General features: G+C 61.1%; 3 protein-coding genes across 41 annotated transcripts in view; 1 reads left to right on the top strand and 2 right to left on the bottom strand.

Moving 5' to 3' along the window:
- Positions 1-9,501: 9,501 nt before the first annotated feature.
- Positions 9,502-40,990, top strand: SLC67A1 (solute carrier family 67 member 1). Of its 34 annotated transcripts, none has more exons than XM_027090175.1 (13): positions 9,757-10,264; positions 10,515-10,931; positions 11,809-11,999; positions 13,977-14,074; positions 14,990-15,150; positions 15,645-15,777; positions 23,810-23,928; positions 25,337-25,444; positions 26,225-26,502; positions 29,044-29,196; positions 30,432-30,533; positions 30,760-30,880; positions 32,746-32,981. In XM_027090175.1, the coding sequence occupies exons 2-13, from the start codon at positions 10,862-10,864 to the stop codon at positions 32,931-32,933; spliced, it is 1,722 nt and encodes a 573-aa protein (XP_026945976.1). In that variant the 5' UTR covers positions 9,757-10,264; positions 10,515-10,861; the 3' UTR covers positions 32,934-32,981. The 34 variants fall into 34 exon arrangements, 30 of the variants coding, with proteins under 30 accessions (XP_026946000.1, XP_026945976.1, XP_026945978.1 ...); XM_027090177.1 differs by having other exon boundaries at positions 10,515-10,935; positions 15,049-15,160; XM_027090184.1 differs by lacking the exon at positions 10,515-10,931 and having other exon boundaries at positions 9,757-9,983.
- On the bottom strand, positions 34,936-36,078 carry PHLDA2 (pleckstrin homology like domain family A member 2). Its single transcript, XM_027090208.1, has 2 exons — positions 35,577-36,078; positions 34,936-35,310 (listed from the first exon to the last, which is right to left on the bottom strand). Exon 1 carries the CDS (start codon positions 35,981-35,983, stop codon positions 35,588-35,590), a length of 396 nt encoding a protein of 131 aa, XP_026946009.1. The 5' UTR covers positions 35,984-36,078; the 3' UTR covers positions 34,936-35,310; positions 35,577-35,587.
- A 9,610-nt stretch (positions 40,991-50,600) lies between the features above and the next one.
- NAP1L4 (nucleosome assembly protein 1 like 4) overlaps positions 50,601-67,383 on the bottom strand; it is a 63,631-nt gene continuing 46,848 nt past the window's right edge. For 4 of the 6 annotated variants that reach the window (XM_027090356.1, XM_027090357.1, XM_027090353.1 and 1 more), the window contains 7 exons: positions 64,532-64,671; positions 63,178-63,323; positions 60,854-60,876; positions 60,320-60,439; positions 57,443-57,472; positions 56,942-56,998; positions 50,601-51,680 (listed from right to left, as the gene is read on the bottom strand). In XM_027090356.1, coding sequence (XP_026946157.1) covers positions 51,642-51,680; positions 56,942-56,998; positions 57,443-57,472; positions 60,320-60,439; positions 60,854-60,876; positions 63,178-63,323; positions 64,532-64,671 — 555 coding nt within the window. In that variant the 3' untranslated portion in view covers positions 50,601-51,641. Of the gene's footprint in view, positions 51,681-55,108; positions 55,147-56,941; positions 56,999-57,442; positions 57,473-60,319; positions 60,440-60,853; positions 60,877-63,177; positions 63,324-64,531; positions 64,672-67,383 lie in introns of all 6 variants that reach the window. The other 2 variants (XM_027090358.1, XM_027090354.1) reach the window with 2 other exon arrangements.

The following is a 67,383-nucleotide window of genomic DNA, read 5'->3' as shown; positions in this document are numbered from 1 at the left end:
CTCTCATCCCTGGCAAGGACTGCCCCATGGTATGAACACCTGTGTGCCCTGGCCCCCCCAAGGGCAGGGGACCTAGTGCACGCTTCATAACTTACGGGAGCTGACCCTGCACCAGGCCTCTTGCGACCCTGCCCTGTGCGTGCACGGTCTGGCCCGAGGACAGGCCTGGGAGGGCCATCCCGACTGCCTTCGGTGCACACGAGACACCCCCATGGGTGCCAGCTGAGTTCAGGCAGATGGGTCCCGGGGCCCCCCCAGCGACAAGCCCAACAGCATGTGACTTGGAGTCCCGTCGCCAAGGACTGGAAGTGGGCGTCCCATACATGTTGGGTCACATAGCGTGGCAGCTGTGGGGCCCTCAGCCAGCCGAGCCCTGCACAGGATGGTTTCCGCAGATCCCTTGCTGGGCCTCACCTGTTTTACGGGGGAGGGAACGGAGAGCTGGAGGCTTGGAGGCACAGAGGCTGGGTCAGCTGCCAGGGCCACCCCCAGCTGCCTGGTGTCCTAGTTATATTTCTCCAGGGGCCATGGGGACACCTCCTCGCTCAGTCACCTCATTAGGGCAGGGAGGTGACCTTCTGAGTCTGTGACCTTGAATTCGATCCAGGATGGTACCCACTGGCTTACTGAACCTGCTGTTCCCAGTAGTAGGCTGGGTCCCTCCCTGCGCCAGGGACGGATGGTGGGGAGGGCTGGGAGCCGCCAGCACTGAGAGGAGGCCCAGCCCTCCGCCCCAAGGGGCTCTGGACAAGCAAATATGTGTCTAGGTACGACAGCCAGGATCTGCTTTTGTAACTTAAAATGTATCCAAAGGAAAGAAGCATTTAAAAGGAACAATGTTTGTGCAGACAGCAGAACCAGGGAGGGGCGGGGATACCCTACCCCCCAAATCCTGCATGTGCAGCAACGGGGAGCCTATTTGCAGCGGGGGGTGGGGGGTGGGAGTCCTAAGCGCCAGGCCCCCTGCTGGTATCCTGCAGGTGCATCTCTGTAGCTCTCACCTCATCCAGCCTAGGAGCAGCAGAGTAAAAGCTACGAGCTCACCAAACCTTTGCCTTTTCCTGTAAGCACACAGAAAGCCCACGTGCCCAACCCCCTTGCGACGGGGGCCACAGACGTGAGCAGGGGTGCTCTGCACCACTTCCAGGCAGCGCCCATCAAAACCAGCCAAGCGGTCCTCCTCCCCTCCCCACTGGCGGGGGTGTGGGCGGGGGGGGCGGGGAGAGGGGCCCCTGGGGACAGCAGAGCCTGCAGCGCCAGGAGCCCTGAAAGCCCACGTGGAGCCGAACCACCAGACCCACGGCGCCTTCTGCACACCCACCTGACCAGGACGGGAGTGAGAAACTTTCATCGCATCTTCAGTCACTAAACAGTGAGAGTCATCCGGTACAGACACTACTTCCCCTGACTCACATATATGGCACGGGTATATCCCGGTGAGGAAAGGAAGGTTCAGGAAGATTCAAGGACTTGCTCCAGCTTTTACAGTGGTTAAGGCCCGATGCGGGGGGCGTTTAGTCCTCACAACACCCCACAGTCGGTGGATACTGTGGGCTTTTTTTCCAGGGAGGAGAAACATGCTTGCCGGAATGAGTGGCCGAACCTGGTCTCTGGTGGCAGGGAAACGCCATCCTCAGCCGCGTGCTTCCCCCTGGTGGCTGACTTCGGCACCACCGGCCTCTCTGGCTGCCCCAAACCTCCCTTCTCCTGGGGACCCACTGGGGCAGTGGGTGTGCCAGGACCCACCCCCAGCAGTGCTTCTGGGGACCCTGCAGGGGCCTCTGTGTCTGTGCCCTTCCCTTCCCACAGCTCTCCGATTGCTATCCAGGGTACTGCCCTGTCTGAGGAGTCTGGAAGGACATGACAACTGGTGACCACAGTAGCTACCTCGAGCCTGCCCTGCACTGAGGCTGGCCTCCTTGCCTCTAATCATTCCAAGAACCTGAAGACGGAGGCGTTTTGATGCCCATTTGCCAAGGGAGGAGCCTGAGGCTCAGAGAGGTTAAGCAACCTGCCTGCGATCACCCAGCGCTCAACGGCAGCTGATCTGTGCCTCTGGCCCAGCCCTGAGCCCCTCCACCTGACTGCTATGAGGGGCCGGTAGGCACAAAAGCGGGAGAGGAAACAAGTCAAGGGTCCCGAAGTTAACGTCCCCTGACACCCCCGCGAGCCCTGGAGCCAGGGGCGGGCACATGTGGGTGTATGGCCCTCCCCCGGGATGGCTGACCCCTGGGGTTCATCCTACCAGGGAGGTGACCGAGCTCCTGCCCAGCCAAGTCGGCCTTTCCACGTGCAGATCTCAGCTTGTCCACCTCCCGCCCACCAGGGTAAGGCCCTCACCGCCCCACCAGCTCACCCAGTGTGCCCGGGGAGTCAAAGCACGTCACCCAGCGGCGCACTTCACCAAGGCCCTGGGCCGGCCTGGCAGGTCCCCTGGGGAGGCCGCTGCCCCTCTGAGCCTCACCTTCTCCTCCGTAAGATGGGGCCTGGAGGCCCCGAGGGGTAGGGAGAGTTAAAGATTAACCAGCCAGCCCCCAGCGACAGGCGGATCGGCCCAGCTCTGTGCTTGCGCGCCCGCACGCACAGGGGGAGGTTTCCTGGCGCCCTTGGCAGGGGCCCAGCACCCCGCGCGCAGCGAGAATGTTCCTCCCGCACCGAGTTCCCGCCGCTTGGCTCGCCCCGCCCCCGGCCCCCCAGGAGGGGCTGTTCTCGGGGCGGCTGCCAGGCACGTCCTCCGCAGGTGCCGGCCTCCCTCCGGTGACTGTCCGCAAGCCACACAACGTGAATCCAAAGCTCCGATTGCAGGGACTGCCTTGTACTCAGGGTCGGGGCCGGGGTCCTCACTCCCCCCCACCCTGAATCGGTGGGAGGGGCTGGGCAGCCCCGGGGGAGGAGCGGGGAAACAGGAACAGCCCTGGACGTGAGAGTTCCTCCGCCCCATCTCCAACATAGAGCGGGGCTGCTTCCCCCGACCCCGGGGGTCTCAAGCAGGGGGAACCCCTCTTCCCGCCTTAATTGGGACTTTGCTGGTTTCAGTCCTCAAAGTCCCAGGAGCCCTGGACCACTGGTCATCCGAGGCTCCAGACAGACCCTCCCAGGGCTGAGGAGGTGTCCTGGGGGGGGGGCAGGCACCGAGGAAGATCTCAGGGCCTGGCTCAGACACCCTCTGTGGCCACAGCTCTGAGTCCCACCGGCTCCCCACCCGCAGGACACAGACTGGACGGTCCCCTGGGCCAGAGGCTCACCTTGCCAGGGAAACAGCAAGAAAAGCACATCGGGGATGAGCAGATGACCCCCCCTTCCCAGACCTCATGCCCACCATGCCCCCTAACTTCCTGTCTAGTCTTCTTGAGCTAGTGGGGTCCCCTGTGAGTCAGCATCTTCTACCCACAGGGTACACCAGGGACCCCCTCTCCCACCCTGCTTCCAACACCTCCGCGTGGCGTTCAGAGCAGCTGAAATGCCAGGGAGGAGATGTGATGGTCCCCAGCCCTCCCACAGCAGGACCTGGACCCCCGCAGCCATGGAGGAACAAGAGGCAGGGCCTTCCTAGGCTTCAGGAGAGACTTCATGCGAGACATTAATTGAGCACCTAGTACTGGCAGGCACTGGGACACCCCCAGCAGGCTCCCACCGCAAGTCAGGGCAGGATGAGGGAGCAGCCGCCTGCCTGCTGCCCGCCCACGGTCAGGCGAGGAGGACAGCCCTCACCACTCTGTCCGCTCCCCTATCCACTCACTCCCCACGTTTGCCCAGCGTTCCCAAGGTGAGCAGCAGCTGATCAGGACAGAGGCCAGGAGGTGAAAGTAAGACAACCCGGCCAAGCCAGGGCTGCAAAGAGTAGGGGCTCAGCAGAAGCGGTGCCTGTCCCCTCCCTCCCCCAATGGCCCGGGCAGGGGGACCACAACCGTCCTCAATGTGAGCGGCAGCCCCTGGGCCCCCGGCCAGACCAGCCCAGGCCGCCTCCCCACCCGCCGGCAGCAGCCTTGAGGCCCCAAACTGGGGGCCTGCTGCCCCCTGGTGTCCACAAAGGGCACCACCTCCAGCAGCCCGCCCACGCAGCCCACTGGGGCCGGAAAGTGGAGGGCGGACCCTGCGCAGCCTCCAGCCACCCCTCCCCCCACTGCCGCCTGCCTGCCCACCTCACTCTTCCTCCCCCCGTGGGTGCCTTGGCCAAGGGCCTCACTCTCTGTGACCCTGAGTCTCCTCGAGTCTAAGATTGGGGTGAGGTCTGCCCACTGTGGCCAGTCAAGGCTGTGGAGGTGGGAAGCCTCAGTTTCAAAAAATTCCCAGCACCCCAAGGTGCTTGGGGTGAGGGGTGTCCCTCACACCTTAGCGGTAAAGAGCGTGCGGCCTCTGCTGTGGGCAGGGGGTGGGCAGGGGGCCAGGGAGCCAAGGAGGGGAGAGACAAAGAGGCCACAGAACCCAGGTGAGGGCCTCAGCCGCCCCCCCCCCCCCCCGTCCGCGTCCCTTTTCCTCGCCTTCCCCCCTCCCCTTCGCCCCTTCTCTTCCCCTCCCCCCTCCCCCTCCCCTCGGCTGCCCTTCAGCCCCTCCTCTTCCTTTTCCTGCCAGGTCCTGCAGGGGCCCGGCCTCACCCCAGCGCCCTCTGCCTTGTTCGCGCCATCGGTGCCGCCGGTCGGTCACTGGATCTCTCTGTAAGGCCTGCACCTGGCCGCCCCTGCCCGCCCCCGCTGCTGGGCCTGGGGGGCCGCACGCGGACCTTCCCTTGCGGGGCACACCTGGGGAATTCCCTGGTGGCCCAGTGGTTAGGATGGGGCACTTTCACTGGGGGGGGGGGGGGCCCGGGTTTCAGGCCTGATCGGGGAACTGGACTCTGGCCCACCTGACAACATCAACGACCAAACCAGTAACTATAACTCCCATTTCTGGGCTGGGGGCTAAGGCCCAGCGGGCATCTGGGCAGAAGTGCCTGGCTGGGGGGACAGCAGATGAGACAGCAGGCTTGAAGGGACGCGTGTGCCCCACAATCTCCATCAGCTGTCCACACCCCCAAAAATAAGCCCACACCCTAAGGGAACCCTGTGGGCCGCCAGGGGAGGCCTGGGGTCCGCCTCCAAGCTGCCCACGGTCAGGCACAAACCCTGAACCTCCACAGCTACCGGGACAGCTGTGCTATGATGGTGGGAAGTGGGATAGAGCAGGAGCCCCCAGCAGGGGCCACCCCAGCTTTGGGGTGAGGATGATGAGTCTGGGAACAGAGGGGGGCCCAGGCAGGGAGGTGGCCATGCCCAGGCCTTGCAGGCCTCCACAGCCCGTCGCAGCTGGTGCCTGGAGAGGGAGCAGGGAATGGGCTGGGTGGGGGCTGGATGGAGGCTGGAGACGGTCGCAGGTTTGCAGGGCCTGGGGATCCATCTGGCCCAGGAGCTGGCTACATCCCGAAGGCACCAGGGAGCCCCGGAGGGTTCTAGCTGGGGGTCCAGGGTCCTGTGGTTGAGTGGTGGCTGCAGGTGCCAGGACCAGCAGTTGGGAGCGAGGTGAGGAAGAGTCAGGGAAGCGGCAATGACGGGGCGCCAGCAGAGGCTGCGAGCCTGGGAGAGGCCAGTCCTGAGGGCTCAGGGAGCCTGGGATGGGGGGTAAGAGGAAGGAGAGGGAGGGGAGTTCGGAGGATGGTGCCAGGAGGTGCCTCATGGCCTGGAGTGCAGGTGGGGGGTGAGAGGCAGCAGGTCCTTGCTGGGGGGACAGGAGGGTATGGCCACAGCCCACGGCTGCCCCCAGGGTGCCAGCGGGCCCAGATTCCTGCCGGTGGCATCTTCGCACAGCAAGAGGAATGGGGCAGGGGGCAAGGTAGTGGGCGCTGCCTGGTCGATGGGAAAATCTGTGGGCTTTGGAGTTGAGCAGAGTGACTGCCTCTTCCTGGCTGTGTGACCTTGGGCAAATCACTTAACCTCTCTGTGCCTCTGCTTTCTCATCTGTAAGCTCCTGAAGAGGCTCGGAGGCCATGTCCTATGTGCCTGGCACAGGGGCCCCCTCCTTGAGAAGAGGCATCACCCTCTGCATCATCGGTCTCTCCCTCCAGACCTAGAGGGGTGGGCAGGGCACAGCCGAGCACTGAGGACCCCACCAGCTGCCTCTGTAATGAAAAGTGGACATTTGCTCTGAGCCCAGGGGTGTGGGCTGGCAGGGAGACTCCAACCCCAACAAAGGCATTTGTACCCCCAGATCATGTGCAGTTCCCTAATAAATTGTCAGACAGGATGAAGCAGTATTTACATAACACGCAGCTTGGACAGTGCTACCACCCGACCCAGGGGGTCTGTGGGACACACATCACAGCGACTGGTGGGTCTGTCTTCATGGAACACAGGCTGTTTCGCCTGGCTGCACACATGCCCGGTGCTCAGCGGCATCCCTGGTCGGTACCCTGCTGTTGCTGGCAACACACCCTCTCTGTGCCAGGCAGCCGCCCCGGCCACGCGATTTACGTGCAGGTTGCCTCATTTAATCCTCACAGGTATCCTACGAGGGAGGAATTAGCATTGTCCCATTTTGCAGATGGGGAAACTGAGGCTTGAGAGGATGAGACGCTTGTCAAAGCCGGGTAAGCTGTGGAGATGCTGGCCCAGCAGGGCTGCCTGCAGAGCCAGTCTGGTCCCGGCTCGGTCACTGTTGGCGGTGTGACCTTGGGCAGCCCCTCCTCCTCGACTGTCAAATCAGGGCCTGGGCCAGGGGTGTCTGACTTGTGCCCTCGTCTGTGTTCACCTGTCCATCCAGCAGGGCTGAGTCCCAGTGGAAGGGATAGGGCGAGAGGCCGTGGCTATCCCTCATGCTTCTCCGGTTTGCAAAATGCGTGTGAGACCCGGCCGCCCCCCGAGCTGGGCATCGGACCAGAGGGCCAGGGGTGGGAGGCAGCAGGGGCCCCAGAAACTCCCCCACCAGGTCCCAGGGTGCCCAGAAGGGAAGCTGCTGCTTGTCACCTCTTGAGGTGTCAGCGTGGCTGGTCCCAACAGAGACCAAAGAGCCAGGCTCTCTGAAAGTGTCCTCCGGCAGGGGGAGGCACTGGTGCCGGCCAGGGGGGTTCTCCGGGGTAAGAACGGGTGCCTGGGTTTGTGACTTCTCTTCTGGGGTCCTGGAAGTCCTTCCTGCTTCTTCCTGATGGGTAGAGGTTCCAGAAGGCGCCGTGTGTGGGATGGATGGTCAGAACATGGGGCGGTCCCTTCTAGTGGGGGATGAGGGACCAGGACCGGAGGAGGTGGTGATCGGGGAAATGTGGGGCCCCTCCGGGTCCCTCGGGCATGTGCCTGTTTCGGGGACTGAGGCACCAGGAGCACACGGAGAGGAGTGCATCCATGCCACGTGTCCTGCCTCGGTTTCCGCCCTCCCAGCCTGGTGAACAGGTGTATGGCTACTGTCTCTGAGCCCTGCTTTCCCATGAAGTTGGAAGGCTCGTCTTTTCCTGATTCCAGGCTGCCCTCCTGCCCTCTCACCACCCCCCACCCAGGCCCTAGCCAGGCCAGACCACCAGCTGCTAGGCACTTCCCCCCTCCACGCTTTCCTGGATGGACACCTCTCCGTTGAAGCTGTAGTTCTTGCCCAAGTACGGAACTTGGGGTAAGGTGTTCCTCCAGGGCCCTGGAGACGGGGCCTGCGACCTTGCAGTGCCCACCCCTGCTCTGCTGCCCGGGCTGTCGCCCACCCCAGCGTCTTTCCTTCCTTCCTGTAGGTCAAGGCCCAGCGTGAGTCTGTCTGGCCTCCAGGGACCCGAGAGGGAGGGTGACCAGCTGGCCGGGCTTCTCCAGGACAGTTCCTGTTTTCACATGGAAAGCCCCACGTCCCAGGCAAGCCGGGGCCTTTGGCACCTCCTTGAGGGTCCCAAGAGCAAGGTCCCCTGGTCCTCCTCTCCTCTGGTCCTGCTAGAAGGGGGACACGCCATCCCACAGTGTACCCCAGCCATCACCTGAGGGCCCTGGAGTCTCCGGTCCACAGGCCTCTCTCCCTGAGGCCACCTCCAGCAACCTTCTCGGCCCTGCTTCCCCGTCAAGACTCTTTCTCTCTCAGCTGTGGCCATCGGCTGGCATGAGCCCCTGGACTGAGTGACCCACACCTCACCACGTGGGACCCTGCATCCCAGCACTGGGCCAGGTGCGGGGCGGAGCTACTGGGTGAGAGGTGGGACCCCAGGCCTGTGCAGCCTGCTGCCCTCCCTCTGCCTGGACGCTGGGGCCAGGGGTCCCTGCATCACTAGAGGCCAGCAGAGAAGCCCCCTTTGGCTGGCAGAGCCTCCTCTGGGGATGTGGCCAGGCCATGTCCTGAAGGCCTCAATCCCACGAACCCACCCACGGGCTGAGTCGGAACCAACACAAGGCCCAGCCCCTGCCCCCTCCTCCGAGAAGCCCCTGCCCAGACTCCAACCCCAGGAGCCTCGTCACAGACTCCAGTTCTGGAAGGTTTCTCGGCACCTGCCAGCCCAGCCCCTCCTGTGGCATCTGCAGAGGGACTTTGCACCCGCCCTCCCAGACCCTTAACCCAACTACCTCCAAGGTGGTGCTCACAGACTGAGGCCAGGCCCCTGGTGCCTGCGGTGGGCTGGGGTGCCCCTCGTAAGGATGCGACTTCAGGGACAGCTACCAAGCTGAGTCTGAGCTCCTGGGGATGCTGTGAGGGGCACAGGTGCTGCTGTGGGGTCTGGACACCCTCCTGCTGGCCAAGGCCCGAAACTGTGCCTCACCTGGGCTGGGAAGGTAAGCTCTGGCGGAGACCTGCCCCCAGCCCTGGTCCTGCCCCAGCCAAAACCTCCTTGGCGTCCCTGAAGAGGTGACGTTGAGGTGGGCCCCTTGGGGAATAGTAAGGGTAACAGGCACTGTTCCCTGGACCCGCATCAACCCCTCCTGCGTTCATCTCGTCCTGAGTCAGGGCCCTAAATACTACCTCGATGCAGAAGACGCCCTGTGGTACCCCCAGCTCAGACCCCACGCTCCTGCACCTGTGTGTGACCCACGTCTCCACCCCCTCGAGCACTGAGCCCCAGCAGGTTCTCCCCTCAAGATCCCACACTCACACCCTGGTTCCTTCCCGGCTGATGGACACCACCCAGACCCTCCGTCAGCTGCTCCTTTCCCGGCTTTGCAGACTCTCCCGCTCCACTGCCACCTCCTACCCAAGTCCACGTCCCCCCTCTCAGGACTGCAGAAGTGTCTCTACACTGGCCAACCCCCTTTGGTCCCTGATCAGCTAGAGGTTCCTTCTAGAACAAAAGAGCTTAGGACCCTGCCACGGCTCCGCGGCACGCAGAGCCAGCCTACGTGCTTGCAATCCGTGTATCATTTCCTTATGCGTCCCACGTATTGGGTTCTGTCTGCCCTCTCCCACACACGCAGACCCACGTGCACACACACACGCCTGTACACGCCCGTGTTGCAGCCCATCACCAGGCAGTGGGTGTGTGGTGGTGGTAAGGGGGACTCCAGCCCCCTGGATCCTGCCAGCTCATCCTTAGGACTCTGCAGAGGTGTCACCTCCTCTGAGACGCCCTCCTCCCCAGCCCTGCTCAGATAAGCCTCACCCAGAAGAACTTCAGCAAGTTTCTCTGAGAGGCTGTGAGTGCCCCGGGGCTGGGAGTGGGTCCAGGGGGAGTGCAGTTGCAGGGCTAGGAGAGCACTTTTCCCACACTCCCTGGGACCAGGAAGCTCCCTGCCCACAGAGCCTGTCCTGACAGATACTTAGGCTGGATCCCATCGCTTCTGCTCCAACCAGTTCCACGCCACCCGTAGGCCCTGCGTGACGCAGGGAGAGGTGAGTAACCAGCCCCTTCCTGCCCACCCCGCGCATCTGGACTGAAGTCTTCCTCCACCTCAGGCCCACTCCCCCTGCAGACTTAGGACCCCCTAGCCCCTCCCTGAAAGGCCCCACAGCAGGCCTGGGGCTTCAGCTGGACTTTGGCCTGCCCTCCCGGGCCCTGCAGGGGCGGCTCCGAGGCTGCCTGGCCCTCCTGTCTCAGGCTTCTCGACCCTGAAGTTAGAAAACTGGTGAGCTGTGGTTAGCACACGGCAGAGGGGATGTTGGTTTTGACGCTTGGCCTGGCTCTGGGCTGCAGGGCAGGTGGTGGAGTAGCAGAGTCCTGCACGGGCATCTGGTTACTCATCTGCGAAATCGTGCCTGGACCCAAGGGGGAGTCTGTGTGCCCCCCGGGGGGCTCCGGCAGGGGTTCTGGGTGGCTGCAAGGGGGCCACGCCCGGTCCCGCGGAGGGACAGCGTGAAGCCATGTGAACCTGCATATCGTGGGGCTCTGATGGCCTTGAGCAAGCCGGTGAGGTCGCCGCAGAGTGAAATGAGGAAAACCGGCGTCTCAGGAACTCCCAGCAGCCTCCCGCTCTGGGGGGGAGGGGGGGAGGGGCCCAGGAGCGGTTCCCAGAAACGCTCTTCTCTCCCTGCCCCTCCTCTGAGTCTCTTTGCAGACCCTAGGCTGGGGGCAAGCCGGGGTGGGGGGGGGGCAAGCCAAGCACTGCCCCCACCCCTCCCCTTACCTCCACCCCTCCCCCTCCCATCCTTCTTCCCAGCCTGTCTCGAGTCCCTCCGTCCCTCCCCCTCCCCACCCTGCCCACCCCAAGCCCGGACCGGACACCAGTACTGCTCGAGAGATCTGAGTTCCCGCCTCCCCCGAGGACCTGGGAGAAAAGCTGGAGGGAGCCGGTCCCGGCAAAGCCGGGCCGGGGAGGGAGCAGGCGGCGTAGGGTCCGGGGCCGCGGAGTGGGGCGGGGCCCTCGGGGGGCGTGTCAGGTTTGCCCAATGAGAGTGCGGAGGCCGGGAGGGGCGGGGGTCAGCCTCCGGGACGGGGGGGAGTTCACCCCTGGAGGGTGGGTGTCCCAGGTCCCCCGGAGAGGGTGGGTGCCCGAGCCCTGCCCCGATGGGCCAGGCCGGAGCTCACCAGGAGGGCTCGCCTCACCAGGACGGTGCCCAAGCTGACCCCTACGAAGGCAGGTACCCGAGCTCGCTCCCGCAGGGCGGCCCCTGACCCACACCCCGCGCGGTGTCGAGCCCCCGCCAGCCGGGTGCCCCTGACCCGCTGCTCTCAGCCTCTGGCCCGCTCCCCGCCAAGCTCCCCGCACCCCGGGTCCCCTCTTGGTGTCACCGCATCCCCACCCCTGGCCTAGGCTCTGAAGGCCGCCCTTTGGCCCAACCGTACAGCCGGGTGTCCATCTGGCAAAACTGGAGGCCTCCGTGGAACCGCGGAATCTGGCGCCAGCCGATGGGGGTGGGGGGAGCAGACAGGGCCCTGCTGCCGGAGGTGAGGCGGAGCTGCCCTGCCTGGGGGCCTGCGAGGCTGAGCCGTCGCCCACCCCCACCCCCAGGCCACTCCAGAAGCCCCTGTGGTTGTGGCTGGAGGAGCTGGGCAAAGTAGGCCGCACTCTGACGGCCGCTGCGCACTGGCGGCGGGAGGGTGCACCGTGGGCCTGAAGATCCCCCAGACCCCCAGCGCAGAGACCCAGCCAGCCCCGTAACCACAGGAGCCACCTACCTGAGCCGCAGTCGGCAACCACTCTGGGCCTCTGTTTCCCTCTAAAAATGGGGCACTGAGACCAGCCCATGCTGGAGGGGAGGGTCCCTGTCTCCGGTTCCGTGGTGGCTGTGTGCCCAGAGACCCAGAGTTGTCTGTCGTGGAGGGGGAGAGCCACTTGTGGTCTTCTCCAAGAGCCAGATGGGCCCTAGGTCGCACGGCGAGGGGCTGGAGATGCCCCGTCCGGCATCCCCGTCCTCTCCCACGGGCCCTCTCAGGGCCGCCTGCCTCCTGCCCCATGACTCAGCACCTTTGCCCAGCTCAGCAGGACTTTTGCCCCCTGCCCTCTCCTCCAGCCTCCTGTTCGGATCCCTACGGGGTCTCCCAGCAACGCCTGCCCAGGATGCGGGAAGTCAGGGCCTCCAGGGGCCAGGGCCGGTCCCCCAGCAGGACTGGCACTCTGGACCTGTCCCGGGTCATGCTGCTCGTGTACGTGCTGGCAGCCCTGGAGCTCGCCTGCCTCTTCATGCAGTTCTCAGTCATGCCAGTGAGTACCCCTCCACAGGCAGCCTGGTCACCGGCGTGCCCTCGCCGCCCCTCTCACCTTCCATCTCTGCCCTGGTGACGGCCGGGGGTCGGGCCTCATGCTGCCCAGGCTCCTCGCGCTGGGGACCCCTTGCCATGCTGGAGCTAAGTTAAGGCACCCGGGAACTACGCCTCTGGATGCCCCCCTTCAGCACGTCCTGCGCTCCGGCTGCACCACCAGCTGTCCCCATGACAGCCCCCCTCCCCACGGCTGCCCTAGCACATACCTCCCGCCCCGCCTGGGGGCATTTGCCCTACGGATCCGCCACCCCGACACCTGCTCAGCTCACTTTCTAGTCCCACTCAGGCCTCTGCTCAGGTCTCCTCCGGGGCGGGGCCCTCCCTCCAACACCTGCCAGGTACCCGGGGTCACTTGCCCTCCCGTCCTGGCTGGTCCGTCCGCATGCAGCTTGCCCACACCCCACATTGTACTTCATGGCATTAGATTATTTCTGTCTCTCCAACCAGGATGTGAGGGCAGGACTGCTCCAGCTCATTCTGTGCCGCCTCCCTGGGTCTGGAATTCTGCCCGGCCATAGCTGCCCCTTGGTTTAAGTGGCCATTGTGGCTGCTGGGCCCGGACACCCACCCTCCTCCTCCGTGCACTCTTGTTTACTCATTCAACACCGCCCTGTGGGGTCTCACCCTCCTGGGGGCAAGAGCACCCAGGGGACTTTGGAAGACCCAGAGCCCCAGAGATCCTTATCTGTCTGCTCCGGGTGGGACCATGGCACTAGCCGCTGGCCACTCACCAGGAGATTCTGATGAGCAGCCTGGGCCCGGGGATCTGGGTGGGAGGGGGTATTGCCTTTGTCACAATTCCGGCCTTGGCAGGGCTCCCTGGCCAGACAGTGAGCCCAACACCCCCACTTCCCAAGCCCAGCTCACTTCCACCGAATGGCTTGGTCTGAGCCCTTTCTCCTCTCCTTGGTAGCCAGGTACCTTGCTGTCCTCATCACAACATGGGTGACAACCATCCCTCCCTTGGAGAGTTGGTGCTGGGGCAATGAGAGAACAGTTGAAATCCTTAGCACGCGGGGCACAGAGCAGCTGCTGGTGCCACCTCTCCTCCCACTGGCTCTCCCAAGAGAGGCACGTGTTTGTTCAACCAATGCTCGCAGGTACTCTGAGCACCTGGTCTCAGAACTCTGAATACCGCAAAGTGCACCCCTGCCGCTGGTGGTCCTGGGCGTTGGTGACACCCACCGGCAGTAAACAGTGCATAGTTAGACTGTGCTGCAGGAAGGGCGCTGGGGGTGCCGAGGAATGTGGCAGGTTCGGGGTCAGCAGGGCCTCCCTGAGAAGGCGACCCCGAGCAAAGCCTTAAAAGAGACACGGGAGTGACCTAGCCAGTGCAAAGGCCGTGGGGCAGTAGTGAGACAAGTGCTGGAGAGGGGAGAAGGAGCTGAGCCCAGGAGTTGCTGATGGATGGGATACAGGCGTGCGAGAAACGGAGGGCTCAGGGATGACACTGCGGATTTGGACCTGAGCCCTTGGAAGGGTGGAAGCATCAACGGTGGAGCAGAGGAGCTGGTCTTGGAGGGAGACCGGGAGTCAGTTCTGGACGTGCTGAGCTCCAGGTGCTTTTAGACACCACGTGCAGAGCCAGAGTAGAATGGGATTTGCCCTCGCCCATCTGAGGTGAACCCCAAAGAGGGGAAGGAGGGGCCCGCAACTGCCTGCACTGAGTACCGAGCCCCTGGAGCCTGGACCCAAAGCCCCTGTCGGGCTCCCCGCTACAAGATAAGCAGCCGGTTACCCCAGGGCCGCTGAGTGCCAGGGCCACGGGTCCCCCCATGTGCACTGCGGAGTGCCAGACCCTCAACCCCCTCCCACCCTGCTCAGGGCTACCCCTCCTACGCCCTGCCCATGGAGGACCCCAGATTGCAGATGCTGGGGTCCTTCCAGGCCCTTCCCATGGACCCCGCCTATGTTTCAGTACCTGTCCCGGAGGCTGGGCCTGGACTCTGTTGCCTTCGGCTACCAGCAGACCATCTTTGGCGTGCTTCAGCTGTTGGGCGGGCCCGTGTTTGGCAGGTAACATGGGGCAGGGAAGTTTGGGGGCCCTCACCCCATGATGATCCAGGCCCGCCATTTGGAGGTCATGGCCTGGGTTATGCCAGGTTCCCAAACCTCACACTGGGCCCCACTAGAGAGATGGCAGCCGCTGCTTCATGGACGGCCAGCCCGCAGCACAGAGCGGCTTTAGTCCCTTTAAGACTGGGTTAAGCCCCTGCTCCCAGGGTATCTCCACCCCTAACTTCCACGAATTCTGGTTTGTGGCCAGACCCAGAGAGAGGATTTAATTGGTGAGACCCTCATGGCTATAAATGCCCCGCCCCACTGAGCCGGGGGGTCCCACCAGCAACTTTTCTGGAAAAGAATATTCTGGGGACTGGAACCCCCCAGACTCCCGCTAGCCTCAGCGGGGGCGCTGGGCTCAGGGACGTGACAGCAGACATCCTCTTGCAAAGCCTGCCATGGACAGATCAACGTGGCAGGAGTCAGATTTCTAGAGTTACTCCACAGAAAAGAAGGGTCTCCAGACCCGGTAGCATCGGACAGAGCAGAGCCCCGGGGTGGGGGGAGGGGCGGTTGCCCAGGCTTCAGCCTGGGAAGCGCTTTCTGTAAAATAAGGACATCCCCTTGGTACATTTGCATCCCACGAGTTATTCACACAGGCGTGGGAATGACCGTGTGGGTCACAGCCCCCCGAGGTCACTGAAAACTGTCCCACTGGAAGGATGGAGAAACAGGCCCTGAGACGAGGCAGCCCAGCAGCCCAGCAGGGCCCTGGGCGCCCCCGCCCACCCTTGCAGCACCGGGCCTCCCTGATCAGCCCCGTGGGGGCACTGCGGCCCGGTTCCCCGGCCGTCCCAAGGGGTTGTTGTGGGGCCGAGGAGCGGGAAGCCTGCCTCACACCTGTGAGGGTCACAGGTGTGGGGCCCCCAGGTTCGCAGACCAGCGCGGGGCGCGGGCAGCGTTCACACTCTCCTTCCTGGCGTCCTCAGCGCTCTACCTGCTCCTGGCTGTCGCCTGCAGCCCGGCCCTGCCCGGCGTGCCCTTACTCTTTGCCTCGCGCCTGCCCGGCGCCCTCATGCACACGCTGCCAGGTAGGGCCAGGTAGGGCGCCTTCCGGCCTGCTGGAGGACTATGGGTGGGGGGCGGGAACGGGTCGGAATAGCCAGGGCCAAGGGTGGGACCGGAGGGAGGCGGGGGAGCTTGGTGTGGGCGTGGCCTGAGCCAGGGGTTGGGGCGGAGACCACTCCCAGGGTGGCGGTCTAGCCTGGAGAACAGGACCGAGATGGAGGGGTGATGCGGGGGCGTAGCCCGCGGAAGGGGTCAGGTCCGAGGTGAGGAATAATGGGGTGTGGCCTGTGCCGCGACCAGGGTGGGGAGCACGCGGCCTGGGGGCACGTCGGGGTCCCGCGGGTGATGTGGGGGGTGGCTGGGGGTGGGGGCAGGTCAGAGGAGTGGAGTGGTGTGAGGGCGTGGCCTGTGGCTCGGGTCTGGGGTGCGGGGATGGCGAGGTGTGGCCTGGGTCCGTAGGCCACAAGACGGTCGGCGAGGGGGCCGCGCTTGTCAGCACCCCCGTCCCACCCCGTAGCCGCCCAGATGGCCATCACGGACCTGTCTGCGCCTGAGGAGCGGCCCGCGGCCCTGGGCCGGTTGGGTCTGTGCTTCGGCGTTGGCGTCATCTTCGGCTCCCTGCTCGGCGGGACCCTGAGCAGCACGTGCGGGTGAGTGTCCGGGGCGGGGACCCGGTCGTGGGGGGGGGGGGGGGGGGGCCGACGAGGCGGGGTGTGGGTACGGGTCAGGACGGCCAAGGCTGGGTCGGTTCTGCGCCGCGCTCCGGCCCTCAGCCCAGCCCCGCCACTTCTCCGGGCCTTGGTTTCCCCATGTGCACGCTGAGCGGGTGGGGTCCATGGGAGGGTGACCTGCAGGAACCTACAGCTGGGGGTGGCCATCCGGGGCGTGGCCTTGCTAGGAGTGGTGGGCAGGGCCCGCGGGGACGCGGCCCTCAGGGGGCAGTGCAGCCAGCAAATGAGGGAGTGGCCAGCAGGGGGCAGTGCGGTCGGCAGACGTGAGCGTGGCCAGCAGGCGGCAGCGCGGCCGGCAGACGGGCGTGGCCAGCAGTGGCGTTACGGCCGGAAGACGTGGGCGGGGCAGGAAGACGTGGGCGGGGCGGCCGGTTGGGGGCGCCATCGCCGCATGCTGCATCCGCACCAGGTCCGTGCGCTCGGGCTGCTCCTTCCTGGGAGGTCCCACCCTGAACCTAAAGGAACCAGACGGCAGGCCTTGGGGGCGGGGTGATGGTGCCATCACCTCCCTGCGATGGGGTTGCTGTGGGCAGCCAGACCCCTTGCCTCCAGAAGGAGCGAGGGTGGCTTGCGGGGATAAAAAGCTAGCGTGTGTGAACTAAAGGTCTCTATTGCCCTCACCACCACCCCCCGAGTTTTGCGCACACAGGGGTCCGGGGGCTAAACTCAACTCCTGCCCAGCGTCCTGAGAGCCTGTGGGCGGCAGCTCTCACATGTGGTCTGCAGAGTGGACCCCATTCCAGGGACAGACCCTGCAGTGGGGTTGCACAGAGCCGTCTGTTCCAGTGGCCCTAGGCGTGCATACCCTTGGACTTAGGACACCTGGCCCTGGAGAGGCCTTGCCTGGCCAGGGAGGAAGCTTCTGCTGCTTCCCCCTATGCTGCCCCACCCCCGTTCCTCCCCCAGGTGCTCCGACACCCACTCAAAACCAGCTTCCTACATAGGAATGGACTTTGCACCTTACCTTCATTCAGGCCCAAGACCTTGGTTTTGCTCTGGGGAGGCAGGTGCCCGGCCCAGCTGTGGGTGGAGGCCCTGTGCCAGCTGGTGCCCCGCCCACCCTGCCTGGGCCTGGATGAGCTGCCCTGGGCCTCCATTCAGGCGAGGGGCCTTCCTGCTGTCTGAACCACACGTGCATGCACTCAGCATGAGGCCAGCACCTGGCCCTGCATCTTGGATGACCCTATGCCGGGGCCCCTGGGGGCCTTAGTTTCCCCAGGTTCCCTGAGTGCCCCCAGACCAGCCCCAGACTTGAGAGCCGATGATGGCTGAGCCCCAGGGATTGGGGGACAGGAGGGCACAGTGGCCTTGTCAAGGCAGCTCCCTCTCTCGAGGGAGGTCTGTTCAAGGCCTCCGCCCCCACCCCCTCCCCATCATTTCCTCAGAGCTGGGTTGGGGATGGCCGGCTCTGCTAAGTGCTGTGAGCAGGAGGGTGGGGTGCAGAGGGCAGGACTGCTTCATTCATTTCCCCCTCGATGTTTATTGAACACCTATTAAGTGCCCCTGGGATTCCAGGTTCTGGGATACAGTGGTGAACAGGACAGGCGAGTCCTCAGATGAAATGAACGTGATGTGTATTCCTATAACGTCAGGCTGGAGGACATCTGGGGAGGCAAGAGATAGCAAGTGCAAAGGCCCTGAGGTTGGGGAAGCGAGAAGACCCGTGTGGCTGGAGTGGAGGAGAAGGGGTGCGCAGTGGGTCAGGCCATGGAGCCCTGGGAGGCATGAGCAGGGGCAGGGGATGAGCTGGCTGCTGTGTCGAGAATGTGGAGGCTAGGGCCACCTCAGGGAGACCAGAGAGGTGGCTACTGAATCAGTCCAGGTGGGAGAGGACGGCAGGGGGACAAGGGATGGGGTGGGGAGAGGGCAGGGGCAGGTTCTGGCTTGGTTTTGCTGATGGCTGGGGTGTAAGTGTAAACTCAAGGCCGTGCCCAGACTCCGGGGCTGGCCCTGGGGGAGTCGAGGGCCTCGCTGAGATCTGAGCTGCCAGGGTGCCGGCAGGAGTTGGGTCTCCGTCAGGATGAGTGTGTGCTCAGCACACACTTGAAGGAACCCCAGAGTGGGTGGCTGGGCGGGGGAGTCTGAGCTGGAGGACAGTGGGGCTGTGTCCTCGAGTGGGTGGCTTCTTAGCCCTGGGAACTGCTTAAGATGGAGGCTGGTGCCCAGCACTTCATGTTAGAAGCCGGGGATCGGGAAAAGGTACCAGGAGGACCAGAAGGGAGGGCGATCCAGGGAGATATCCAGGCGTGTGGGTCAAGGATGGGACCCTGCGCCCGTGACGGATTCCGCCTGAACCAGGGCTGTCTCTCTCCATGTGCGATGAGGGCGGAGCCTGCTTTGGTAGATGGACCAGGGTCAGGAGAAAGAGGACCTCTGTCCTCAGGGAGGAAAGAAAGAGGGTCAGCGGCTGCAGAGTAAGGAGGGGCACCAGGGGCGTGAGGAGGGTGCTGGGAAGGGAGCGACGACGCAGAGAGGAGCCCCGCTAGCTGCCCCGCACAACAGGGCTTTCAGCGCCCAGACTCGGAGTTCACCTCCCAGCCCAGCCACCTGCTACTGTGGGCCATGGGCAACCTTCCTCACCTTGCCAGCGCCCCTCCCGCCCCCCCCCCCACCACACACAGAGGCCTCCTCTGGCCAGCCCCACCGCACGTTCCCTCCTGCCCTCTGCTCCAGCCCAGCTGCTGACCCAGAAGGCACTCTCACTTCCCTCTCCCTCCCAGTAGCCTCCAGATTCACCCCCACCCCTGCCCTCACCTTCCTGAGCATCCCACTAGCTTCCCTTCTTTCATCCCAAGATCTAAGGCGCTGTGTACACTTCCTTAGACAGGTGGGGAGACCGAGGCCCCGGAGAGGGTAAGACTCCCCCATGGAGCTCCCAGTCTCCATCCGAGGCCCGGGGAAGGGGGGCTCCGGGACCCCGATGCCCCATCTCCCTTGTCCAGCCTCTCTGCTGGCCCACGGCCTGCTCTACCTCTTGGCAAGGCCCAGGCAAGATGTAAAGGCCACACTCCCGCCCCCCCGTTCTTCAATCAAAACTGAGGCACGGTGTGAGGTCTCCCTGCCCACCTCCACCCCGGCCCCCTAAAGGCCCCTGAAGTCCCCAGCCGTGCCCCACCCCCTGCTGGGAAGCAGGTGGAAGGAGGAAGCGGCCTCGGCTGCCGTGGGCTGGGTAGTGGTATAACTGGTTTGGGCCCAGTCTGGAGCTCAGGGCTGGGAGGCCTAGCTCCCATGGAGGACCCAGACCTGGGTCCTGAGTCATTTAGCAGGTGAGGGGGCAGCTCTGTGACTCATGTCCCCCAGCCTGGCGCCTCACAGCCTGGGGAGGCCTCTATCATCCCCTCCCCCAAGTGGGCCGTTTGCCTCTGGGGTGGGCGGCACCAACCTGCTAAGCCCACCAGAGTTGGGTCCCGGGTCGAGGGTGCTCAGGGATTTGAGAAGTGGGGGCCACCTGTCAGACACCGCTGATGGTGAAGGCAGGCAGAGCCCAGGCCTGATGGCTGGACTTAGTGTGTGTGTGGGGGGTCTTTGCAGGACCTCCTGCTCCTCTGAGCGCTGAGGTGCCGCACACAGGCCACAGGTACAGCTGGGCCCGCAGTCCAGCCCCCAAAGGCTGTGTGCCCCGGAGGTGGCCCACCAGGGTAGCCGCTCCTTTAGGTCCAGCCACAGACCCTTGAGGTCAGGCAAACCGGGGCCTCAGTGTCACCGGCTGGCCCTCCTGGGCACTAACTGGCCGGCGTGTGGCCCCGCTCTGACTGCAGCCGTGCGCCGCACCCAGCAGGCCCTGGTGACTCGGCTGGTGTGACCCCGCTGCTTGTCTGGAGGCCTGGGGGGAGCCAGTCGACCCGAGAACCGTATCTCGGCCCTTGGTCCGGGCGAGGGAATGGGAAACCCTTATCCTGCTGACGGAAGGTTTCCGCCTCAGTGACACGGCAGTGTCCCTGGAGTTAATGAGTAGACATCTAGGGCTGCCCTAGCGGCTCTGGGACGGGGTGACTCACGGGTCACCCAGGCGGCCTACCCCACTTGGTGCTGGAGGTGGCTCACCGAGGGTGCGCGGGGCCTCCTGGGTGACCCTCCACCCGAGGGTGTGGAGGTGTCCCCCCATCCCGGGGCTCGTGCCGCCCCTGCAGACAGAACCCGGGTGTTTCAGGCACTAGGAGGTCCATGGACAGGGCACAAATGGCTGAGAGCAGTGGGGCTGGGAACCTCAGCCTAGACCTGTCAGCTGGACAGTGTTCCGGGCAGAGGGGAAGCCCGTGCAAAGGCCCCGGGGCAGGAAGGAGATTGGGGCTTGCCTGGAGGCCTGTGTGGGCAGATGCTCAGGGGACACAGAGGGCTGCAGAGGGTTAGGCCGGACACAGCGTTAGGGGCTTTCTCTGGGACTCGGAAACCAGAGGGGGGCTGACGTCCCACAAGATGGGGTGGACCCACAAGACGTCCATTTTCAGACACCGTTCTAGCCACAGGGCCAGGGACTGTGGATCAGGGGAGGCAGGGGGACTTCTCCCCCGCAAGCTCAGGCTGGATGCCCGGTGCCTCTCAGGATCCCCGCACGGCCAGGCTTCCCATGAAGCCAGCTGACCCCAGCCTGCCCTTCAGTTTGGACAGGACAGGGGTACGCAGCCCGGGAGGCCCTGAGCCCCACGTGCGGCCAGGCCTGGGGACCTTGGCCGAGTGCCATCCCCTCTGGGAGCCCCAGAGCACGCGGGGAGGGAGGGCAGCTCCAGCTGCAGGAGGAGTTGTCCCCTCCAAGCCGGGCAGGAGAGGGACAGCGTCAGGCTCAGAGTCCGCACCGGGTGGGCAGATGGCCAGGCCCGCCACCCTCCTGATAACGTCACGTCGGCAACTTCCGGGCCCTCGAGATAAGGATGAAAGTGGCGTCTGTGTCCGCTGCCATTTGACCAGCACCGGTGGCAGCCGTGGTCAGTTCCAGAGGCCTCCCATCGGCGGGACTCGGGGTGGGCTGCCTCCAGGCTGTCCCAGCCTTGGCATGGGACAGGGGGTCCCGGGAGGGTGACCCCTGTGAGTCTAGCCCTCATTTGCATCTGAGGAAAGGAGGTCACCCAGCAGGGTAGCTACAGAGAAGGGACAGAGAATTCGGGTGCCCTGAGTCTGGCCCGGGGCCCTTTCAGGGTGTCCATGGGTCCATCCGTCCAGTCTCCCATCCACACATTCAACCAAAAATAAAAGGGGGTGGGTAGACAAAGACACGCTAACAGTGCCTGCCTCATGGTCAGTGCCCAGTTTGTAAAAACAGTCCAGTGAGCCAGTGGACAGGTGGCCCAGAGCCCCATCCTGCGCGATTGGCGTCCCAGAGGTCCCCAGGGCCAGAGGCAGACTCTGGGGGTGGGCTGACTGGAGGCCCCCGGGGAGGGGCTCCCGAGCTGTGTCTCGGACGACAGAGCAGCAGTGGGTAGGGGCACGAGGCTGGAGGGCGTCCCCACCGAGAAGGCCCCCGTGTGGGACCCGGGGCTGCCACGCTTTCCTGCCGTCTGTCCACTTTCCTTTCTGCCATTTTGTCTGGGGGAGTCGGAGAGCACTGTGGGTGGGGAAGGACACCCAAGCCTCCCCTGGGGCAGCTGTGGGCCCCGACGCCCTCCCGGGGCCCCCGAGGGCCCCCGTGTCCCCTTCGGTTCACTGACCGCCACACAGGGACAGGAGAGATCTCTGGAGAAGGGGCCTGGCTCCCTGCCACCGCCCCTCACTTGTCACCAGCCTCCCAAAATAGCCATCTAAGCGGCCGCCTCTGCTCTCACGCACTTCCGGGGCATCTGGCAAAGAAAGCTGGTTTTGTCCCTGCCCAGGCCGGCCCGGAGCAGTGACGTGCGGGCCTGTGAGGCCACAGTCCTGAAGAAAGGGCCCCTCTCTCTGACGGTGGCCTGTGGGGCCCGTGCCCGGCCTCATGCCTCCCCCGGGTCCGAGCAGAGGCTTCACTCTGGGGTCCAGTGCCCTCTGACCCTTCCCACCTGGCAGCCAATGGACGCGCCCACTTGTCCGGAACCCCTGCCGCCAGAAAGCCCAAATGTCCAGCATCCTGGGCAGTGGGTATCGGCTTGGGGGCCAGAGATGGGCCCGTCTGGGAGGGGAGAGATCTGTGGCACGTGCAGACTGGACAGTGCCGGCTGCAGCACTGACCAGCTGTGTGAGCCCGGAAACAAGGGGCTGCCGAGGCCCATTCTCTGGTGCTGGAGTCCCCACTGGCTTCCCTGCCTGGGGTTCCCGCAGGAGCCATGCACGTGTATGTGTGCAGGTGCGTGCGCGTGTGTGCACCTGTGGTGGAGTGGGGGCGGGGGAGTCCTCTCTTTGAACTTGGAGGAAGGTCACAGGCAGCTTGTGGCTGCCTCACGTGAAAGTGCGGAGGGAGTCTCCCACGACACTGACAAGGTCTGGGGCAGGACTTTTTTCGTCCATTTAGTCCACGCTCTGATGCCCACTGGGGTCTCGGCACAGGGTCCCACCCAGGCTCACCTGCCCTCGGGGGCGGATACTAGCCCTGGAGCAGAGCAAGCCCTTCTCAGAGGACAGGGCGCCCACTGGGGAAGAGGGGCAGGGCCTCACAGAGAGGGCCTTTGCAGGATGTATAGGAGTTTTCCGTGCTTCAGAGGGGCAGGGCGTTCGGCTGTGCACAGGTCCGGCAGTCGAAGCAGCCCGGCTCAGTATGAATCTTCTGTTTCACTCTTTGTCTTCCTCCAGCCCTCAGGGGGAAACGGTGACAATCAGAGGGGCCGGGCCCCAGTGCCTTTGTCCCCAGGTGACACGGGCTGCCTGGAGCTGGAGGCCGAGGTCTGCCTGTGCAGTCCAGAGAGGTCGAGGGCTGAGTTTCCATGTAGTGACTCATGGAGGGGAAATGCTCCCTCAGAAGTGACAGCTGAGTGCCTGAGTCACGACCCTTGGTGCCGCTGTGGGCAGGCGGGAAGGCACCCTGAGGGCTGTGTCCTAGGTTTATCGGGGGGCCAAACGCCCCCTACCCCATGGGCCCAGCCTGCCCCGCCCCCTCCAGGAAGTGGTGGTGGGGTGCTCCTGAGGCCCCCTAAGTGCAGGCCTGTCCTCCCCCAGGAGGGGAAAGAGGCGTGACAATCCTCAGGACGCAGATGGGGCTGCAGGGGTTCCCACAGTCTTCCACGTGGGTGCGTGGAGCTGAGATTCTAACCCAAGCCCCTGCCCACCAGGCACGTCAGCCCCCGTCTCTCCGGCCCCTCTTGGCGCCCTGGCCCCAGTGCCACCTGGCATTTTGCTCACCGTGGGCCAGCACCCTACCTCACCTGAGTCACTGAGGGCAATGGTCACTTTCTCAGCTGCCCTCCTCCACCCCAGGCAGCCCCTCCAGTCCCACCAGAGGCCAGAGGACTGAGGGTTCTGGGGACGGGGCCCTTTCCCCTGGGAGCCTCAGTCTCCTGCTCCACAGGGTGGGGAGGACCCTTGGCGCTGCCAGGGTTGTCTGGGGAGCATCCTCCCTGCTGGTTCCAATTCCGCGGAACACAGCCCCCAGGCCTCTAACACCCCATCCAAGCCGGGAGCAGTGGGTGCACACCGCACAGCAGCCCGGTCCTTCGGGGGCCTTTCTCACCCCTCAGCAGCCTGGGAGCCAGACGTCCCCTGGAGAATCGCCACCCACCCCAGGCCCCTGCCCAGCCCTTCTGGGGCTCGTGTTCTGGCTCCCACTGCCACCCATGCTCAGAGGCCGCCAGGACGCATATGCTGTGTCCACAGCCCGAGGGTCGGGAAGGCAAGAGCTTCCTCTGTTTCTTCATCCATCACCTCATTGATGTGCCCTGAGGGTCCCGTGGCCTGGCCTCCAGTTCGAAGCCTGCGAGGACATGAGTGGGGGGGTTTGAGCTGTTCTCAGCTGTCAGAGCCTGAGTGTGACTGAAGGGGCAGGTGGGGGAGATGCCGCAGGTGACACCTGTGCCCTGGGGCCTGAGCCCTGTGTGACCACAACTGTCGCTCACAGGATTCAGTGTCCGGTCATCGTGGCTCTTGTGGTCAGCCTCCTGGGAGCCGTCCTCAGCTTCACCTGCATCCCCACCAGCACCAAAGGGGCCAGCGCCCGTGCCCAGGCTGCCCTGCCAGGTAAGCTGCAGCAGACACACCCCACAGATGCACACAAGCAGGCCCACCAGGTACATCCCGCTGGGTCTGCCCTACCGGACACACCTCACCGCTTACACCCCACCAGGTATGCCGCTTCCGGATGCTTGGCCAGTGTGAAGTGTGAGCCCTCCCCTGCCACCAGCCGGCACCCTGGACCTCAGGCTAGGCCTCCCCCAGCCCAGCCCACCCTTCAGGGAGGCTTTGCCGAGACCATGATGTGCCAAAGCATCCCCGGTGGCTTCTCACCTGCGGGGGCAGAGGGCTGAGCTCCAGGCAATGCGCCTGGGGCACTCGGGGCCACTCAAGCCCTCTTTTCTTCTCACCTGCGGGGACAGAGGGCTGAGCTCCAGGCAATGGGCCTGGGGCACTCGGGGCCACTCAAGCCCTCGTTTCTTCCTTGGGCCCCTCCAGGACGCTGGGCATCTCCCAGCTTCGGACACCGCTGGAGCTGAGCCTGGAAAGGACCAGGAGGGGCCTGGGATGGGGCGGGCATGGCGAACCAGGACCCTGAGGCCCAGAGCAGTCGGTCACTGTGCTGTATGGGGGGACGTGAGGGTGCCGGCTTCAGGAGCTCGGCTCCCGGGGCGGGGTGCCGAGGCGGGGGGCAGAGCACAGTCAGGTTAGAGCTTGTGGGCTCAACGCGCCTCCCAGGCCCCACGAGGAGAGGTCAGGGCTCGAGAGGGGGGACCCCTCCAGGGCGTCCCAGCCCAGCCACCTTGGCCTGGCACAGAGTGGGACCCCATGCCTCCTGGCCAGGTGACCGAGAGCTCTGGAGAGACCCACCTGGGACAGGAGGCCCCTGAGCCCTGGCTGTGATGGGACAGCCCAGAAAGAGTCAAGAGGGAGGGCCTGGGCGGGGGCCTGGCCTGCAAAGAGACAGAGGAAAAGGGCCGAGGCGTAGGAGCACCTGGGAGAGGCAAGCAGGGGGGCACCGCCGCACCCAGCTGGGAGGCTATGACGAGGCACCCAAGTGTCCTCCGGATCAGGGTAAGGTGGCCGCTCGCAGCCACCACGAGTGGCCGCTCCTGGCCGACGGCTGCCTCACCAGCCTTGCCATGCCGTCGCCCAGAGCCAGGGCCAGGCAGGCAGCAGCTGCCCCGGTCACGCGGGTTTGGGGAGTGAGAGCCTCCGTCACTTGGAGCCCGGGTCCAGGCCAGGCTGCCCCCTGAATTCAGAGGTCCCCAGGGCCAGCAGGGCCCAAGGCCCACTCCTGAGTGTGATGAGCTGCCCGGGGCTCACCGGGGGAGGCTGGTGGGAGGCACGCTGAGCACGAGCTCACATCCCCGGTGGGTGTGGGGCGCCGGGCAGCCGGAGTGCTTCCTCCGCACCCAGTGGGCCCTGGGGCGCGGGCTGTCCGGTGCTACCGTGGCCTCTCCGGGTGCCTCAGGGAAACCCAAGGCCAGCGTGTTTGACCTGAAGGCCATCACCTGCCTGCTGCTGCAGCCCGGCGTCCTGCCGGTGTTTCTGGTCAAGGTCATCTGCGGCTTCCCCTCAGGTGAGTCCCGGCCGCCCGGCCAGCGTCCAGAGCCCGGTGCGGCTGAGAATTCGGGGCCGCGGAGACGGAGGTCTGCAGCCCGCGCGTCACCCCTTCGCTCTGCCCTGTGTCCCACGCTCCGAGACTCCACTGGGCCCTGTCCAGTCACATCTGTCCCAGAGAGGGTGGCAGCCCGCTGGCTCACGCAGATGTGGCTGCACAGACCAGGAGGAGGAAGAAGTGAGGGTCTCCGTCCTGCCCCCCAGGGCCCTGCTCGGGCCCCAGTTGCCCCTGCTCTACAGAAGGTCTCACTGCCCCGGCCTGTGGCTTCCAGGGCCTCTCAGGACAGTCCGGGAGGTGGGAAAGACGGTACGTCTGCAGGTGGACGTGCACATTCTCGGTGGAACTGAGGGCATCCCTGACCACAGTCGTGCCCAGTAGCGACCGCTCTGAGCCCCCATCTGGGGTCCTCCAACCAGGGGAGCAGTGCAGAGGACAAGTCAGCGAGGCAGGGTTGACAGGCGCTCAGGTGCCCCCACACTGGCGCTAAAGGGTTAGTCCCTCAGCCCAGGAAGCTCTCTGTCCAGGCAAACTGGGCAACCCCCCGCCCAGCTCCATCTGTGACTCAGGATGGCCCAGTGGGGCACAGTGACGGGAACCCAGGTCACCGACGTCAGTTCTGGGGCCAAATCCTCCTACATTATCAGCCCAGGGTCCCCCATCTCCCAGCCTCCGCCCCCAGACGGCCTTGGGCCCTGTGCATGGGGCAGCTTCCGGCACCTTCCTGTTCACGGTCCACAGCAGTCGCGTGGGGTGGACCTGCCAGGGACAACCTCGGAGAAGGTTCACGTTGGTCTTCCCTGAGCCGGTCACCGCGGCCAAGCCCCTGGCACCGTGATGGTCACCTGACGGGGGGAGCAGGTGTGGGCACAACTGCGCAGCCCCGACCCCTCACCCCTGACCCCCCACCTCGCCCAGGGCTCTTCATGGTCATGTTCTCCCTCATCTCCATGGACTTCTTTCAGCTGGAGGCCGCCCAGGCCGGCTACCTCATGTCCTTCTTCGGGGTCCTCCAGATGGTGAGTGGATGCTGGGCGCACAGGGTGGGCGGGGGTTCGGCACTCCACGCTCTGTGGGCTCCCTGCCCTCCCAGGGTCCTCTGGGCAGTCGGTCTGTGTTGGGGTCCCAGGACCTCACAGACCACCGGCACCCGGTTTCTCCGCAGCGCAGGTGCCGTCCTGCATGCCCGCCTTTCGGGTGTTGCATCCACACCTTAGCTTCTGGCTTGTTCTCCTCTCCCTGCTCGCGGCTCCCACGCCTGGCTCTGTCTGCCCGCCCATCTGCCCGGAGGTCCCGTCTGAGAGGGGAGAGGGGAGACTCATCCGCAGTGGAGGCTGACGAGCCCTTGGCCTCCCATTGGGAAACACAGCGGAGGCCCATGGTCCGCCGCGTGTCCATCTGGGCGCCGGCGGTGGACAGGTCGGGAAGGGGGCAGACCCCAGTGGTGGGGCGCGTTACAAGGAGAATGGCTGGGCTCTGCGTCCCGCCCGCCTGCCCGCCGGTCGCGTGAGCATGGCGGGGACAGGTGGCGACATGCAGCCGCCACCCGGGACATCTGCCTGACAGCCGGAGCGCAGGAGGGGCTATTCCGGGACCTGCCTGGGCGGGGGAGAGAGCTCATGCTCTCCGGAAGCGAGTGGCATTCCCAGCACCTCCAGGCCATCTGCTGCCCGTGCCTCTGGGCCCAGGACTGGTCTAGACTCTGGTTCTAAAATAGCCACTCCTGGGAGGGGCTGGCCCCCCACCCCACCGTGGGCCAAGAGGGCCTAGCTGGGTAGGCTGGGAAGTGGCAGCCTGGTGGAGGAAAAGAGAGAAACAGAAAGCAACGGCAACGATAACAGTGCTCTAAATCGGGGGCCACTGGCGCTTCCTTCTAAACGGCTGCTCCTGCCTGCCTGGGACCAGAGCACCAGCCTGAGCTTGTCCTGGGCTCCCCGGGACCAGGAGGCCAAGCCTATACCCTGGCTGAAGCCGGCAGACCCCTCGAGGCCCTCAGGGACAGACCCTGGTAGCCTCTGGCCTGGTCAGGCATGAGGGTGGGCCTGCCCGAGACGGACCTGGGCTCCAGCACCTGTGAGGATGCTGGTGGACGGGGTTGGAGAGCAGCGGTGGGATTCGGGAAAGTGCCTGGGGGTGGGGGGCTGGGGACCCCAACACAGGCCGACCGGGTAGAGGAGCCTGGGGAGGGCAGGGAGCCCACGGAGCGGTGTGGGGTGCCAGGCCCCAGGCCCTAAGTCCAGCGGAGGGAAGGTGGAGGCGGCTGAGGGCCTGAGATGCGTCCGCAGGGGAGGCCCAAGCCGCCTTCGTCGGGTGCCTCCCTCCCCGCCCCGCCAGGGTAGAGCTGGGCACCGAGGGTCCGGGGAGGCAGCCCCGCCGCGGGGTGAACCATGCCTCCCACCTGGTCCCCCACAGCTGCTCTTGCACCTGCTGCTTCCGTTGCAGACCATTTCCCGCCCCACCTGAGGTGTGGTTGCCGCCGGATCCCAAGGGCGATCTCCCCCACCAGCACCCCCTTCCAGACCCCTGGGTACAGGGATCGTTGGGGTTGGGGTCTCAGGGGGTGGCAGCCCGGATGGTCCTACACGAGGGGATGGTGGTCACCCTTCGCCCGGGGGGCTGGCAGCCCTCTGTCCCTCTAGGAGCCTCCTGCGAGGGCCCCCCCTCGGCCTTCATCTGGGCCCCAGGCACAGCGCCGCTGCAGTGATAGGGAGCTTCCGTCGTATGGGGTGGGGGAGACGGAGGCAAGCCCCCAACCACTGGCGCATCTGGTGTGTCAGGGGCGACAAAACCTCAAAGGAGAATCAGGGCCCTTGGAGGGGCAGACATGCTGCTTCAGATGGGGTAAGGGTTGGGGTTAGGGTTAGGGCTGGTAGGCTCTCCACTGGCCCACGGAGAGGCTTGGAGGGAGAGAACTTCAGACGGGGAGGGGCTGCAGGTGCAAAGGCCCTGGGGTGGCTGGGCCGGCCTGAGGGGAGAGGACTGCCCTCTGAAGACGTGTGGGGCATGGTCTGCAAGGCCAAGAAGGACCCAGATTTACTCAGATTTACTCGGAGTGGGTGGGACCATTTGGAGGCTGGATGTGGTCTTACTAGCCCCCTGCTGGGGAACTGGGTGCTTGTGGCCGACGTGACCTCCGGGGAGGTGGAGGTGGCTCGGGCCAGGGCAGCGGGCAGCAGGACAGGTGAGCAGACAGGGTCTCCAGATGGGAGGGTTGGGAGAAAGTGAAATTTCTGGTGTGCTTGGTAGCTCTAGTTTCATGTAATAACCCGTAAGGCACGAAAGTTTCGGCTTTGTTTAAGTTAATGGGAAAATGGAAAGACGACCCCAGTCCATTAGGGTCCTGGTCTCTGGCTCTGTATGAAAAGCTGAGGCAGATTGAAATCTCCCTCCTGGTTTGGTGGTTTCCTCTCAGGGTGTAGGGCACTACAAGACACTTGCCAAGTAGATCTTCCCTTTAAACAAACGAAAACGAAGATAAGCAAGTGTGAGAGTAGGATTTTTTTTTTTTAAAGAAGGACATCTTTGGTGCTCCTTTGAGACAGTTTCGTTTTGCCAGACAGGCAGCTCGGAGTGGCCCGTCCTGTTCCGCAGGGGTGGGCCCGCCCCGTCACAGGGCGCAGCCCCGGCCTGACCCCAGCCCCAGGGGGTGTTGCTCCAAACCCACTGCGCCCCGGGCACTTCCTGTCTGCCTGGTGGAGGTGGCAGGGGACCAGGTAGGGAGCCTCCCCCTGGCCTGGGGATGGCCGAGGGCTGGGTTTGCCCTCTGAGTCACATCCGCAGCGTCAAGGGTGTCCCTGCTCTGGGTGGTTCCTCCCACCCCCACGAGGGCAGGAAGGGGAGCCTTAACCTTAACCTGGCTCCTGGCTGGCTGACCCTGGGGCCGGGGGAGGGGGCTGCGGCCAGGAGGACGGAGCTGGGAGTGGAGGGCGGAGCAACAGTGGGGGTTATCTGGGGAGACTGGTTGCCCCCTGCTTACCTGCCCAGGCTCAGGACAGGTCCACCGCCCTGGGCTCCAGCCCAGCCCCACTCCTGGCCAGCTCTGGGACCTCAGGCAAGTGACATCCACCCTCTGGGCCTCAGTTTACCCAGTTGTAACTGGAGCTGTGGCCTCTGGAGATGTGGAGGACACAGGGCTCCTGGCCCAGTCCCTGGCCCCAGTTGACAGTAGCTGGTGTGCCCGCCTGCTGGGGCCAGGCCTCCATAGGGCCAGCTGGGAGGGCGACCCCACATGGGCACCAGGGCTCTGAGCTCGGGTCCCAATCCAGCCCCCCTCTCCTCTGTGCCCTGGTCTCCCCATCTGTGAATGGGGCAGGTCCCACCTCCCAGAGGAGACAGACAAAGAGGGGGCTGAGGACGAGTGATTGGCCAGGATGGGGCACATGGGGGCCAGGTGACACGGTAGGGGGCTTCCCAGGGCCCCAAGGGTCCCCAGGGTTGGAGTCGGGGCCACACTGGGAGCATTTTTCTATCAAAGAAGCTTTTTGCACCGTAAGCCATGGCCTCCCCCACCCCCATCAGGAGTTAACCGGTCCTTTGATTAAAATATGTTTATCACGCCTGAAACTGCAGAGATTAGTTTTGAATGTGGAACTCGGACTTCTGAGTGGCTGGCTATGCACGTGTGTGTGCGCGCAGGTGCATGTACGTGTGCGTGTGCGTGCGTGTATGTGCGTGCACGTGCGTGGGTGTGTGCGTGCATGCAGGTGCACGCGTGTGCGCGCGCGCGTGTGTGAGAGGTGCCCAGGCTGCTGGCCCCGTCTCCCCTGGGACTTTGAGGCCGTCGTGGGTACCACAGGCTCACCCCTGTGCCCTGCGCCTGGCGCCTGCTGTGGCTGGTGGCAGCGGCCCCAGGGGCTGCAGGTGGTGGGGGAGGTCCCGCGGCTGGCCGCAGCCCAGCCCCCTCCGCAGGCCCGGCTGCGCCCACCTCCACCCTCTCGCCCTCATCTAGGTCTTCCAGGGCCTGGTCATCGGGTGGCTGAGTAGCCGCTTCTCCGAGGGAGCCCTGCTCCGGGCCAGCGTGCTGGCGTTCAGCGTGGTGGGACTGGCCATGGTGAGAGCTCCCGCCTCTGGCTGCCCCACAAAGAGCAGGGTCCCAGGCCTGCTCCCCTGACCCTCTGCCGGTGCCCAGTTTGCACTTGAGCCCCTGGGCCCCCTGGCCCCCTCTACCCCAACCCAGGGCCACCTCAGTGGGACCTCAGGGATGGGCAGTTCCACCCTGGTCCCACGAGGCCCTGCAAGGCCCCCGTGACCGTGACCCCTGCTCTGCCCCTCGGCAGGCGCTGATGGCCAATGTCTTCCACTTGTGCCTGCTCATGCCCGGCCTGGTCTTCAGCCTGTGTGCCCTCAATGTGGTCACCGACAGCATGCTGACCAATGCCGTCTCGGCCTCAGACACGGGTGAGGGCAGCATCCCGGGCCCGGTGACGGGCAGGCCCTGGGGAGACCCCGGCCCTCCTCTCTGGGAAGCTTGCTGAGCAGTTTCGGGCAAAGCAGCCGCCCTAATGTGGGACCTGCCTGGACTCAGTGGGCATTGAGTAGGGTGGGCGGCTGGGGGTCTGAGTGGGCAGAATGGGGATGGTGGGCTGCAAGAGGGCTCAGGAGAGAATCCTGCCCACCACCCAGTCCAGCCAGACCCAGCCAACCCTGCACCAGGCCCTGCTGATCAGCCCAGGGCCAGGCCTGGGGGAGGGGAGGAGGGCTTCCTGGAGGTGGCGTCTGGCTTGGCTCTGAAGCATGGGCAGAGAATGGCTAGAAGCCAGAGGGGGTGGCTAGCATGGGGAGCACCTCCTGTTCCCTCCCTGCGCACGGGATGTGCAGGTGCCTCCTGAGTGAACGAGTGAGGGAGTGAGTGCTGCCCCCGGGCCACCCAGTGGGACTCAGGCGCCCCCAGAGGTGGACCTGCAGTCCCCCAACTCTGCACCTGGCCTTCTTTCTTGAGGCCAAGGAGTCTCCCATCCAGACTGGGGGTCCCTGGGCCCGATGCTGCCCAGGCTTCTGCCCCCGTGCTGCCCCGGGCATGGTGCAGGTCAAGGTCAAGGTCAAGGGCTCCTGTGGGCCGGTTGAGGTCAAAGACCTCCCTCCCTGGCAGCAGGGCCAGAAAGTTCAGGGCCCTGGCTGACCCTCCGTCCATCTACCTGCCTGTCTGGGAAGGTCAGACTGAGGTCTAGAGGCCCTGATGAAAATGGGGAGGCTGCTGGGCAAGGCCTCTTCTCAGGACTGCCTTGGGGACCCCAAGGCCGGCCAGACCTGCGGCTCTGTGGTCCTGGGAGGCTAGACTGGTCCTGGAGGGTCCCGGAGGCTGTGGGCTGGCAGGTGTGAGAGGCCAGGAGGAGAGAGGAGGGGAGCAAGGCCTGGAGAGATGAGGGCAGGGCCTGAGCGGGAGGAGGGCGGAGCCTGAGAGGGAGGAAGGCGGGGCAGATCCAGTCCACCAGGGCCCCATGTGCCGGAGGCACCATCCCTCAGCTTGGAAGGAGCCAGGAGCCGGTTCCCAGCACCAGCCTGGGAACCGGAAACCACAGAGGGGGCGGTAATTGCTCCCTGGTGTCTGCAGGGCATGTGGGCGTCGGGAGAGGCTGCTCTGAAGGAGAGAGGGCATGTGGGCGCCGGGAGAGGCTGGCCACGCCCAGCTGACCCAAGGGCAGGGCTTTCCAGCTCCCAGAGCGAGGGCTGTGAAGCCCCTGGAGCCTGGGGCCCTCGGGGCAGACGGCAGTGTTGACAGGAGCCACACGCTTGGTGGCCTTCATAGGGCACAGCTGACAAGAGGGGTGTGGAGGTAGGGGTGTCAGGTAAGAGGGGTGCAGGCAGCCAGGCGAGCCCGGGAAGTGGGTGCAGAGAAGCAGGTGCGGGCCCTTCGAGCGCCCCGAAGCCCCTCCCCCACCCTGGGGGGAGTTCCCTGCAGTCCACGTGAGGGCGGGAGCCAGGTGACAGGGGTGTGTGGTGGCCCAGCCCCCACCGCGGTGCTTCGGGAGGCCCCTGGCTGGGATGCCACCTCTCAGGCAGGCCTGGTGCGGGGGGGCCTGGCCCACAACCTGGGGCCCTGTTCCCAGGCTCCTCCTGTGCTTGGGAACTTTCTGGAGCAGGGCAGAGGCTCAGATCCCCATCCGAGAGGGCCCCGTGCTCCCCCTGCGTGGCTGGGGGGTCTGCAGGGAGGAAGTGGGGGGGGGTGTGGAGGGCGGCGGGGGAGACAGGGAGGCTGTAGCTGTGTCAAGGCCATGGGCGGCTGGGGCAGTGATGCTGAGAGACCCTCCCCTCCCCCGCCGTAGGAACCATGCTGGGCCTCTGCGCCTCTGTGCAGCCACTGACCAGAACCCTGGGGCCCACCCTGGGAGGCCTCCTGTACCACCGCTTCGGAGTCCCCGTTTTCGGCCACGTGCAGCTCGCCGTCAACTTCCTCGTCCTGCTGGTCCTCTGGAGGCAGCCTGTGCCCCCAAAGATGGACAAAGCCTGGTGACCGTGGCCCCCAGGCACAGACTGGCAATAAACTCCCTTAGGACCTCTTCCAGCCTGATTTCTATCAGTTGGGCAGGGGGCCTGGGGACGAGGGCAGGATGGAGCCTTGGATGCTGGAGGGCTTCCTGGAGGAGAGGGCCTGCAGCTGTGCCCCAGGGCTCCAGGGAGAGCAGAATCACCCAAGTTCATCCCAGTGGGAGGTGGGTCCTGCCCCCGGAGTCCGCCACCAAGGCCAGTGAGGAGTAGCCCCTGCTGCCACCCAGACAGCTCTGCCCACGACGTCCCCAGAGACAGGGAGCTCCGTGCTCACCCCTTCACACCCCCCACCCCACACCAACCCCCGGCCTGGGGCCGAGCATGCGCTGCCCGCACACCCTCCTCAGCCCTTGAAATTGCTTCCACTCATGAACAGAAAGACACGGTTGTTTGAAAAGATCAGGACTTTTGAGGCTTGGGAAGAGATCTAGGAAAAGAACCCTCACTTCACTGTTGGGGAGCCCCGTGGGGAGGACCAGGCATCCAGGCTTGAGAACTGGAGAGCTGTGCCTCCCCCTCCCCCCACCTCCCAGCTCAGGTGCTACAGAGAAGGGGTACCAGACACAGGGAGGCCAGCAGGCTGCCGTGCCCCATGACCAGTATGGAAAGGACAACCTTGTCAGGTGTCTACAGACGCCCTTGAGACCAGGAAGGCTACCCCTCCCCCACAGGCTGCCTGTAAAAGAAGCTGTTCAACTCAGAAACCCCAACCTCAGAACTTCACGCCCCAACTGGAGGGGCCGCAGAGAGCCAGGGTCCGCCCACCCTCCCGGCCCGAGGGCTCAGGCCGGACCCTGCCTCCACTTGAGCCCCGCCAGGAACCGGGGTCCCACCCGCTGACTTTGGTCATTCACCCAGAGGGTCTGGTGGGAGGGGTCTCCAGGGTAGGGCAGCATGGGGGCGCACCCTGGGGTTGGTCTTTTCTACTCTCTGAAGGAGCCCCCTCCCCATTTGCACAGGGGCTTCACAGTGCTGTTCAGGAGAAAATTCATGGCAGGAATGGTTTCTTCTCTGGACCCAGCACCCAGGCTCCTGCAGGCCTCCCAGCAGAGGGACAGCCCCTCCCCAGTCTGACCCCTGCCACCCGGTTAGGAGGCCTGTGATGGTGCCCCCCCCCATCAAGGGTAAGTGACTGACATTAGGGCCCAATTTTGGTCCTTCACTCCCCTTACCTCTGCCCCCCACACCTGGCTCCCTCCAGCCACAAAGGTGAAATGAAGGTCCCCTGGCTAGGCCAGGATCAGCGTCCTGTCCCTTTCTTCCATCCTAGGCTGCTTCATCACCCACAGCCCTTCCAGGTGGAGGGGCACACCTCCCCTCCGGAGCCTGGGGGTCTGGGGGCAACCCTGGATGCACAGGGTCCCAGCGGGCAGGAAGGGCAGAAGCTGCCCGCTTGTCAGGACCTCAGGCCTCCCCATCCTGATGTCACATCCTGGGCCACTCGGAGGCCTCAGCCTCCTGCCACGCCGGCAGAAATGGTGCAGGCCTGTCTCCCGTTGGCCCAGAAGCACTGCCCACCTTGCTGGCCCCGCACGTCAGGCACTGGCTGGCAGCATGTTAAGAGGAGTGCGGCCGGTGGGCAGCCAGAGGCCTGAAGGTTTCCTTTCAGGGGGCTGGGCAGGGGCGGGAGGGGGCAGTTAGGGTCCGGTACCCCACCGAGGGCCGGAGCAGCTCAGATGGGGGAGGCGTGATGACCTCACAGGGGCATTTTGTGAGTGGCTTCCGGGAGCAAGCCGGGGCCCTGTCCTCCCCATTCCACACCCGGGAGCGGAAGTCAGGGCCACTCCCAGGGCACTTCCCCGCCTCCAGCGATGGTGCGGCCAGGGTCCGGCGGATAACGGTGTTCATTCAAAGAGCATTTCCTTGCCCTTCGGACACCTGGGGTGGCCGCTCCCCCCAACTAACACACACTGAATGAAGGGGCCACCCACTCGCCTCCCGCAGGAAGCTCACTGCACCACACCGGCTGGTAGAAAAGAGAACAAGTCAGGTACTTTATTTGGAATGGACACATTGATTACACACATATATATATATATATATATACACACATATATATACACATATATATATGTATATATATTAAGACAGATGGTTTTAACACAAATACCATCAAAATAAATACATAGATAGTCCAATAATTTAATGCACCCGCACAGCGGGGGCGAGGCTCTGCGGCTCCGCACGGGAGGGTCCTTCTCTGCCGGGCAGGACGCAGCCCCGGCCTTTGTCCTCGCCGTGGTCAGTGGCTGGGCGCCGCCGGGGCTTCTGCCGCTCCGGACATTCCCTGAGCTCCTGCCGGCGCGGCCCGCGTCCGGCCCGACTCGTCCAGTGTGTGGTTCCTGTGGGGAGAGCGGGGAGGTTCAGGGAGCTGTGCCGAGCCCGGTGGCTGAGCGAGCCGGAGTCCAGCCAGTGGGTCTCCCGAGGCCCGGACACGGAAGGCGCAAGCGACGGCTCCTGCCGCGCGCCCCAGCCGCGCCGCGTTGGCGAGGCCCCCAGTCCCCTCTCGACAGCGTTCCCTAGACGGGGCAGGACCTCCCCCCAACGTCCGAGGTCGACATCATCCTCCCCGAGGACCGCGTCCAGCGGGCGGGCGGGCGGCACTCACCGCGGCGGCGCTCAGGGCGCGCGGGCCGTCCCGGCCTCGGGCTGCCCGACGGGCGCGGCGCGCTCCTGGCGGCTGCGGAAGTCCTCCAGGGCGCGGCGGTTCTGGAAGTCGATGAGCGCCAGTGTGATGGCCGCGTTCCAGCAGCTCTCGCCCGCGCAGCGGAAGTCGATCTCCTTGCGGTCGGTGGTGACGATGGTGAAATAGACGTACTTGCCCGTACGCTCCACGCAGTCCACCTTGAGGATGGAGTGGAAGCGCAGCTCCTTGGGGCGCGCGCCGGGACCGGTGGGGAACAGGCTCAGGCAGTCAGGGGTGAGCACGCCGCGCTTCTTCTTCCATAGCTGGAACAAGCTGTCGCTGCGCTTCTCCAGCTCGCCCTCGCGCAACACCTCCCCGGGGGTCTTCATGTCGGCCGGGTGCAGCTCGCAGAAGCGAAGGCGCTCCGGTGGTGGCGGCCTCTGCAATGCGCCCGGGTGCCCGGGCGCCGTCTATATAGCGGCCCCGCCCCACGCGCTCCGTCCGGCCCGCCCCGGGCACGCCCCCTCTCGGCCACGCCCCGCGCCCCCTTCCTGGGCCCAGCCCGCCCCGGTCCCCCCAGCCTGGCCACCCCGGGGCTGCGCGCCGCACCCTCACCCCGGGTCGCCGTGGTCGCCCCCCCTTCTCCTTGTCTGCAGCCCGTTCCCCCGGCGCCCCAGATCCGTGGCCCCGTGGGGCGACTCAATGTCCCCCACCCCGCCCCGGACGCCGGCCCCACGGAGGAATGCGCTGCGGCTCGCCCTGCCCGCGGTGACTCACTGGCGGGGAGCCGCGGGAAGCGCCCGAGGCCGGGGACAGCCCGGGGCGCGGTGACGGCGGGACTCAGACCTCCACCCTCCAGGCGCCCCGACACCCAGCCCTGCCGCTCGTGGGCCAGATGCAGTCGCGGCCCCAGTTCCTCCCAGGCCCCCGGGGAGACCCTTCGGTGGCCCTGCCCCAGCCGGCCTTATCTCCCATCTTGCCACCCGCCGGCCGGCGCGCCTGGGACGACCTGCCCTCTTCCCCCTGGGTCGTCGGGCCGACCGGGAGAGCAGGTGTTCTGAACTTCAGTTTTCTCTTCTGTAAAATGGGGGACGATGACACTTGTTGGATTAGGCAACGCACGGAAAATGCTAGAACAGCTCCCCTTAGTGTTCAGTAAGTGTGAGGGCCGCTCCCAGCTCCCTTCCCGGGGGCCTGTCCCGCTCCCTGGGCCCTCCTGGCGGCTGTACGTGGGGGGAGGGAGGACGCACCGGCGGACCCGCCAGAGGTGCTGGGAGCCGAGGGGGCGCGGAACGCGCTGGTGCGTGGGGGGCAGAGGGGCCTTCGGCCTGGGCCGGGCCGGGGGCGGCTGAGTCATGCCCTGCCAGCAGGACAAGTCTTTTTATTTACCCTCTTCCTTTTTTTTTTTTTTTTTTTTTTTACCCTCTTCCTTTAAAGGGTTTAACAGGAAGTGATCGCTGGCTCCTCCAGGGTTCCCGGGGGGGCGGTGGCGGCAGAAGGGAATCTACGGGGGCCCCAGCCGCTCCGGGGCCAGCACCTTCCAACACCCCGCCGGGCTGTGACCTGGGCAGGTGGTGCAAAGCAAGGGGAGCAAGGAGGGCACGAGTCCGTTGGGGCTGTGAGAGCCACGCCCCCTCCTGGTGCAAGATGGAAACGCAGGTACCCTGGTTCAAAAAGTATTAATGATATTTTCAGGACTGGGAAGGCAGAGCATAAAGCCAATGTAGGACCTTCTGGGTGCGGGCCCGTCCGGCCGGCCGTGGAGCCAACCCTGCCCCACCTGCCCCCGCTCTGCGGCCTTGGGCAAGTCCCAACCCTGGCCCTTCAGGGTCACCGTGAGGAATAAGGTGCACCGCTGGCTCAGATGAGTGGCTTGGGCCAGGCCTCTGCAGATGGACACACCCACCTGTGCGTCCAGGGCAACTGTCAGCGGTGTGGCAGAGGGCAGGGGGTGCCCAGGACTCTGGCCTGCGGGAGGGAGCACAGGACAAGCATAGGGATGCTGGTCAGTGTTGGGGGGAGGAGCGGAGCTGGAATCGGCAGGCCCGTGGGGTGGCAGGCCAGAGGGTGAAGGGAGCACAGGGTGGGTGGGTGGGGAGACAGATCTCCCCTCAAGACAACACAGGGCAGACTTATAAGGGGGTGAGCTCCCCATCACTACAGGCATCCCAGCAGAGCTGGTAAAGGGGATTCCAGCATCAGGCAGGGTGAGACTGCTGACCCGCCTTCCCGCAAGCTCTCTGTCCTGAGGGGGCCCTGGGCTGTCGGGGCCACGGGAGAGGCAGCCCAGGGGCCAGGCTGCTGCCTCTAGGAAGCCACTGTGAGCCCCCTGGGTGTCCAGCACTCTGCCGGGACCCCTCCGAGGCCCACCAGCCCGTTTCCCCCACCCGGGGGCCAGTCATTGGAACCTCAGGGCCAGGCAAACCACAGACACTCAGCACTGCTTAAGCACCTACTGTGTGCCTGTAAGCCTGGCTGGTGCTAGGACCCCGAGGAGAGGGGAGAGGGGAGAAGCCCTGCCTGCCCTGGGGAGTACGGGGTTGGGGGTGGGCAAGAGGACAGCTTGGAGGTCTCCATGGGGAGGGCGGGGTGCCACAGGGGGATTCCCAAGGAGCCCAGGTGAGCGAGGCCCAAGGTGGGCGTTCTTCCAGCCCCATTTCACAGACGTGGTAGCGGAGGCCCCAGGGAGGGCGGGGCAGGAGAGACAGGAAGGGATGTGAGAGGCCTTGAAAACCAGGTGAGGCCAGGTGAGCTGCACTTTGCCATGCCCACCCAGCGCTCCTCTCTTTGTCCCCAACAGCCAGGCCTTTCTGGGGAGAGTCAGTCGGTGACCAATGACCTGGGGGGGGTGGTCTGACAGGTGGGCGTCCGCGGGAGCTGGGAAAGCAGGTCACAGGGGGTGGGGAGCCCACTGCCACTCTCCCCGGAGGATGGGGATGGGCTGGTGGAAATCCCCCCCAGGCAGCTTCACCACCAACGCCCCTGCCCCGGGGGGCCTGGAAACCCCTCCAGCCAGAGGCCCGTGGGCCGCCTGGCCAAACCAGCAGGAACCCAGAGCAAGGAGGGGACCCTGTCCCCACGCCTGAACGAAGCAGGCCCGTCGGAGGGTCCCTCTGGAACATGAGGAGGAAGCAAAGCGCTGACCTTGCAACCCCAGCGAAGGTCTCTCGGGGAGACACCCCTGAGCCATTTGATAGCTAGGAGAGGACCCACCAGGCTGGCTTCCTGCAGGGGACCGAGGCCCCCGGTGCGGATGCGGGCAGCGGCCCATCAGGGCGCCAGGCCAGGTGGGTGCTGGGGAGGGAGGAGCCCCAGCCTGAGGGTCAGGGGCCTGGCACCCTCGGGGAGGCCCGTGTGGGCCCTGCTTTCTTCCTCAGGGTCACCCCATGAGGGGGGGGGGCGCTGGGTTGCTTTCTTCGTGTTTGCAAGGAATGGGTGGGGCTCCTCAGAGAAGTTAAGTGGCTCAGCAGAGGTCACCCAGCCCGCCAGTAGGATTCAGATTCGTCCTATTGCATCCCGCGCCTGGGGGCAGGAACCAGCCTCTGCCTGAAGGGCTGAGCAGGTTCTGGGTTGGGGATGTTCAGAGGCTGCTTCTCAGACGGGGAGGGGCCAACGCGGGGCCTCGCCTCGAGACAGTGGCGTCAGAGAGCGTAGGTCTGAGCCAAGTTTACTAATATTTATCCAAGGGCCGCATCCGGGATTCACGCGGAGCCTGAGGAGACCCCCACCCCCGACTTCCCGTCCCACCAGGCAGACGAGACTGGTCCCCAGACATCCGGCTGGGGACACCTGTCATCCCTTCCAGCTGGGTGAGGATGTCAGGCAGCTGGGGCAGAGAGAGGACACCTCTTCGAAACTCCCCGAGTGAGGTCATTTCCCCAGCGGTGACGAGGCCAGGCCCTCCAGGCTCTGGCCCAACCAGCCTGGCGAAAGGAAGATGAGGAAGCTGTGCATCACGGCAGCCCCTGTGCCTGGGGCTCTTCCTGTGAGTGGCAGTGCTCAGGGACAGCCCTGAGGACAGGTCCCCTGCTTCCCTGCCTGGAAGACACCCCCCCACACCTCTTGCCTCTTCCAGGAAGCCTTCTGGGATTGCCGGGGCACACCCTCGGGCCTGCTCCCACCAACCACGTGACTGCCAGGCCTTGGAGTTCCATTGCCTGCTCCATGCAAGCCTGGGGAGGGCCGGGGGCAGCGGGGGGCGAGGAGGCCCCAGCTGCCTGGAGTTGCAGCACCTGAGAAGTGGCCTGATGTCACCTGACCTGAGCCCCACATAGCCCATTGGCCGTGGCCTGTGACTCAGGCCTGCCCTCAGTCCCTCTCCCCAGAGCTGCAGCCTGGGAAAAGTGAGAGGTCCAAGGGCGGGAGGCAGGCCGCCTGTCCCCACCTGGTTTCAGGCTCTCACTGTCAGCCTGGCCTTGGTCTCTCAGGTTCATCCCTCTGTCTGGCTCCCTGAGCCCCTCGGCTGGAGTCCGACAGGCAGGCCCCACCTCACAAGGCGCTGGGGATCGAATGAGAAACAGTGACACACCACCCAGAGCGCCTTTACTTCTTGGGTCCTGGCAAGCGCCCATTCATCCCTCAGTACCCTGCTCAGAAGTCACTACCAGCTCCTAAAATGCAGTGACAATGCCTTAGTCTTTGGGGCCCTCAGGGCCCAGCCCAGGCACTTGCGAAGTGATTTTGGAAGTGAGTGAGCCTAAAAAGCATCTACCTCCCTGTCCAAGAGACCCAGCTCTCTGCTCAGAGCAACTGATGGGGTGGGGTGGGGGGGTCTGGTGGCGGGGACAGGGCCAGGCTGGTCCAGGCCTGGGGGAGCTGAGAGGAGGGGCCTCTCCCATCATCACAGAATGCGGAGCGGGTAGGGGAGCCAGCTGTCATTCCTGTCACTCAGCAGAGACTGCCCAGGGCCTGGTTCACGGGGACAAGGGACCTTTCTGGAATCTCGGATGAATGTATGAACAAAATACAGGAAAGGGGGGAGGGCGAGTGGGCAAGGCATGGCCACCACCTTCTGGACGGCACTCAGCCCTTGCAGCTGCCTGGGCTGCGTCATCACAGGACAGAACATCTTGCTCCCGCCCACCCTGACCCCAGAGTCTGTGCAGCAGGTCTGGGGTGGGACCCTGTCACGTGTATTTTTGTTTTCTCTTTTCGGTCATGTGTATTTTTTTTTTTTCCTTAAAGATTTATTTATTTATTTAGGCCGTGCTGCGCAGCATGCGGGATCTTAGTTCCCCAACCAGGGATCGAACCTGTGCCCCCTGCAGCGGAAGCACGGAGTGTCGACCACTGGACCGCCAGGGAAGTCCCTGTCATGTGTATTGTAATCAAGTTCTTTACTACTTTAAACATTGACCCAAATAGTTACCAACTGTTGACATAAAAAGTAAAAACTGGCTGAAATGATTTCAAAGCTCTATTTCAAAGTTCTGAGCGCTCCTCTCTCGCGACCCCACCTCAGGTCCACTCTTGATGCGGTTAAGTGACCTTTGATCCTTTTTACTGGGTTGGCCAAAGTGTTCGTTTTTTTCCGTGAGATGGCTCTGATAGTGCTCAGTTGTCTTTAACTGTATTCAAAACAATTTTGTTAGGTTGTATTGTGACAGCTGTCATATCAGCGTGCATTTAAAAAACTTACCAAAATTGGTGAATTTTTCTGTAGCCATTTTAATACGGAAGATGGAAGAAAAACAACATTTTCGGCATATTATGCTTTATTATTTCAAGAAAGGTAAAAACGCAACTGAAAGGCATAAAATGATTTGTGCAGTGTGTGGAGACGGTGCTGTGACTGATCGAACGTGTCAAAAGTGGTCTGTGAAGTTTCGTGCTGGAGATTTCTCACTGGACGATGCTCCACGGTCAGGTGGACCCGTTGAAGTGGAGAGCGATCAAATCGGGACATTAATTTAGAACAAATCAATGTTACACCACGCGGGAGAGAGCCGACATACTCAAAGTACCCAAATCAAGCGCTGAAAATCATTTGCACCAGCTTGGTTATGTGAATCGCTTTGATGTTCGGGTTCCACATAAGTTAAGCGAAGAAAACCTTGACCGTATTTCCGCATGCAATTCTCTACATAAACGTAATGAAAACGTTCCGTTTTTAAAACAAGTTGTGATGGGCGATGAAAAGTGGATACTGTACGATAACGTGGAACGGAAGAGATCGTGGGGCAGGCGAAATGAACCACCACCAACCACACCGAAGGCCGGTCTTCATCCAAAGAAGGTGATGTTGTGTATAGGGTGGGATTGGAGGGGAGTCCTGTATTATGAGCTCCTTGCAGAACGCCAAACGATTAATTCCAACAGATACTGCTCTCAACTGATGAGAAGTGTCCAAGAAGTTCTGATTCACCCGCTGTATTCACCAGACATTGCACCTTCGGATTTCCATTTATTTCGGTCTTTACAACATTCCCTTAATGGAAAAAAATTTCAATTCATTAGAAGACTGTAAAAGGCACCTGGAATAGATAAAAAGTTTGGGGAAGATGGAATTATGAAGTTGCCTGAAAAACGGCAGAAGGTAAATGGAACAAAAGGGTGAATATGTTGTTCAATAAAGTTCTTGGTGAAAATGAAAAATGTGTTTTTACTTAAAAACCAAAAGAACTTTTTGGCCAACCCAATAAAAAATGCATTGGCGTTTCCTCAAAAAAATTAAGAATAGCATTATCATGTGATCCAGCAATTCCACTTCCAGGTCTGTCCCCAGAAGAAGCGAGCAGAGACTTGAGATGGTTGCCCACCCGTGTTCACAGCAGCCAAAGGCGGAAGCACGTGCCCGTCCGTGGACGAACGGATACACAAAACGTGGTCCATGTACACCATGGAGTATTACTCAGCCTTAAAAAGGAAGGAAATCGTGACGCAGGCTACAATGTGGATGAGCCTTGGGGACATTTCACATCAGTGAAATAAGCCAGACATAGAAGGACAAGTTCTGTCTGATTCCACTCACACGAGGTCCCTGGAGTCGTCAAATCCATAGAGACAGGAAGCAGGACGTTGGGGGCCGGGGGCTGGGGGAGGGGAGAGGAGTGAGTGTTTCATGGGGACAGAGTGTCCGTTTGGGAAGGTGGAAAGTTCTGGAGACGGATGGTGGGGATGGCTGTCCAATATCGTGAATGAACTTAATGCCACTGAGTTGGCTAAGCTGCTAGAAATGGTTAAGATGCTAAATTGTATGTAACGTGTATCCTAGCACAACTTAGAAAATGTGAATATCCACGTCTGCAGACACGAGCTTGCGTTTTTAATCTGTTTGATAGAAAGGGGGACAGGTCTTGTTTTCTTCTAGGTCGTGGGTGTCCCCCATGAGTCCGCCTCCCTTCCACCGGCCACACTCTCATCTAATCACCTCCTGTGCTGGGCCTCAGGCTGCAGCTCCTGTGGGCAATGTTGCCGGAGTGTCTGTGTGCCGCTGACCATACCCATATGTGCAGCGTTTCACCAGGGCAGCCGGGAGGACATGAGTTGCTGAGTTAAACGTGTCACAACTCGGACAAGATTGCCTGCCAACCCATTCACAGCCCTCCTGGCAGTCAGGGTGCCCGTTTCCCCAAAGCTGGCCGAACAATGAATGCTCTGTATGACCAATTGTGGCCCAAAACGGGGTGCAGTCTCCAGGGGCGTTTCTCTGAGCCCCATGTGTCTGCCGTCTTTGCTCTTCACGTGCTTGTGTCTGTCTGAACAGCTTCTGTAGGGGGTGACGGTGGCCCTCCCCCAACAGATGTGTCCGTCTTCATCCCAGAACCTGTGAATGTGACCTTATACAGTAAAAGAGTGAATAGGGTCCCACTCACATGAGGTCCCCAGAGTTGCCATTCACAGAGACAGGAAGTAGACAGTGGGGGCTGGGGGAGGGGAGGGGCGTGAGTGTTTAACGGGGACAGAGCGTCAGTTTGAGAAGATGGGAAGTTCTGGAGATGGATGGAGGTGATGACCTTATATGGCAAAAGATGCGATTAAATTCATGACCTTGAGAGGAGGAGCTGCTCCTGGATTATCGAGGGGCCTGAATGCCAGCACACGTGTCCTCATCAGAGACACAGGAGAAGAGGAGGCCACGTGACAACAGAGAGAAGCTGGCGGGACGCGGCCACAGCCCAGAGATGCCTGGAGCCCCAGAAGCTGGAAAGGGCAGGAGCACCCTTCCCTAGAGCCACTGGAGGAGCGTGGCCCTGCCAACACCTTGATTTTGGATTTCTGGCCTCCAGAACCGTAAAAGTGTAAGTTTCTGTTTCCTTTAAGCCACCCAGCTTGTGGTCAGTTGCAGCAGCCCCTGGACACTGATACAGCCCCCAGGGAGTCTGATGCTGCGCCTGCCCCGCCCTCCCATCCACACCTTCTCACCCTCTCCTGGGCCTGCAGCCCAGTCTGATGGCAGATGGGGACCGGACAAGAGTGACGGGGTCGTTAGCTGACCGTGGGTGGTAAGGTCCAGGCTTCCCAGGGACCACCGGTGAGCTCTGAGCTGGGTTTTCAAGGATGAGTAGGAGTTCTCCACATCACCTGGTTTCCCCAGGCATAGACAAGGAGACGGAGCTCCTCGGATGTCTGGAATCCAGATGGAAGTACTTCCTGGCCAGGAGGGGAGCCAGAGGCCAGGAGAGCAGGTTTGGGATGTTCAGAGGGGCCTGAGCCGGTGGGACCTGGTTAGGGGGTCCCCTCGGCCCCTCCTCTGGGTAGAGACTGTGCTTTCTTTGGACAATCAGCCCCTCACCAGGCACCGCAGTCTCGGGGCTGGTCTCTGCCCGTGGCCCCTCCCATCCACCAGCCCCATCCTGGCCCCCCACCCATGAGCTGCTGAGAGGCTGGGCGTCCTGGCCCAGGGTCTCCAGGCCCCCCTACACACCACCCCAGGTATCTCATGCTCTAAACAGTGTCCCCTTGTGCCTCCCATTTTGCAGGCCAGAGGCCGGGCACTCTCTTCCCTGCTTCCTCAAGTCCACCCTCCTGCTTCTGTACCACCACCTGCCCACGGCGCCAACTCCTGTCCCAGCCTGTAGCCCGGCTGCCTGTGGCCATCTGCACGAGTGTTCTGGGGCTACTGTAACAAATGACCACACGCTGTGAAGAACACAGGTCTATTACCTTCCAGTTCTGGAGATCAGATAGGCTGTGCTGAAAGCCTGAGGAAAGACCCCGGCCCAGCCCCTTCCTCAGGGCCAGTCTCCTCCCATCGTCCTTGGAGCCCCTCAGCCCTGCCCTGTGACGGGACCCCAAGGACCGGGCCTGGGGGTGCCTCTCACGGTTCCCTCCCCCACTTCCACTGCAGAGCTGGGAAAGGTGACCTCTCTGGGTCACAGCCTGGGGGCTGGGCTCCATCCTCTACTTGGTTCTCCTCCTTCTCAGGAGGTCAGGGTCCTGGTCCCTGGGAGGGCAGCTCCAGGAGCTCTGCTGGGACCTTCCAGCCCCCTGCCAAAAACGGGGCCATGGTAGAAGAGCCCAGACTACGCTGGCCCAGTGCCTGCCCGTCCCCCGAGACGCACGCTCCAGGCTCGCTGAGGGCCAGAGCTCCCAACTGGCAGGCACTGGGGAGGTGGCGTGGGCAGCCCTACCCGTGCCCGGGGTCGGAGTAGGAGGGCGGCTCTGGCCTCACGCGCAGGCTTCCTCTCCCGTATCCCCAGGGTGGCAAGTGATGGGTCTCCTCACAGCCCAGATGCGTGAGCCGGGGAGGCTGAGGCTTGGTGGACACCCCCAGACTTGCAGAGGGGCCCTGGAGAAAGCCCCCGGCCCGAGAGGGAAGAGTCCGCAGGGGCGTGTCTGTGGGGTCTCCTGCCCCTGTCCTCCTGGGCCTGGGCAAGGTCCACAGACCCCACGAGCCTGGAGCCCAGCTGGGCCGGGCCAGGCCAGGCCTGTTAGGTTGCCATGGAAAGTCACATCCGGCCACCGCCCTGGTGCTGAGTCTGCGTGGCCAGGCTGGCTCAGTGACTGGCCGGGTGGAGACACCTCGGGGCGGACGGGGGCTCCACCCAGGCATACCAAGTGACTTGGCCTCGGGGTGTGTGCGAGCCTCACCCTCCCTGCGGCCTGAGGAGGCAGGGCTGAAGGGGGTCTCCAGGGTCAGCGTCCAGTGGGAATCCACAGACAGAGGGTCCCAGGCTCCGAGGCTGTGAGGCGGATCCCAGGCAGACAAGGTACCCGGAGAATCACACCAAGTTCAGAGGGACCGAAAGCTCAGCCAGGGCCGGGGAGGGGCTCTGGAGGTCCTGCTGTCGGGGGCCCGAATGGCTGGGTTTGAGGTCATGGGCTCCCGCCCCCCACGGGGCTCTGCCCTCTGAGATTGGGGCTGGGAGGACGTGTCCGCCTCCACAGGAAGGAAGCTGCTCGGAAGGACTCGGAAGCAGGGGCCAAAAGCCCAGGTGTGGCTGCGCCGGGCAGGCCTTTGGCAGGGAGCCAGGGGCCACCCACGCTTGGGACAGTGCCCTCCAGCAGGGCCCCAGCCCCGGAGACAGCCCCTGCTGCAACCAGGGGCTTGGCTGGTGGCCAGGGGCTCCCTCAGGATGCAGCTGGAGGCCCCTCTCCCACCGGGCCTCTGCAGCCCACCCAGCGTTGCCCAGCCCACTGGGCACTCAGAGGCGGGCGGTGGCGGGGAGCGGTGCTGGGAGGTGTGGAGGAGACAGTCTGAGCAGAGGGCAGGTCAGAGGTCAGCAGCACTACCAAGACAGCCCAGCTGCCCACCTCTGGGGCAAGGCTTGGTGGGAACCCCACCCCACCCCCCACGGCCCCCACAAAAGCGCTCAGGGAGCAGAAGCCCAGCTTGGCCCGTGACAGCCTGGGCTTAAAGAAGGGAGCCCTTGGGCTTCCCTGGTGGCACAGCGGTTAAGAATCTGCCTGCCAATGCAGGGAACACGGGTTCGAGCCCTGGTCCGGGAAGATCCCACATGCCACAGAGCAACTAAGCCCGTGAGCCACAACTACTGAGCCCACATGTCACAACTACTGAGCCCGCATGCCACAACTACTGAAGCCTGCGTGCCTAGAGCCCGTGCTCCACAAGAGAAGCCACCGCAATGAGAAGCCCGCGCACAAGAGCAGCCCCTGCTCGCTGCAACTAGAGAAAAGCCCTCGCAGCAACCAAGACCCAAGACAGCTAAAAATAAATACATAAACAAATTTTAAAAAAAGAAGGGAGCCCTTGGGCCTGGGGGGACTGCGGGGCCCTGGAAGGGGGGTCGGGTCTCTGCTTGGCCCCTGCCCCACGAAGTGGGAGCCATGGACCAGCAGAGCAGGCTGGCCACCGGGGGCGGAGGGGCCGGGAGGCTTTGTCGCCACCCCAGGCCCTAGGTGCCGCAACTCCCAACTCCTAAAGGGGAAACCAGAGTTTTAAGTGGAATCTCCCCAACTTGTGGGGCTTTTGAAAAATCAGCCTCACTAAAGTATAATTTACATACGTAAAACCAAACGTCCCCACGTGAGGGACTTTGAGGAGTTTGACAAGTGAACACGCAACCCAGACAGCGCCCTGGGCAGCCCCAGGCCCACCCCCAGACAGCCGTGGTCACCGTGCGGCCTGGAAGGTTTGGAAGTCAGAGATACATCATGGAAGGCCCTGCTCAGGTGATGCTTTCGAGAGCCCCGTGCTGCTGGGCTCCTATGGCCAAGGATTAGTCCATGTGGGGTACAGACACTGCTGCCGCCCCACCTTCTGGCAGGGAGCCCCTGCTCCCCAAGGCCGGGGCACTAGGCCACACGCCACCCGGAAGTCGGGATGCTGAGGCTGGCGGGGGTGGGGGGGACTCAGAACGGCAGCTGGGCCTGGAGTCGTCCCTGGTTTTTTTGGGTTTAATAAATTTATTCATTTTTGGTTGCACTGGGTCTTCGTTGCTGTGCGCAGGCTTTCTCTAGTTGCAGCGAGCAGGGGCTGCTCTTCATTGTGGTGCACGGGCTTACTGCGGTGGCTTCTCTTGTTGTGGAGCACGGGCTCTAGGTGCGCGGGCTCAGCAGTTGTGCCACGAGGGCTCAGTAGTTGCGGCTCGCAGGCTCTAAAGTGCAGGCTCAGTAGCTGTGGCACATGGGCTTAGTTGATCCGTGGCATGTGGGATCTTCCCAGACCAGGGCTCGAACCCGTGCCCCCCGCGTTGGCAGGCAGATTCTTAACCGCTGTGCGGCCAGGGGAAGTCCCAGCCCTTTGGTTTTGAGCGTGTGTGACAGACAACACCCAGGCCCTGTGGGAGAGGCATCGAACCAGGTCCTACGGCCTGCGACAGAACAAGGGTGGCCTGGGGAGAGTAACCCAGGGAGGGGGGCAGGCAGGGGTGGCAGAGGCCATGGGAGGGGAGGTGGCCCCTCACGAGCAACGTGAAGGCCAGGCCCAGAGGGGGCCCCGAAGCAGGGCTGGGGAGGCCTGGTCATCAAAGCCCTCCCCTGCTTGCGGCAGTCCAGAGGCTCAGTGGGGACGGAGGCCAAGCAGGCAGGCAGTGCTGCAGTCCCGTGGTGACAGCAGCCTGGGCCCCAGGAAGCTGCAGCTCCCAGGCAGAGCCGGCCACCAGGAGTGCCACCCTCCCGCTGCCTCCAGGCTGACGGCTCCGGGCAAACCTACTGGACGCTCCGTGACCTTCCAGCACAAGTGGCAAGGACTGATGGAGCCCTGGAGCCTGTGAGCACCCAGGGTGAGACAGGGCGCTCCGAGGCGCCGGAGGGTCCAACAGGAGGTGCACGGCTGTGGGGTCAGAGCCACAGCGCATGGCTGGGGAGGGCACGGCCTCAGGGCTTCGTGCTGCAGCCTTACCACCAAGTGTACCCAGAACAGCTGAGTGGCAGACTGAGGCCCCAGCGCCCCGGGCGAGCGTGGCACCCTCGCCCACCCTTCTTACCCATGGGGGAAATAAACCCGGTGCCGCAATGTGGGCAATCTGAACACCCCTCCCTCTGCCCCCGTTTACACTGGTCTGACGGAAAACCACCGTGTCTGGTCACTACGTCACGTGGCTGCCCACAGAGAACGCAGACAGGGGTCCCCCAGGCACACAGCTCCTCTGACTGGGAACCCCCACGCAGCTGTGCTCACGCAGGTGTGCGCTCCCCATACAGGTTCTGCTCCTCCAGCGCATCCCAGAGGGCGTTCCCCACTGGCGGGCAGGTGCGCTTGTCCTCTGTGGCCGTGAGGCCCGCCCTGGATGTGGGGCGTTTTTTTTTAAATGTTTGTTTGGCTGCATCGCGGTCTTTTCATTTAGTCGTGGCATGCGGGGTCTGTCGCTGTGGTGCGCGGGCTTCTCTAGTTGGGCTGTGTGGGATCTTAGTTCCCCGACCAGGGATTGAACCTGCATCCCCTGCATTGCAAGGCGGATTCTTTTTGTTTTAGATATTGGGGGTAGGAAGTTTTTTTTATTAATTAATTTATTTTTGCTGTGTTGGGTCTTCGTTTCTTTGCGAGGGCTTTCTCTAGTTGTGGCAAGCGGGGGCCACTCTTCATTGTAGTGTGCAGGCCTCTCACTATTGTGGCCTCTCGTTGCGGAGCACAGGCTCCAGGCGTGCAGGCTCAGTAGCTGTGGCATCCTCCCAGACCAGGGCTCGAACCCGTGTCCCCTGCATTAGCAGGTAGATTCTCAACCACTGCACCACCAGGGAAGCCCACAAGGTGGATTCTTAACCACTGGACCACCAGAGAAGTCCCTGGGTGTGGGACCTGACTCATCGTGTCTCCTGGGGGGTGAGGGAGGGCCTCCCCCACCCCCTGGCCATCTCAAACTGCGGCGGCACCTACCGTCCACCCGCTCGCACATGGGTGACACACGCCTCCTCTCCTGAAGCCCCAAAGACTGCTGGGCGGAGGCCCCAACAGTCTCCTCAGGCTCTCGTCACACCACCTGCCAAACCCTCACTGCCCCCGACCGATCGGCGAGAAGACAGCCAGCCTCTCACCTGACTCGCCAGCACCCTGCACGTGCCTGAGTGCAGGGTCACTGCCCTGGGCATGAACCCGGCACCGCCACCCGTTGGTGACAGTCAGGAGAGGGACAGGCGCTCCCGGCACTAAACTGTCCCCGCTCTCCCCCTGCAAGTTACCTACGCACGTCACTTTGTGCAACCGTATCTGACCCCATAGGTACTTGTCAACTCCGCTGTCCTAAATGCGGTCACTCTGAGGGCCCGGGGTCAGCAGGGATGGTAGCTCTGCTGGAGGCCTGAGGGGACTGGGTGGGGGGCGTGCAGGCCTCCGAGCATCCTCCAAGGATGGGGTTTTTGTTGCGTGTCTGCAGGAACGAGGCCCCCCTGGTGCCCCCGTCTCTTCTCGGTGGCCGTCGGGGCAGGCCCGGGAGAGGCTCACCACCGCCCACCTCTGGGGGGTCTGGACCCGGCTGGCCCGGGGGCCTCAGGAGTGGACGACGTTCTGGCTCTATGGTCGTCCTGGACACCCCAAAAGCACGTTTCTTTCTAAGCCCTGCTTGGCCCTTCTCGTGGCCCCCGGTGTGCTCTCTCTGACCGCTCCCGGGAGAAGCCAGCCCCGCCGGCAGGAGGCACCGGGCGAGCTGGGCACCGGCTTCTGTGCTGCATGCGGGTTGGGCCGATCCCCAGATGGGCAGCTGGAGCGAGAGCCCGGGCACCAGGTGTCTCCCCACTAATGAAGGGAAGCAGGGAGGGCGCAAGCACCAGAAGAGCACCAGCGAGAAGACACGCCGAACGTGGCCATGGCGCAGCAGGTGTCCCTCCTGGAACCTTCTCATCGGAAAGGCCCAGCCCCGCACACATGGAGAAACGACTCTTCTGGGGGAAGGAGCAGACGCTCTCTCGGGGCAGCAAAGGGCCCACCCGGGGACCCCAGACCCACCCCGAAGGTGAAGTGGGCCTGCAGCCCCAACTCAAGATGGGCTTTAAAGCCTCAAAATCAAAACTGAAGACCAGGAGCCCGGAAGTCCCGGATCTGCCCACGCCCGGGGCTCCAGAGACCCGACCCGGCCTGGGAGGCTGCGCAACCACATCTGAGCCCCACCCGCCCCAAGTGCCCCAACCCGCCGGGCCTCCTGCAATGAAGACACACACAGCGCTGGGCTCGCAGTTCACAACTTTAATAGAATATTCTAACTAGTCTGTACAAATTGAAAACACTGTATTCAGTTACAAATGTATCATAAGTAAGGCTGAGCAGTCTACAGCCTGGCCACAGCGTGGATGCCCCTGGGGCCAGAGGTCACACACTCGACACCCACATTCCAGCCAAGAACGGGTCGCTCGGAACCCAGGGCTTTTAAGACAAGGTGAATGTGAGGCTGAGAAACGGGAGCTACCGAGAAAGCAAGACATTTTACACACTACGTGGGAAAGCTGTACTTTCCTGCCCGAGCCCCTCCCCGCGAAGCCTGGCAAACCCTGGCTCTGCCCATAGCCCCACCCCCCCGTCCTCAGCGCCAAGCGTGGTCCGTGCGTCCCGAGAACCAGCCCTGGCCCACGGCTGGCGGGAGGGAGGCCTTCTTCCCTGCGGGCGGACCCCCAACTCTTGCTCGGGGCACCGGGTCTCTGGTGCCCACAGGGTCTCAGAAACTCGAAGGACAGCTCACCTCCCAAGCCCTCACAAGCGTGAGAGAGAAATAAATACGAGATGAATCACACAAGCTCGCGCCTCAGGCTCAGTGGGCGCCGCGACCCTCACCCCAGCCCCGAGGAAAATAAAGCCAAAGGGCGAGCAGGATGAGTGCCAACCCCGGCCGGCTCTCCCGAGACAACTGGAAACTGCATGTGGGTTTCTTCCAAAGAAACAGGAATCCCGTCTGATGGCGGGAGGGGTGAACTGGATCTACACGCCTTGGAACTGCGCCCTGGACACGTGCCCCCAGCGTCAAGTGATCCGCCCCCACCCCACCGCCCCAGCGGTCTGCGAGGCCCTCCCTAAGGCAGGGCTGGGCGGGTCCACTGAGCTGCGCCCAAGGCCGTAGAGCGTGCTGCTGGAATTAAACCTCCTATTTCTGAAATGCATCTGAGTTGCCACTGTACAGGTTAAGCAAAATAATAAAGTAAAAGGAGAAGTTAAAGTGAAAATCATGCACTTGAAAACAAGTTAGGCGTAAGCACTTGTCCACACGAGCGAGCGGCGCCTCACTGCTGCTTGCACTCCGAGGGCTGGCTGGGCTCCTTCTGTCAACGAGAGAGAACAAGACTTGTAGAGAACCGAGCAATTCCATCAACCAGGCATCTCCAACCAACAGCGAAAACAAAGACTCAAGTATTCACTCGTTCTTGCTGAAAACATGGCCACTACAAATACACTTTAAAAATAGTAACAAATAAGCAGCTAACTTCCCAGTAACAAGGTCACAGCGGGGCTGCCTCTCTCTGTATAAAGACATTCTAATTCTCGGCAGGAGGGTCTCCGGGTGAGGGAGGTCCTCGGGTGGCAGACAGTAATTAAACGCACAGCAGTGCCCTCGTTCCAAAGCTGGCAGGCGCCTGGGCTCTGGGGTGAGCAGGCGGGGAACAGCGCTGGCTCCCCTCCATCCCCGAGGTGAACAAGGCTGCGGGCGCTGCCTGGAGCACACCTGCCCCCAGGCCGGGCCCTGAAGCAAAGCCCCTCCCGCCCTGGCCCGAGGCGCCCCGACAAAGGACGAGAGGCCACCAAGAACTCCACAGCCAGGCCCCAGTCCTCCCAGGAGCCCCCTCGGCTGGGAGTTCCGTCCTTTCAGAGAAGGCGCGAGCGAGACAAGGAGCAGACGCACTTCCGTGTGGTCGGCAGCTGCGTCTCCTGTCGCTGAAGCCCACTTAGCGACCCCATGAATGCTGTGTGGAGGACAAAAGCAGCCTGAGCGACAGGTAACGATTTCACCAGTACTTCTTAGCAAATGAATTTACTCGTCAGTAACCTATGGTCTTGGCTGCGAAGATGACATTACTCTGAATACAACTTGGCACATCTACGGAGTCTCAAGAAAAACCCGCACCACACAGTTCAGAAGAACCATCTGGGATAACACAACTGACACCTTGCATGGAATAAGCTGGGCTACAGGTCATTCCTCGGGAAACCACACCTAAGGGGTGAAAAAGATGACGTGTAAAGGGTGCATACAGACAGAACAATCATCTGGGGCCCTGGGCTACGCTCCCTGCTCGTAAGCGTAACAGCACAGGGACAGGCTGGGACTTCCAGGTCTGGTCCGGGTCTCGGCCCAGCACTGCCCAGCACTGGGCCAATGGCACCGGCCCATCACACGCTCACCGGAAACACTGCTGAAGAAAGAGCCTGGGCACCAAAACAAATACCCCGACCAGAAATCCTAGTTCAAAGAGACCTAACTCAAACTCTGTCATCTCAAGGGGAGACCTGGAGGTGGCCCAGACTGTGGCCAGGGGGATCAGACGCCGGCCCCAGGCTCGCTGGGGAGGTGCAGAGGTGCCCCAGGACTGGGACAGCACTGGCAGGGGCTGGGGCAGTGGCGTGCAGCCTTTTGTGGACAGGGGAGAAGTGTGTGGGTTTCCATAACTGGATCTGCAGAAAGGAAGGAGGTGGGAGAAGCTGAAGCTGAGGGAGTGGGACGGTGCCGTGGCTGTGGTATGGCGGGGCGGGCGGCACAGGGCGGCGGGCTTGCTGCTCTACACCCTCTGGGTAAACACATACGCGGGACGCACAGGACGCCATGAATGCAGAGCGGCACACGGCTTACACTGTGCTGTCTCATGACATCACATCTATCTTTAACCAGGAGAAGGCATCAATCATCTGTTGACAACGAACTCCTTCCTTGGGTGCTGAAGACTGCTAAAGGGAAGGGTCCTCGCCAAAACCAAGACCAGGACGGGCTGTTGTGAGGGTGGGAGCCGGGTGGGGATGCTGTGTTTAGACAGGAGGCAGAAGGTGGGGCTTGCCAGGCAGCAGAGGGCTGGGCTGTCACCAGCATCCCACCTCCCGAGGGCCACGTGCAGCCCAGCCTGGCACCAGCGCAGAAGCCTGGAGCCACGCATGTGAGCTTCATCACCGGGACACCACAGTTTCGGCCCGTGACAGAGGGCAGAGCAACACTGCACTAACCCGAGCGCCCTCTGCCCCACGGCACGAAGCTGTTGGAAGCCCAGTCTCTCATGCTGCCGCTCGTCAAGGGACGGGAGTCGGTGCTTCAAAGGCACAAACTAACAGTCAACACCCTGCCTGGTGGGGGCGGGCACTGAAAAGAAGGGCTTGCACTGCTGGTAGCAAGCACACGCCACCACCATGGCCTCAGGGCTGGGGGCCTGAGGCCCGAGCGCCTGCCCAACAGCCCATGACACGACCCCCTCTACGGGGCGCCTGACGACACAGGCGAGACGGCACGGCTGTGGTTCTGCCACAGAAGAGTCCTCCTCGCCCAGAGGTACAGGCTGGACCATTTATGGATGCTTCGCAGTCACGGGCAGGGTGGGGAGCAGTGGGGCTTCGGGCCAAACCAGCCTGGCTGACACGTTCTTCAGACACACAGGGCAGCAGGAATCAGACAGTACGCAGACACAATTCTAAATGATCAGATCTGACCCTTTAAAACAGAAAAGATCCCAGGTGTACATTCACTTCATCTAATTAAAATGCTTCCTTTAGCCCAAGTCTGCCCACCTGCCCGTTAGTCTTCTAAGAAAGCCAGCCGCCCGAGTAAGACAGGAAGGCGATGCAGATGGACCCTCGAAGGCATGGGGCTCACAGACCCCCAGACCACGGCTCTCCGGTGCAGAGACACAGCTCTGCTCTCCCAGGAGCCGCTGCCACCCGCTGGCCTGCTTAGCTCAACGCGGGCAGCCCCTGCTCTCTCCTAGATGCTAACACTGCCGCCCTGGCTTCTCACAGGCTCTCCTGTTTGCACCCTCCTCTGGTGCCCCACAAAAGCCGACGGTGTCGTACGAGAGGGACTTCATGACTGGGGCAGAGCTACGAGGACCCATGACCCCCAGAGGGGGACAGGGCGGCTCCTGGGACTTGCAACGCTCACTTGGACCTACAACAGGTCCTTTTCTTACTCGAGCAGTACACTCCTCAGCAACCTTGACAGCACTTACTAGCGCTGATGTGAAAACTGGTGCCGGCAGCTTCTGAGAGAGAAGATCCTGGCGCATTAAAGTTACCCCTTTATTATCTATTGGTCTGCGTAGCACCTGAATTTAAAAAGTATAAACAAGCAATAGACACACGTCGAGAAGAATCACAGCTGGCAGCAGACCTCGTCCTGCTGAGGCCAGCATGGCTGGGGGACCTGTGCATCCTGGTCCCAGGGCCCTCTTGTTCTGTCCTCTTCCCGGGTGTGGGGGGTGTGGGGAGGGGGGCGGCAGCCCCATCACCAACAAAGCTTTCACACCAGTTACATCTCTGTTACTTGGTCAGCGACAAACACTGGGCTCAGCAAGTAGGAGCCAGACGTGGTTTCTGTCGGTTTTAAAAGCACACACGACAGACACCTGCACAAAAACACTGCTCTTCAGAAAGCCCTTGTCCAGGCCAGCACGTGCTGAGTGCGCCCAGACGCTCCACCGAGTCACGACAACATGGCATTGCTACAAAGCACAGACCAGAAGTTTGGAAGTTAGGAATGAATGGAATTCCACCTTACCTAGAAACGTATGAATGATTAACAGACAAAAATTACACCTAAATGGGGAAAAAAATTAAAAGGAACTGTCAGCATGAAAGAAAATGAAATGCACAAAATTATACAGGAGGAAAGAGCCACCATTTCTCATGATACAAAGGGCTGCAAAAATATCGACCTTGAGATGGGAAACCTCAACACCCAGATCTGTACCTTTAATACCGCAACACTTCTTCCTGATCTTCCTGTGCTTGTACAGACTGTGATGTGACTGCGCCCTCTGAGGAGGTGCACATGGAGGAACAGAAGTGTCACGTCACGACCCCAGGGGACGGGACTAGGGCATTTCGACTGCACATGGCTGACTGAGGGGCCCTCCTCAGGCACCTCGCCCACTCCCAACCAACACAACAGACCGAAGGCTTCACGAAGGCTTACTACTGACATGTCTCTACTTTCTGTTAAGCTATCTGTAATCACTTGGTGAGAATTCTCTTCTAGAAAACCCAGACGTGAGAGGAGACAGAAGGTTTGGCAAGGGGAGAGAGAGGACGGACAACAGGAGGAAACAACAAGAAATGAGGAACAGAGCAGCCAGAGACAGGGCACTTGAGTCCAGCAGTGGACACGGTAACCAGCCATCTCTGCTCTAGAAACCCCACCGTGAACGTGTGCATCAGCGCCCCCCAAGCGCAGAAGAACAGCCAGATACAGACACCTGGGACCGGGCACGGCGCGGCTCTATTATTACCCGACAGTGAAGGGCGATCCACTCAAGGCAGGGTCCTAGGCTCGCAGCTCAGGAACTGAGCACAGGTGCGCCGTCCATACGGCGACGCCCCAACAGACAGGCTGGCTTTGAAAACATGAACATGCCCGAGCCCACTCCCAGAGCAGTATCTATAAGGCACAGTGAGGATTTAAACCCACCATGAATTCTTCCCCAGAAGGAACTACTGCTGTAAGCATGCATTCATAGGAACATCTGGTGCTATAAAGTGATCAGACCCAGCTACACAATGACAGCTTAGTGCACAGTCCACTTCAGGCACAACGGGGGTAAACAAACAAACAAACAACGTCTACTTAAATAGAGAGAAAGATTCTACAATGCCAAGTAATGTTAGTATTCTGACAGCCTGTGATACATTTGGTCCTAAGAGTCAGATGAACTATAAATTTCACGTGAGCAATTACAGCTTCAGGACAGCGTTAGAACAGTTCTGTATTTAAAATATGTGTCAAGTGGCAAAGTCCCTGATGTACGCTCATCTGAGTCCGTAAGTAAAAACTCAAGACAGGCGTAAAATTAATGGGACTGCCCACTCATCCTAATTGGTTGTTTTGTTTTTTGCAAAGCTTCCTAATTTATTTCAAATATCTGAGCTATTGAGACATGTCTTTTGAGTATTCTCAGCCCATGTACAGTTGTAAAATTATGCCTACAACTCCATTATCCTATCATTAACAAAACAAAACAAGCCCCCCACCAAGTCCCGTCTCTGTACCTTTTCCAAAAACAAACACACAAAACAAAAAAGTTTATTCATGTTGTCAGTTAAATCATTATCTTAAAAGAATTAAAGTTATGGAATGTAAAGCTGCTCTACTGAACAAGTTTATACAAATGAGATATAGCTTGGGAAAGCAGTTTAGTACTCATACTTAACACTCAAATTATACACCAGGTGTCTAAATAGCTCCTCATTCAAGTATTTTCCTGGTGCATTTTAACTTTTCTAATTAGAGAATGACAGGTACATATTTGTAACACCACTACCTCAAAGTGGGCAACGTGTTTTAAAAGGTCCACAGTGTAGCATACACAGGCGTGGGAAGCCCCAAATAACTAACCTTGGGGTTAATTTCGGCATCGTCCTCATCTTCTCCCTCCTCATCACCTTCTAATTCCTGCATTGAAAGGAGTGAGAGCTAGTTGAACAGACAGGACTTAAGTTCTTGTGGATCCACCAGCCACAAATAAAGCAATACTCTGATTTTGAAGGAAAGCAATTACAATCATTGCTAGCCATACTTCTTTAAATCCCCTCCTTTGGACACTTCTTGTTCTAGCAAATAACCCTGAAATAAACATACTGCTGAAAAAGTGGATTTGGTTTGCTAAATGGTTATTTTCTAAGATGCATTTTCATAAGCCAACTGCAGGGTCAAACTGGACACTGCTACCCATCTGCCGTGTCTTTCCGTAGTACTCAATAGGGCTGAAAGCTTCAAAGGCAGCTTCCCACGAGACGAGTCTAAAGTGGTCCCCTGACTTCATAACCTTCATCCACTCAAACAGAGAAGGCCTAAAGCAACCTCGGGGAATGATGTCTCACGAAAACCATGTCTTACCTCCTCCTCTCCTTCCTCACCTTCTTCAAACTGAAAAGAAAGGAAACAGGTTTTTAGGTTTTGGGTTTTTTTTTGCGGTACGCGGGCCTCTCACTGTTGTGGCCTCTCCCGTTGCGGAGCACAGGCTCTGGACCCACAGGCTCAGCGGCCATGGCTCACGGGCCCAGCCGCTCCGCAGCATGTGGGATCTTCCCGGACCGGGGCACGAACCTGTGTCCCCTGCATCGGCAGGCGGACTCTCAACCACTGCGCCACCAGGGAAGCCCGTTTTTAGGTTTTATAAAGCGTGACCCAGGCAACCTGACCCAGACACAGCCCGTCAAGCGCCCACAGGGGTATAGGGCCTAAGGAGAGCGGGAAGTGGCCTGGCCTCTCAGCAGAGGCCAGTCTGCCACCGGCACCTCTGCTCCAAGCCAGGGCCAGAACTGCGGGGCCGCTTGCTCACAAGCCCTGCCATGTTAATAGGATACCAGGTATCCGAAAACCACTCAAAACGAAGACTACGGATGGAGACGGGGTGAAGAAAGGAAACCGTTGGCTTGGGTGTGCGCTGGGTCCAACTGGGAAACTGGCTGATCTAAGCAAACCAGTAGCGTAATTTTATCACATACTGGACTTTCAATGTCATTTTATAACTCGGACAAGGGGAAATCTTTAATCTGTATTTAGAAATGTAATAAAATCTTGGTGTTTAATCTTTAAAATAAGTCAGAAAAAGTGTGCATGGGAGAAACTCCAACACTGTAGCTGAATGAACGTCTCAGTTCAATGTCTTGTGTGTCCAAAGACACTGCTGGCCAGGCTCTCAGCCGAGTCCCGAATATCAGGCTGCTGTCAAAGGCCAAACAGAACGGAATACCCCTCGGCCCTGGTGGCTGCATTGACACAGACACGTGAGGATTCAGCAAGCTTTCTCTTATAACCCTTTCTTCTTGGAGCCCCCCGCCCCCCACTCGTCAGCAACGACTCAAAGGGAACTCAGAAGAGCACAGTGCGGGCAGGGCCTGGTGCGCTCGGCCTGGGATCTGACCGTGTCTTGGCACCTTTTCCTCCAGGCCTCTGACAAAGAAGACCTTTCAGCGTCTTGCAGTCGACAAGACTCTCACTGCAGCATTTCAGGTCGCACTGGAACCAGCCTCACACAGGCTCAAGTGCCCATTTTCTGAGGTTCTAAGGCCATCATTTCACCCTGGCCCCGTCTTCTGAGCGAGCTCTGCGCGGGCATCTCACACTCGGGCAGAGCAGAGGCTCCACAGTGGGGTGTGCAGCCCGTGGGACGAGTGAGGTGACCCACGTTGAGTTTGGAAGACGAAACCAGGACTCCTCCTCCGCCCACTTCACCCCATAACGATGCCCAGTGTCCACATCGTCCCTAGCGTGTCTGATGTCAGTGCACTCATCTCTGTCCCAGTACCACCGAGCCTCCTCTGCCAGGAGCCTGAGGAGCAGCTGGAGTGACGACCACCAGCCCCGGTCCAAGCGTGGGAACCGGCAGAGCTGAAGCTGCAGCAGACGCAGGCTGACGTGAGCCCCTGGACCACACTGCGCACCTGCGGTGCCTGCACCTGCGGTACCTGCACCAAAGGCATTATGAATGAGCATGGACACGGATGTTACAGGCAAACACACTGTATTGCTCACCAGGAGTTGCTATGCTGCCTATACTATAAATAAATATATATGAGCTGCTAATTAAGTTTTTAAACTGATGGGTGTATGATCAAAAAAGCTTGAGACCACTGGTCTAGAGCTGAGTTTCCCATTGTGTGTAGCCACTCGATCTTTTTTGGTCACATTAGATAACTGCAAACCCTGGTTCCTCAGCCGCCAAGGGCCGCACCTTCCATCTCCCAGCGTCACGTGGTGCCAGTCCTGCTGCAGCAGATGCGGCAGAGCACAGCTCCCTCATCACAGAAGGTGCGCTGGACAGCGCTGGTCCGGAATTTGCTGCATAACCAGCATTTCCTAAAACTTAAGTCTGAGCAACTACCTGAGCGCTAAGATGACCCCAAACTGCACTGTGCTGTGTGTGTCCGTGTTCCCGGATTCCCACAAGTACCTCCCAGCCCGGGGATGGACAGGCCGCACCTGAGAAGCTCACCAGTGTCAGGCGATGTAGCCAGTACGCCCTGGGCTGGCCCACTCCCGCTGCGTGGGCGCCTTCAGCACAAAGGAGGGCACGAAGCAGCTCGGACCTGTCCAGCAGCCACAACAGACCTCGCCAGAAAGGAACCTCAGAGCACTCAACACAAGGGAGCAAACAGCACCTAAGCACACTTCCAGCAACACGCCACAGGACAGACCTTTATCTCCACACAACAAGAGGGCTTGCGGCAACCGGGCCTTGGTCACGATGGAGAACCATTTCAGGTGACAGCCCGGGGCAGCTGGCCAGGCTGTGCTCAGGGGTCCTGCTCCCAAGTTCTGACTGTGGGAGGGCGAGTTCCTTCAAGCAGAGGGGAAGGTGGCCTGCGCAGCCGGGCTGTTTTTCTGTGGAGTGTGGGGTTCTATTTCTTTGGGGTCGGTATGCCACATGCCAGCACGACTCGGCTCTGCTGGCCGTCGCTTGGTGAACAGGAGTTTCCTCGTGTTCAGAAGTCACCCAAAGCCACAGACCTCGTGTGCAGCAGCGAACCCCTGGGTCCTTAGAGGACATTCGGAAACAAGTCACTGGCCGGGCCCACGCGGGCGTGTGGTGCTCAGATGCCTCAGAGAGACCTGCTTCTCCCGCCTCTGCCATCTCCCTGCCCAGTCTATTTCCTCCAAACTCCAGAGGGCAGTGCCCCGTGGACCTGGTGGAGGATGTCATGAAAATCTCGGCTGGGCTTCCCAAGCCAGCACCCGCTCTGACCCCAGCGGCTCCCACAGGCCACCTACGTTGTCGTCGTCCTCGATGGCCTCGCCCGTGAAGTAGAGCACGGCGCGCGGCACGATCCGCTCACGGAAGAAGTGTCCAATCTCAAAGTCGGAGGCTAACGTGAATTCGGAGTCTTCATCCTGAGGGGAACAGCGCAGTGCTACCTTGCTGCAGTGGGGTAAACGTCACACTCCCTTGCCCACGCCTGACCCCCCACTGCCAGTGACTCGGCTTATAACACACCCAGTGCGGGCACTGCTGGGTGACAGGCATCTCTGAGGTGAGGCTGCATTGAAGGAACCCTTGCAGCCAAATGGCAGGAAAGCGTAGGGCCCAGAGCCACGTGCGCGGGGGTGAGGCTCAAGGAGACGCCTGCCCTCAGGTCCACCCGCGGCACGCGCGCTGCCATCCCACCCCCACGGTGCAGCGAATACAAATTCACCCTTGGTTTTTAGGCAGTAAGAACAGATTAAAAAGAAAGTAGCAAACTACTCAGGAAATAAGGACCTTAACAGCAAAACAACATACTTTTTTGATAATGACACACAACTTACCAGTGATTCTCCATCCCCTGATGCTAGAAAAAAAGACAGAACACATCTGCATTACATCGACAACCAAAGCCTTCTAAAGCCCACACAGGAAGCTCAGCTGACAAATAAAATGGAACAGCTCACTAGAAATTGCCTAAGCGTTGTGCCTCCCCTTGGCCGGCTCCCCACTCCCCCGCCTGCTGCAGGCTGAAGCTGTGGCCCCAGCACCGCCAGGCCCCCTTCCCTCCCCCCACCCCCAATCAAGGGCCAAAGGCCGGTACCCAGTAATGCTCACAGGCCCAGCTGGAGAAGGCCACTTTCAGAAGAGAATTTACGGACGTTTAAAGCATCAGCAGATGGAAAGGTGAACCGGTTGCCCAGACTGTGGCCGTTCAGGGCATTTTTGTTTTAAGCGGAGTTTTAACCCGTGTCCTACAAAACTACAAGCGACGCTTCGGTAGAGGAACAGGAAGCACTTTAAGGCTGTAAGTCCTCAGTGCGACTGAGGCGCTGCATCTCAGCTAGGCGGAAGCTGCATCCCTGCTTGCTTGCGAAGGGGAAGGAGAAGGTAGTGCGGAGCCGCTCCTCCCGCAAACACTGCAGCACGCAGGGCGACGTCACTCACCGACACCCACGGCAGAGGCCCGCGCTCCACACAAAAGGTGAGCTGAGATTCGGTTCCAGCACCCACGGCCCTACAGACCTCGGTGCCGAACTACAGCCCAACACGGAACCAGGAAAACACAGCCTTAAAACCACGCTCAGTGAAGCCCAGTGGCGCTTCGCCAGGCGTCGCGTCCCCTTTGCCGGGCTCACCCTGCCTTTGTGTCTTCCCTGTCGCCCCTCTGCTGCAAGGTCTGTCTCCGTGGCCAGCACAGACAGGGGCACGCGCCATCTCAGCCACGGCGGAGCGGGTGCTGGTGTGAGCACCCCTCCCCGTGGGCGGTGGGGGGCCCGAGCCTCGGCGTGTAAGAGCCCCACCTGCTGTTTAAGATGCAGCCTCGGGGCCTCTGGACTCAGGGGCGGCAACAATCACAGCAAGGACTTCCTCACCTGACTTCTGGGCCAGTTTGTAGGATTAAAGCCAAACAGGTTGCTGGACTAGCCATCTTTTATTTCCTTCATTTCAAAAAGCGTTTCAGCAGTTTGGGTTTTTTTCCTTGACCACTCCACCACCCCTCCCCCACTGTCATCCTCTATTCCTTTTCACAGAGCATATCACTTGATATTATGTTTATTCAGTTACCTTAAAGACAGTGATATACCATAGGATCCACCCACTCTAAGTGCACAACCCAATGGCTTCTCCTACGTGTTTAGACTTGTGCAACCACAACACAGTTTTAGAGCCCCCAAATCACCCCCAAATTCCTGAATCCACTTGATTCCATTTTAATTGTTATTATTTAAAACATCCAAAAAAGCCACTGAATTTAGGAATCAAAGCCCCTTTGCTTCACGGTGAATTCACACAGGAAGCCTCCCATATGTGAGGCTCTGAAAGGGATCTTCCCGAAAAAGGAAATTTAAGAACTACATTTATGGCTGTTCTTGTCCCCAAAACTGATATACATCGGCATCTTCCAGGTTCGAAGACAAGTCACGGAAAATAGCCACAGGAGTGAAAGACAATGGACTGCACGGTGACGGGCAGCTTGGTAACTCGGCGCAAGAGTCAGAGTGAAGACGGAAGCCATGCCGTGGCCCCGACAAACAACCCAAAGGGCCACCAACGACCTAGGTCAGAGCCGACATTTACCTCCAACTGTTTTTTGTTCACGGAAAATAAAGAGAAAATGTTTTCCCCTCATATCCATATTTTAATGCTGCCAGCGGGTCTGGTCTTCGAATTCTCAGGATTAGGAAATTATGTAAAGACTTCCAAGTAATTTTCCTCAAAACCAGCGGCTGAGCCATTACTACTGCCATCTCTCTTTTACTGGAGGGTGGGAGCAGGGAGCAGAGAACAAGCGTCCAAGCTATGATTCTGTCCTAAGTCTGTGTTTGTCACAATATGTAAGTTCCCAAACCCCTGAGCTCTATACCAAGGCTCGAAGAAAAAACCAAAAACCCACCTGAGAGGGCGGGGAGAGGGAGGGGTGGGCCGACGCCCTGCAGGCTGTAGGGGTGGGAGCAGAGCAGCCACGCGGAGCCCTCCCCCTGGGGGCGGGGGCATGCAGCTCCGCCAGCTGCCCAGGCTCACCCTCCTGCCAGGACAGGCACCCGTGGGCCCGCCCGCACAGCCACGGCTCCGCCCCCCAACGCTCGCCAGAGGACCAGAACCGCCTTCCTGATGTTAACAGTCATTCTGTGTGTAACCTGGAGTCACCACCCAGCCCACTCACCTTTCAGCGGACTGAAGAAGTTGAAAAAGGAATCGTTGGGGACTTGTTTGGTGATTGTTCTGACGGTGCCTCGGCCCTTATGTTTCTGCTTTTTCTTGATGGTTTTGACTGTTACATTTTTTCCTTTCTTCCAGTCAATGGTACACCTACAGGGACAAGACCGTGATCACGGGGGTACACACTCCATGAGAAAAACTGGTCACACGTGTGTCCAGCAAGCAAATCACAGCTCTGTGCTTAACCCCAAAACAACTTAACAACCTGTGAGCGAGCACTCGGCACACGGTGAGCTCACGCGAAGGCCAGTGAAGGCGGAGGGCCCCGCCAGGCAGGCTGTCAGCGCGGCAGCTCCCGGAGCTGCACAGCTTTAACCCCCAGACGTTTCGCAGGGGTCCTCCAACATTCTTCCCGTGACCACGCCCGCTCAAGGGCTTGTCACCTGCTGCCCCGTCGCAGACCCCACAGCGCACAGGAAGCCACCCACTCAGGCGCCTGAATTCTCAAGACAACTAGCTAAGCGAGTGGGACAAGTTGGAGAAAGCAAGCAGGTGGCTACCGCAAACACTGGTGACCGGAGCAAGACACAATGTTCCAAGTGTGCTGCGCGGCCCTTGGTGGGGACAGCACTCTGAATCACCCTGGACCAACAGGTAAGCCCTGGCAGTGTCTGAACAGCGTCTGCTCAAGGACATGCCTGGAAAGGCAGGCCTTCTCACCCGATGGCCTGGCCGTGGGAAACAATCTACATTACTCTGGCCATTTCAGTCTAGCAGGATTTTAAGAGAGTTCTGTATTACTCACACAGGGAGATTCATCAGGATAAGTACTTGGTTCAGTGAATAAGGATAACTGTTTCAATCAAGAACAAAACAATTTCCCAAACCGTCTCAAACCACCCAAGAGGAGTGAACTCCAGGCCACCCTCCCTGGTGGTCCGCAGGCTGCAATCACCAAGGCGCTCAGCCCTGAGGCCAACCACGCTCATGCTGCCTCACCGCGGCCAGCGCTGCGCTGCGCTGACTCATTCACTCACTCGACAAATACCCGCTGAGAGCAATTTATCAGTTCAATGATCACTGCTTCACTTACGGTGACTGGAGATCCCAATGCCCTCATTAAAACGAGGAAATCGGGCCACCACCCCAAACCCTGGCCCACGTAACCACATGATACATTTCCCAGCGCCAGTCATCATATTCCCAGAGAGACTCTTTAATTTCCATCTTTGTCTTTTGGGCTTTTAAACAGATTAAAGGCTTTCTGCTTTATTCCTAACTTCCATCTTACTTGTAAAGTTGTAAAACCACCTCCTGCTTTGGTTTCAGAAAAAGAAGTTGCAATGGCATTTCCTTACCCGTCACAGTCAACTATTTCAGGACCTTCAAAGGAAAAGGGATCGGCCTTATCTGGCTCTGACTTCATCTTGTACGTTTTTGTCAGGACTGAATTGGTAAAGTAGTCGTTGGATTCAAAGTGGAACTCTAATACAAAAGACTGGAAAAAAAGACAGAAACTGGGCTAAGCACCACTTAAAATCTATGACTAATTAGCGACCGACTTTATGAATCACACAGTACTTCCTGGAACCCAGCTCTTCCCTAAGCATGACACCACAGGCAGAAACCATGACTGAAAAGCTCAACAGGTGTTGCCACATAAGAACTTGCTGACTGCAAAAGCACCAGCACAGAGTTAAAGCAGGGCAGCAGGCGGGCAAATACCCGTCACCCTTCGGGCCCCGCCACCTCCCCTCCCAGGGAGGACAAGCTCTCCTGAGGAGTGTGGCTTCTCCCTGCCGCCCCACCCTCCCTTCCCCGAGAGCACAGCAGGGCGGGGGTCTGGAGGCAGAAGGCGGCAGCAGAACCCTGTCCCCCTCTCCTTTCTCTTGGGCAGAGCAGCTCCTTCTCTGCCGCGCAGCGAAAGGGCCAAGACTCCACGTGGGGAGAGAAGGGGAGGCACTGACTGGACCTCTTCAAACCACACCAAGGACAAGTTCACCCTTCACTCACAAAGCACTCTTCAGACCTACAGACAGGCACGGGAGGAATGGACAAACGGGTGTACAGAGCAGTAGTAACAAATCAGAAGATATTCGTGTGCACAGTAACAAAATAGATGAAAAATAAAATGAGACGCCCCCTTTCTGTGCAAAATGTCCAAAGAACACATGGTACTGGCAAGTGTTTTGGGAAGCCAGGGGCACTCATATACTGTAAAGGGCTTTGTGAAGGGCAATTGGGCAATATCAAAAAATTAACAAAATAAAAAACATTCTGGGAGCCAATAATTCTGTTTTGAGGAATGTGTCCTATTTCAGAAAGACACCTGGATGGATGCAGCAGCATGTGCAAAGATACTGACCTCAGCCCTTCTGACAAGACAACCTGGGGGAAGTAAGCAACAGTCTAAAGGACCGGCTCTGGGGCTGGCCAGCCTCTGCCTGTCAGTGCTGCGTGATTCTGGGAAGCTATTCCACGTCCCTATGCTTTCGTTTTCTTACCTGCAAAATGGAATAAACAACCCTTTCTCTCCATGAGTTCACTTGAGGATTAATCTATGGAAGCACTTAGAACAGGGCCAGGTTTACAGGCATTACTTGCTAAATGTTAGCTATTTCTATTTTTATTGTAATGGTACAACCATCAGTTGAGAAAAAAATTAAGAAGACTAAAAACAAGCCACTTCCACAAGGGGAAGTGAAATAAGAACTCCCCCAAGAGGGGGATGAGGAAGAGAAGGGCCACAAGGGCCTGGGAAGTACAGACACAAGTGGCCAAGAGGATTGGAAGCAGTCCTGTCAGTGTTCAGAAGGGATGGCAGGGATCTGGCCAGGTCTCCACTGACCCCTGCCAGCGTGGTGTGGGCTGGAGGGGAAGGGAGGTCAACACCCACAAGTCACTAGGCTGGCAAAACCAAAGTGCAGTGAGGACAGGAAGGCAGCTATGGGGAATCAGAACATCGGCGGAATCCCTCCCCACGGCTCTCCTGGACCTGACCCCAGGCCCCATAAACCCGATCTTTATCTTGGACTTCAGTCAGTGGAGACTGCTATTACTTGAGAACTGTTGAGGGTGGTGACCACAGATGTGGATGACCCACCTTGGGGACTGGGCTGGGCTAACGAATGGCACTGTTTTATTCCGTCCTTCATTACGTCCATATAGATATGGACAGAATTATTTATCTTCCTCTCTCTCTCCCCATTTCCTTCTCCTGCCATTTCTCCAAACCAAGGGTGCTACTTCCTTTCTTCATATTTTCCTACTTTTCCTTCTTTCCCTAGGCCTCTGTTTAGTCAAGAATGAGTCAAACACAACTGGGGATGATTTAAAGAAAGTGTCTAACAGTCCAACAGAAAAGGGCCCAAGGACGAGGCGACCTCATTCACACCCCGCCACAGCCAAGTCAGCCATGAACATATGACAAATGCCCAGCCACACTCGCAATTAAGTGTAAAATTCCATCTCTTCTGCCCAGCAAAGTAAACACGGCTGCTACTGTCTTTGCCGACACTTGTGCTGAGCAGCGAGGAGGCGGTCCCCAGGCAATGCTGCCCATGTGGTCAAAGCAGACAACTCATGTCCAGGCAAACGACATACGGGGATTCTCTGTACTGTTGCTGCAGTGCTGCTCTAAGCTTGAAATTATTTCAACATAGAAAGAAACCAAGAAATGTTATTATTACAAAAAGAAAAGTGTAAAAAGATACCACTAGCATCATCAGGAGTGTAAATTGAACCACCTTTGGGACTTATAAAGGTTTGTCTCCTTCGACCCAGTAATTATACACTAAAAGGAACCTAAACTGAGGAAATCATCAGAAATTTAAACAAAAGCCTGGGGCACAAGTAAGCTGATCATAACGCAACAATTTATAACGGGGTGGTGGTGGCAGTGGCATATTCTGGGGAATGTTGAACCTTGACCTTTTTTTTTTTTTTTTTTTTGCGGTACGCGGGCCTCTCACCGCTGTGGCCTCTCCCGTTGCGGAGCACAGGCTCCGGACGCGCAGGCTCAGCGGCCATGGCTCACGGGCCCAGCCGCTCCGCGGCATGTGGGATCTTCCCGGACCGGGGCACGAACCTGCGTCCCCCACATCGGCAGGCGGACTCTCAACCACTGCGCCACCACGGAAGCCCTGTTGAACCTTTTTATAGCCAACAGATGCAGCAACTATTTTCCACCCCGTAGGGCCTACGTGAGGTG

This window comes from Aethalodelphis obliquidens, unplaced genomic scaffold (assembly GCF_003676395.1).
Source record: "Aethalodelphis obliquidens isolate GAN/ISIS:26980383/991018 unplaced genomic scaffold, ASM367639v1 scaffold69, whole genome shotgun sequence".
NCBI classification, from domain to species: domain Eukaryota; kingdom Metazoa; phylum Chordata; class Mammalia; order Artiodactyla; family Delphinidae; genus Aethalodelphis; species Aethalodelphis obliquidens.
This window is presented reverse-complemented; position numbering and strand designations above follow the sequence as displayed.

Bases quoted from the DNA above. Each gene is read 5' to 3' on its own strand.
- PHLDA2 (XM_027090208.1), bottom strand. From the start codon at position 35,983: ATGAAGACCCCCGGGGAGGTGTTGCGCGAGGGCGAGCTGGAGAAGCGC.
- SLC67A1 (XM_027090174.1), top strand. From the start codon at position 11,654: ATGGGCCCTAGGTCGCACGGCGAGGGGCTGGAGATGCCCCGTCCGGCA. The intron at 15,161-15,644 runs GTAGGGCGCCTT...CCCACCCCGTAG, and splicing joins ACGCTGCCAGGTAGGGCCAG to CCGCCCAGATGGCCATCACG. The intron at 25,445-26,224 runs GTGAGTCCCGGC...CACGGTCCACAG, and splicing joins CATCTGCGGCTTCCCCTCAG to CAGTCGCGTGGGGTGGACCT.